The sequence below is a fragment of the Dendrobates tinctorius genome, unplaced genomic scaffold, assembly GCF_039654945.1.
Source record: "Dendrobates tinctorius isolate UK_male_01 unplaced genomic scaffold, ASM3965494v1 ptg000073l, whole genome shotgun sequence".
Classification (NCBI taxonomy): Eukaryota; Metazoa; Chordata; class Amphibia; order Anura; family Dendrobatidae; genus Dendrobates; species Dendrobates tinctorius.
In genome coordinates this window covers 6146883-6218971 of record NW_027361741.1, presented here as the reverse complement: position 1 = coordinate 6218971, position 72089 = coordinate 6146883, and positions in this window count along the sequence as shown.

The following is a 72089-nucleotide window of genomic DNA, read 5'->3' as shown; positions in this document are numbered from 1 at the left end:
GTAGCTGAAGGCCCATTCAAAGCATGTGATCAGTCACATTCTTGAAAGGAATTTCAAAATGTGGTAATGTATACAGGGGTTGCGCTGATGTATATGTGTTTGTGTGTATATATATATATGTGTGAGTGTACATAGAGAAGCTGTATGTGTTGCATATATGAGACTTTTGAGTATGGAGGAAAGCAATGTGCGTGTGTTTAGCAAACAGTGTATGTATTTATTTTACTCATTTATATAGCGCCATTAATCCCACAACGCTTTACAGACATTATTGTCACTGTCCCCGATGGGGCTCACAATCTAAATTGCCTATCAGTATGTCTTTGGAATGTGGACGGAAACCCACGCAAACACGGGGAGAACATACAAACACCTTACTCATTTATATAGCGCCATTAATTCCACTGCGCTTTACAGACATTATTGGCACTGTCCCCGATGGGGCTTACAATTTAAATTTCCTATCATTATGTCTTTGGTATGTGAGAGAAAACTCACTCAAATACGGGGAGAATATACAAACTTCTTGCAGATGTTGCCCTTTGTAGGATTTGAACTAAGGACCCCATCGTTGCACGACTAACCACTGAGCTACCGTGCCGATGTAAGTAGCACATATGTGTGTGTGCATGTTTCAAAGCCGTGTTTGTTTTTGGGTAGCTGTGTTTGTGTAAGTAGAAGAGCTGTATGTGAATGTGGCAAAACTGTATATGTGTACGTGTGAGAGCTGAGTGTTATATAGGAAAGGTGTGTGTGTGAACATAGGAGAGCTGTGTTTATATGTAGCTGAGCTGTGTGTGTGTTGGAGAGGTGTGTGTATGTAAGACAGCTGTGTGTAACTGAAATGTGTGTATGTATGTTGCAGACATGTGTGTATGCATAGCAGAGCTTAGTGTGCATATACTGTGCATGCAGTAGTGATGTTACGTATGTGCTCCAGAGAATGCATATAAACTGCCTGCGGCAAAGGTACACATGTATAATATACATGCTGCAGAGAAATACTAACATTAGATCTCTATCCACTATATTCTTCCCTACAGCAGTAAAGTTAGTGTTATCAAATCCCCTACAAATTTACACCTGTGGGAAATGTTAAATAGTTGCAAAAGTTTTTATTCTATATTTTTACTAAGTAAACCTGGGGGTGCGTTTAAAATTAAGGTGTGTCTAATAGAAAACTTTGAAACTTTACATAAATTAATAGCAAAATGTTTACATTACACCTATCAAAAAACAGCCTCCTCCATTTCCCCTCAAGCTGTCCTATCCATCACCAAGATAGGTGCGCTTTCTGCCATTTAAGTAGAAGTAATCTTCAAACAATTTGCTTCTAATTTAGATAAAGTAGCTGGAAGGTATGTCATGGAAACTCTACATGTGAGGTCAGCCTATTAAACACTAGTTGCAATATGTATTGTTACGGCGGCGGAACACGCTTAAAAAAACATAAATAAACGTGTTCGCCGCCCGGGGTCCACCGTGCGGCAGATGGAAAAACCGCAGCTAGAAGACACAGAGCACTGTGGCGGTAATGTGCACGGGGTTCTATATCACACAGGTGCAATCAAGCAGTCTCTGTTAAGTGCACAGAGCTGCTACAGGAAAAATAGAAAAGGAACGCTGAGCCTGTTAGTAACACAGGGACTCAGCGGCACACATGCGGTAGGCAAAAACCGGAGTAGTTAAAACGTCACTACGTCCGACACCTAACGTGGTAACAAGTGTGCTGGCGTCGCAACCGCAAAAATATGCTGCAACTGCAGCGCGGCGTGAACAGAGCCGCAAGCAAGGCGCTGCAAGGACGCTGGCGCAATGCAGGACGCTTAGATGCTGCACAAGGTATGGCTGGATTGCACTGGCGCTAGCGCTGCTACTGGCGGCTGCCCAATCTCTCACACAATCGTAATATCAGAGGGAAGGGGTTTCATAATAAGTCATCCACCAGTCCAAGCATACATTACCATACACACAGCAGCAGTATGAAAATACTAGCGCATGGCTGAACAGCCATGCACACTTTTTATAGCGTACGGGACCTTCCGGAAGTCTCCATAACCCTGAGCTGGACCAATGGAATCAGGAGCAGGACCTGAGCACCTGACTCCTGAGCTCCAATGGGAGGTTGTCCCAGGAGCATGCTCAGAGTATGGAGTGAAGGACTTAGCCTCCGGAGAGCGTTGCTGAAAAGCAATCTCTTCTGCAATCTCTCCTGCTGTGGACGGATAGCAGGAGACTGCAGGATGTAAGGGTCCAGATCTCTGCATAGCCAGGGCAGAAATCTGACTCCTAACATGTATTTACAAAACTTCCATTTTCTCTATGCCTGACCTAAACTACTTCATTTTTCAGTAGGTATTAGTATATAATGAGGTGGCCTTCACCATCCATCTCCTGAAATGGGCAACATCAATGGCATTTAACGGGTCCCAAGTACTTAATTACATCTCAATATGCCATATTTCCCATTTCAGGAGATGGATGGTGAAGGCCACCTCATTATATACTAATACCTACTGAAAAATAAAGTACTTTAGGTCAGGCATAGAGAAAATGGAAGTTTTGTAAATACATATTACAACTAGCACATATGTGTGTGTGCATGTTTCCAAGCCGTGTTTGTTTTTGGGTAGCTGTTTGTGTAAGTAGAAGAGATGTATGTGAATGTGGCAAAACTGTATATGTGTACGTGTGAGAGCTGAGTGTTATATAGGAAAGGTGTGTGTGTGAACATAGGAGAGCTGTGTGTTTATATGTAGCTGAGCTGTGTGTGTTGGAGAGGTGTGTGTATGTAAGACAGCTGTGTGTAACTGAAATGTGTGTATGTATGTTGCAGACATGTGTGTATGCATAGCAGAGCTTAGTGTGCATATACTGTGCATGCAGTAGTGATGTTACGTATGTGCTCCAGAGAATGCATATAAACTGTCTGCGGCAAAGGTACACATGTATAATATACGTGCTGCAGAGAAATAGTAACATTAGATCTCTATCCACTATATTCTTCCCTACAGCAGTAAAGTTAGTGTTATCAAATCCCCTACAAATTTACACCTGAGGGAAATTTTAATTGGTTGCAAAAGTTTTTATCCTATATTTTTACTAAGTGAACCTGGGGGTGTGTTTAAAATTAAGGTGTGTCTAATAGTTAGAAAACTTTGAAACTTTACATAAATTAATAGCAAAATGTTTACATTACACCTATCAAAAAACAGCCTCCTCCATTTCCCCTCAAGCTGTCCTATCCATCACCAAGATAGGTGCGCTTTCTGCCATTTAAGTAGAAGTAATCTTCAAACAATTTGCTTCTAACTTAGATAAAGTAGCTGGAAGGTATGTCATGGAAACTCTACATGTGAGGTCAGCCTATTAAACACTAGTTGCAATATGTATTGTTACGGCGGCGGAACACGCTTAAAAAAACATAAATAAACGTGTTCGCCGCCCGGGGGCCACCGTGCGGCAGATGGAAAAACCGCAGCTAGAAGACACAGAGCACTGTGGCGGTAATGTGCACGGGGTTCTGTATCACACAGGTGCCAGACCTAAACTACTTCATTTTTCTGTAGGTATTAGTATATAATGAGGTGGCCTTCACCATCCATCTCCTGAAATGGGCACCATCAATGGCATTTAACGGGTCCCAAGTACTTAATTACATCTCAGTATGCCATATAAAGAGGCTATCAGGCATATAAAGCTTACTGGAATAATATTAAAATTATAGGCAAGGATGTGACATCATATCAGTGGTAAAGGCACCACAAAAGAACCCAGGATGTTAAAACTCTAGGTTTTGATTCTTTGTAAATAATTGTACTTTTTAATTGCTGTATCACAACTAGACAATAAGACGCATATTTAGCAAAGAAAAATCTTACTAAAAAGTGTATGTGTGTTACAGTCCAGAGGCAGCTTATTCTGAATCAGCAGAATGCTGACAACATCCTTCCTGATCACTGAGAGAACTGTTTTCTCTGTTCTTTCCCCCCACTGATCTATCTGATCGGTGCTGTACTGGAGAGAATGAAACTGGGACCTGCAGGGACACTGCACGTCCTGTGTAGCTGAAGGCCCTTTCACAGCATGTGATCACATTCTTGAAAGGAATTTCAAATTGTGGTAATGTATACAGTGGTTGTGTTGATATATATATTTGAGTGAGTGTACATAGAGGAGCTGTATGTGTTGCATATGAGTTTTTTGTGTATGGAGGAAAGCTATGTTCGAGTGTTTAGCAAACAGTGTATGTATTTATTTTACTCATTTAAATAGCGCCATTAAATCCACAGCGCTTTATAGACATTATTGTCACTTTCCCCGATTGGGCTCACAATCTAAATCCCCTATCAATATGTCTTTGGAATGTGGGAGGAAACCCTCACAAACACGGGAAGAACATACAAACAGATCTCGGCGGGCGCATTCTGTAATGCTGTAGATAAGCCTCTGATGTAAACTGAAAGATAAGAAAAACGAGTTAGATTATACTCACCGTAGGGGGGGGCGGTCCGATGCGGTCCGGGTCCGATGGGTATCACGGTCCGGCACCTCCTATCTTCTAGCGATGACGTCCTTCTCCTTGCTTCATGCCGCGCTCCTGCGCAGGCGTACTGATCTGCCCTGTTGAGGACAGACCAGAGTACTGCAGTGCGCAGGCGCCGGACTTCTCTGACCCTTCCCGGGGCCTGCGCACTGCAGTTCTCTGCTTTGCCCTCAACAGGGCAGATCAGTACGCCTGTGCAGGAGCGTGGCATGAAGCAAGGAGGAGGACATCATCGCTAGAAGATAGGAGGTGCCGGACCCGGACCCCGACACCCATCGGACCCGGATTGTTCCCCCCCGGTGAGTATAATCTAACTTGTTTTTCTTATCTTTCAGGTTACATCAGGGGCTTATCTACAGCAGTACAGAATGCTCTAGATAAGCCCCTGATAGTGGTGGCCACATCTCATAGGGCAAAAAATAGGTGATAGATTCCCTTTAATCAATGTATGCAGCATGGAGAGAAATCAGATCTCAACATCAGGTAAATGAGCTCATATATGTATGTGTATATATGTAGATAGGATGATAGATGCTGAACAGAATGGTTATCCATGACACATACAGTAATACACTGCACCATAGTCGCATACACTTATTATAAACTGCACACGTTATATACACATATCTATATACTTACACCACGCATACTGTGTCTAAGTAGACAGCACATCTACACTACACATACATCCATCACATGTACACTATGGATCACATCAGTAGTTTTAAGAGAAAACCAGGAGTGAAACCTAAACAGATGAAACCTATTTTGGAGCGATCTGCACCTCTGTGGTGTTTTGCACACACTCCAGGTTTTGGCTTACAAATTCCAAAACCAGGCCATAATCTCTATGTGTGAAAGTGGCCCCAGGATGGCAGCCGTAATGGGATAGTGCTTTTATCATTTCTCCCACAGTCCCTGCAGCTTCAGCCGCACAGTAAACAGATATGATCCCGGGTGAGGGGTAAAACCTGCTGCAATGCTTGTATACTGCAGTACGGCGGCCTATGTACGGGGGTCCAATAAAGTTATACGTCAGGGAAGACAGTGGAGGGAGGAATACGAAAACGGGTCAATGGTACTTATCCGTCACTTAGTAAATCCAAATCTTCCATCTGTGGCCTGGAGAAACCTCTGGTCTTGTTTGGACACAACTGCCGGGGAGACGACTGCTCTGCTCCAGTGATCGGCTGCAACTGGTGCGGCTGGTGGATGGAGCTGTGTCATAAGGCAGAAGGCGATGATGTCATAAAGAGAAGGCGATGATGTCATAAGAGAAGAAAGAATCCCAGGACTAGCACAGCAATTTCTCCTACAGAAATGTATTATGATCACTGCATTGAAAATATTGTAATAATATATTTTATAATTTGGAATATTTATTTAGAGGTGCAATTACTGAACATACATTTCAGTAGGCCAACATTTTGGATTTTAAAATCATTTTTCAAGCTGGTGTTATAAAGTATTCTAATTCACTGAGATGACTTTTGGGTTTTCATTGGCTGTAAGCCAAAATCCTCAACATTAACAGAAATAAACCCATGAAATAGATCACTCGGTGTGTAATGGCTCTATATAATATACGAGTTTCACTTTGTGTATTGAAGAACTGAAATAACTTTTTGATGTTATTCTAATTTTGTGAGAAGCACCTGTACACTTATTATAAACTGCACACGTCATATACACATACCTATACACTAACACTACACTTACACTACACATACTGTGTGTAAAAGGACAGCACATCTACACTACACATGTACGTCCATCACAAGTACACTATGGATCACATCAGTATTTTTAAGAGAAAACCAGGAGTGAAACCTAAACAGATGGAACCTATTTTGGAGCGATCAGCACCTTTGTTGTGTTTTGAACACACTCCTGGTTTTGGCTTACAAATGCCAAAACACAAATCCAGGCCATAATCTGTGTGTGTGAATGTGTCCCCAGGATGGCGGGAAGACAGCGGAGGGAGGAATACAGAAACGGATCACTGATACTTATCCATCACTTAGTAAATCCCAATCTTCCATCTGTGGCCTGGAGAAACCTCTGGTCTTGTTTGGACACAACTGCCGGGGAGACGACTGCTCTGCTCCAGCGATCGGCTGCAACTGGTGCGACTGGCGATGGAACTGTGTCATAAGAGAGAAGGCGATGATGTCATAAAGAGAAGGCGATGATGTCATAAGAGAAGAGAGAATTCCAGGACGAGCACAGCAATTTCTCCTACAGAAGTACATTATGTTCACTGCATTGAAAACATCTTAATTGTTTGTGACCTGTAATAAATATTTATTTAGAGGCTTCTTTCTGATAGAACCACCCCAAACATCACAACACAGGATGAGCCCCAGAAACACTGCAATTGTGCACAGGGTAGACTCTAGAAATATGGACATCCTGGTACTAACGGCGACATGACGGCTACCAGCAGTCACTAGTACTAGTAGAGGGAGCGCAGGGGCGAGCAGCAGAAAGCCGAACATTATATGTCCTGTGTATTAACTTACCGGGCGGTAGAGGGTGCGATTTAAAAAAATAAAAAAGTAAAGGGCTGTCATGTGCCAGCGTCGCCATCAGGATCCTCCATCCGGCACCAGCCAAGAGATGGCCGCAGCGCAGGCGGTCCCTAACACTGCTCCCTGACCCCGGCCATCGATACCTCCCTGCTCTGTCAGCGCCGCCCAGGACAGAAACTAAGGAGCTCCCCTTGTTACCTCAGCAGGACGCAGGCTACTTCTAGCCATTGCAGGCCGGTGTCACTGCATGGCACTGGCCAGCGTCAGCTGTGAGTAGAGACAGACGAGGAGATGGAGGCTGTGGTGGTCCCGGAGCCTGGATTAGGGAAGTTGCAAAAGTTTTTATCCTATATTTTTACTAAGTAAACCTGGGGGGTGTTTAAAATTAACGTGTGTCTAATAGTTAGAAAACTTTGAAATTTTACATAAATTAATAGCAAAATGTTTACATTACACCTATCAAAAAAAAGCCTCCTCCATATCCCCTCAAGCTGTCCTATCCATCACCAAGATAGGTGCGCTTTCTGCCATTTAGGTAGAAGTAATCTTCAAACAATTTGCTTCTAATTTAGATAAAGTAGCTGGAAGGTATGTCATGGAAACTTTACATGTGAGGTCAGCCTATTAAACACTAGTTGTAATATGTATTGTTACGGCGGCGGAACACGCTTAAAAAAATATAAATAAACGTGTTCGCCGCCCGGGGTCCAACGTGCGGCAGATGGAAAAACCGCAGCTACAAGACACAGAGCACTGTGGCGGTAATGTGCACGGGATTCTATATCACCCAGGTGCAATCAAGCAGTCTCTGTTAAGTGCACAGAGCTGCTACAGGAAAAATACAAAAGGAACGCTGAGCCTGTTAGTAAAACGGGGACTCAGAGGCACACATGCGGTAGGCAAAAACCGAAGTAGTTAAAACGTCACTATGTCCGACACCTACCGTGGTAACAAGTGTGCTGGCGTCGCAACCGCGGACACAGAAATAAGCTGCAACTGCAGCGCGGCGTGAACAGAGCCGCAAGCAAGGCGCTGCAAGGACGCTGGCGCAATGCAGGACGCTTAGCTGCTGCACAAGGTATGGCTGGAGCGCGCTGGCGCTAGCGCTGCTACTGGCGGCTGCCCAATCACTCACACAATCGTAATATCAGAGGGAAGGGGTTTCATAATAAGTCAGCCACCAGTCCAAGCATACATTACCATACACACAGCAGCAGTATGAAAATACTAGCGCATGGCTGAACAGCCATGCGCACTTTTTATAGCGTACGGGACCTTCCGGAAGTCTACATAACCCTGAGCTGGACCAATGGAATCAGGAGCAGGACCTGAGCACCTGACTCCTGAGCTCCAATGGGAGGTTGTCCCAGGAGCATGCTCAGAGTATGGAGTGAAGGACTTAGCCTCCGGAGAGAGTTGCTGAAAAGCAATCTCTTCTGCAATCTCTCCTGCCGTGGACGGATAGCAGGAGACTGAAGGATGTAAGGGTCCAGAACTCTGCATAGCCAGGGCAGAAATCTGACTCCTAACATTACCCCCCTCCTAGGGCCCCCCTCCTCTGAACCTTCCGATCCGCCAGCCTGTGCTTGACAGTGGTACAGGCCTCAGACTCGTCAAAAGACGAGTCTGATGTGCCGGTAGGTGAAACCGAAAACCGGGATATACGGATGGAATCAGCGGAGGCCAGGTCGCCAGGACTCAGGAGGGACACCCAGGAGATAATGGGAGCGGGAGTTTTAGGAGGACGCCGCCGTGTATCGACGGCCGTCGCCACACTCCGCTCGGGAAAACTATCCCGGGCACATAAAGTGCATGCCCGAATGAATTTTTTTACGTCCTGAGGCCTGTGCGGCCACCAATACGATCCGGCCAGAGACTTCGTGGTCTGCATATAGCCACGGTGGCCGTCCGCATTGGGCGCGTGTGCCCACGCGAGAATTTTAGACCGCTGGCGAGGGGGAACAAAAGTCTCGCCTACCGACTCACAGTCAGACCATTGCGGGGGGCTGTCTTCCTGGGAAGCAGCATGTAGGTGGTGGCAACCGCATATGGACCCGTGAGCCGGAGGTGTCTCTGAAATGGCGCTTGACACTTCCATGGGCTCGGGAGGTAGAACCTCTGGCTCGGCCAGCTCCAGAGCCTCAAAAAGGTAGGGAGACGGGGTACCTCTCCGCTTGGAGTGAGCTCGCTCCATACCGCGCTCCGAAAAACGGAGATCGATACGGGAGGAGATGGAAATTAGATCGTCCAGAGAGGTAGGGATTTCTCTAGTGGAGAGAGCATCCTTAACATGCCCCTCTAATACTCTCCAAAAAACAGGGATCAGTGCCTTGTCGGACCACTCCAACTCGGACGCCAGTGTCCGAAATCGGACGGCATACTGGCTAACCGAGAGAGACCCCTGAAACAAGGCAAGCAGCTGTAGAGAGGTGTCATGGGTGACCCGGGGACCAATAAAAACTTACCTGATGGCTGTCAGCAAGTGGGCAGAGGTCCGAATCTCGGGATCACCCCGCTCCCATAAAGGCGTAGCCCATTCCAGCGCCTTGCCCGACAGTAGGGATATAATAAAGGCCACCTTGGCCCGTTCTGTAGGGAATTGCGCAGCCAGCAACTCCAGGTGGATGGAGCACTGGCTGATAAACCCCCTGCAGGAGGCGCCATCCCCAGAATATTTATCGGGCAACGGAAGGCGGGTAACTGTCGGTGCAAGGGTGGACATGGACATCTGCCCGACCGCATCTGTAAGTGCCTGTACAGCAGCATCCGTGGCCTGCGAAGCTGCGAGAGCTCTCTCAAGGGTGGTCAAGTGAGTCTCCAGCTGTCGTACACACTGGAGGAGTTGCTGCTGTTCTGTCATCTCTAGCCAGACCCTGGCGCTAGTATTATGATACGGCGGCGGAAAAAGCTTAAAAAATATAAACGTGTTCGCCGCTCTGGGTCCACCGTGCGGCAGATGGAAAAACCGCAGCTAGAAGATACAGAGCACTGTGGCGGTAATGTGCACGGGGTTCTATATCACCCAGGTGCAATCAAGCAGTCTCTGTTAAGTGCACAGAGCTGCTACAAGAAAAATAGAAAAGGAACGCTGAGCCTGTTAGTAACACAGGGACTCAGCGGCACACATGCGGTAGGCAAAAACCGGAGTAGTTAAAACGTCACTACGTCCGACATCTACCGTGGTAACAACTGCAGCGCGGAGTGAACAGAGCCGCAAGCAAGGCGCTGCAAGGACGCTGGCGCAATGCAGGACGCTTAGCTGCTGCACAAGGTATGGCTGGAGCGCGCTGGCGCTAGCGCTGCTACTGGCGGCTGGCCAATCACTCACACAATCGTAATATTAGAGGGAAGGGGTTTCATAATAAGTCATCCACCAGTCCAAGCATACATTACCATACACACAGCAGCAGTATGAAAATACTAGCGCATGGCTGAACAGCCATGCGCACTTTTTATAGCGTACGGGACCTTCAGGAAGTCTCCATAACCCTGAGCTGGACCAATGGAATCAGGAGCAGGACCTGAGCACCTGACTCCTGAGCTCCAATGGGAGGTTGTCCCAGGAGCATGCTCAGAGTATGGAGTGAAGGACTTAACCTCCGGAGAGAGTTGCTGAAAAGCAATCTCTTCTGCAATCTCTCCTGCCGTGGACGGATAGCAGGAGACTGAAGGATGTAAGGGTCCAGATCTCTGCATAGCCAGGGCAGAAATCTGACTCCTAACATGTATTTACAAAACTTCCATTTTCTCTATGCCTGACCTAAACTACTTCATTTTTCAGTAGGTATTAGTATATAATGAGGTGGCCTTCACCATCCATCTCCTGAAATGGGCACCATCAATGGCATTTAACGGGTCCCAAATACTTAATTACATCTTAATATGCCATATAAAGAGGCTATCAGGCATATAAAGCTTACTGGAATAATATTAAAATTATAGGCAAGGATGTGACATCTTATCAGTGGTAAAGGCACCACAAAAGAACCCAGGATGTTAAAAATCTAGGTTTTGACTCTTTGTAAACAATTGTACTTTTTAATTCCTGTATCACAACTAGACAATAAGATGCATATTTAGCCAAGAAAAATCTTACTAAAATGTGTATGTGTGTTACAGTCCAGAGGCAGCTTATTCTGAATGAGCAGAATGCTGACAACATCCTTCCTGATCACTGAGAGAACTGTTTTCTCTGTTCTTGCCCCACACTGATCTATCTGATCGGTGCTGTACTGGAGAGAATGAAACTGGGACCTGCAGGGACACTGCACGTCCTGTGTAGCTGAAGGCCCATTCAAAGCATGTGATCAGTCACATTCTTGAAAGGAATTTCAAAATGTGGTAATGTATACAGGGGTTGCGCTGATGTATATGTGTTTGTGTGTATATATATATGTGTGAGTGTACATAGAGAAGCTGTATGTGTTGCATAAATGAGACTTTTGAGTATGGAGGAAAGCAATGTGCGTGTGTTTAGCAAACAGTGTATGTATTTATTTTACTCATTTATATAGCGCCATTAATCCCACAACGCTTTACAGACATTATTGTCACTGTCCCCGATGGGGCTCACAATCTAAATTGCCTATCAGTATGTCTTTGGAATGTGGACGGAAACCCACGCAAACACGGGGAGAACATACAAACACCTTACTCATTTATATAGCGCCACTAATTCCACTGCGCTTTACAGACATTATTGGCACTGTCCCCGATGGGGCTTACAATTTAAATTTCCTATCATTATGTCTTTGGTATGTGAGAGAAAACTCACTCAAATACGGGGAGAATATACAAACTTCTTGCAGATGTTGCCCTTTGTAGGATTTGAATTAAGGACCCCATCGTTGCACGACTAACCACTGAGCTACCGTGCCGATGTAAGTAGCGCATATGTGTGTGTGCATGTTTCAAAGCCGTGTTTGTTTTTGGGTAGCTGTGTTTGTGTAAGTAGAAGAGCTGTATGTGAATGTGGCAAAACTGTATATGTGTACGTGTGAGAGCTGAGTGTTATATAGGAAAGGTGTGTGTGTGAACATAGGAGAGCTGTGTGTTTATATGTAGCTGAGCTGTGTGTGTGTTGGAGAGGTGTGTGTATGTAAGACAGCTGTGTGTAACTGAAATGTGTGTATGTATGTTGCAGACGTGTGTATGCATAGCAGAGCTTAGTGTGCATATACTGTGCATGCAGTAGTGATGTTACGTATGTGCTCCAGAGAATGCATATAAACTGCCTGCGGCAAAGGTACACATGTATAATATACATGCTGCAGAGAAATACTAACATTAGATCTCTATCCACTATATTCTTCCCTACAGCAGTAAAGTTAGTGTTATCAAATCCCCTACAAATTTACACCTGTGGGAAATGTTAAATAGTTGCAAAAGTTTTTATTCTATATTTTTACTAAGTAAACCTGGGGGTGCGTTTAAAATTAACGTGTGTCTAATAGAAAACTTTGAAACTTTACATAAATTAATAGCAAAATGTTTACATTACACCTATCAAAAAACAGCCTCCTCCATTTCCCCTCAAGCTGTCCTATCCATCACCAAGATAGGTGCGCTTTCTGCCATTTAAGTAGAAGTAATCTTCAAACAATTTGCTTCTAATTTAGATAAAGTAGCTGGAAGGTATGTCATGGAAACTCTACATGTGAGGTCAGCCTATTAAACACTAGTTGCAATATGTATTGTTACGGCGGCGGAACACGCTTAAAAAAACATAAATAAACGTGTTCGCCGCCCGGGGTCCACCGTGCGGCAGATGGAAAAACCGCAGCTAGAAGACACAGAGCACTGTGGCGGTAATGTGCACGGGGTTCTATATCACACAGGTGCAATCAAGCAGTCTCTGTTAAGTGCACAGAGCTGCTACAGGAAAAATAGAAAAGGAACGCTGAGCCTGTTAGTAACACAGGGACTCAGCGGCACACATGCGGTAGGCAAAAACCGGAGTAGTTAAAACGTCACTACGTCCGACACCTAACGTGGTAACAAGTGTGCTGGCGTCGCAACCGCAAAAATATGCTGCAACTGCAGCGCGGCGTGAACAGAGCCGCAAGCAAGGCGCTGCAAGGACGCTGGCGCTATGCAGGACGCTTAGATGCTGCACAAGGTATGGCTGGATTGCACTGGCGCTAGCGCTGCTACTGGCGGCTGCCCAATCTCTCACACAATCGTAATATCAGAGGGAAGGGGTTTCATAATAAGTCATCCACCAGTCCAAGCATACATTACCATACACACAGCAGCAGTATGAAAATACTAGCGCATGGCTGAACAGCCATGCACACTTTTTATAGCGTACGGGACCTTCCGGAAGTCTCCATAACCCTGAGCTGGACCAATGGAATCAGGAGCAGGACCTGAGCACCTGACTCCTGAGCTCCAATGGGAGGTTGTCCCAGGAGCATGCTCAGAGTATGGAGTGAAGGACTTAGCCTCCGGAGAGCGTTGCTGAAAAGCAATCTCTTCTGCAATCTCTCCTGCTGTGGACGGATAGCAGGAGACTGCAGGATGTAAGGGTCCAGATCTCTGCATAGCCAGGGCAGAAATCTGACTCCTAACATGTATTTACAAAACTTCCATTTTCTCTATGCCTGACCTAAACTACTTCATTTTTCAGTAGGTATTAGTATATAATGAGGTGGCCTTCACCATCCATCTCCTGAAATGGGCAACATCAATGGCATTTAACGGGTCCCAAGTACTTAATTACATCTCAATATGCCATATTTCCCATTTCAGGAGATGGATGGTGAAGGCCACCTCATTATATACTAATACCTACTGAAAAATAAAGTACTTTAGGTCAGGCATAGAGAAAATGGAAGTTTTGTAAATACATATTACAACTAGCACATATGTGTGTGTGCATGTTTCAAAGCCGTGTTTGTTTTTGGGTAGCTGTGTTTGTGTAAGTAGAAGAGATGTATGTGAATGTGGCAAAACTGTATATGTGTACGTGTGAGAGCTGAGTGTTATATAGAAAAGGTGTGTGTGTGAACATAGGAGAGCTGTGTGTTTATATGTAGCTGAGCTGTGTGTGTGTTGGAGAGGTGTGTGTATGTAAGACAGCTGCGTGTAACTGAAATGTGTGTATGTATGTTGCAGACATGTGTGTATGCATAGCAGAGCTTAGTGTGCATATACTGTGCATGCAGTAGTGATGTTACGTATGTGCTCCAGAGAATGCATATAAACGGTCTGCGGCAAAGGTACACATGTATAATATACATGCTGCAGAGAAATAGTAACATTAGATCTCCATCCACTATATTCTTCCCTACAGCAGTAAAGTTAGTGTTATCAAATCCCCTACAAATTTACACCTGTGGGAAATTTTAATTGGTTGCAAAAGTTTTTTCCTATATTTTTACTAAGTGAACCTGGGGGTGTGTTTAAAATTAAGGTGTGTCTAATAGTTAGAAAACTTTGAAACTTTACATAAATTAATAGCAAAATGTTTACATTACACCTATCAAAAAACAGCCTCCTCCATATCCCCTCAAGCTGTCCTATCCATCACCAAGATAGGTGCGCTTTCTGCCATTTAGGTAGAAGTAATCTTCAAACAATTTGCTTCTAATTTTGATAAAGTAGCTGGAAGTTATGTCATGGAAACTCTACATGTGAGGTCAGCCTATTAAACACTAGTTGTAATATGTATTGTTACGGTGACGGAACACGCTTAAAAAATATAAATAAACGTGTTCGCTGCCCGGGGTCCACCGTGCGGCAGATGGAAAAACCGCATCTAGAAGACACAGAGCACTGTGGCGGTAATGTGCACGGGGTTCTATATCACCCAGGTGCAATCAAGCAGTCTCTGTTAAGTGCACAGAGCTGCTACAGGAAAAATAGAAAAGGAACGCTGAGACTGTTAGTAACACAAGGACTCAGCGGCACACATGCGGTAGGCAAAAACCGGAGTAGTTAAAACGTCACTACGTCCGACATCTACCGTGGTAACAACTGCAGCGCGGAGTGAACAGAGCCACAAGGAAGGCGCTGCAAGGACGCTGGTGCAATGTAGGACGCTTAGCTGCTGCACAAGGTATGGCTGGAGCGCGCTGGCGCTAGCGCTGCTACTGGCGGCTGCCCAATCACTCACACAATCGTAATATCAGAGGGAAGGGGTTTCATAATAAGTCATCCACCAGTCCAAGCATACATTACCATACACACAGCAGCAGTATGAAAATACTAGCGCATGGCTGAACGGCCATGCGCACTTTTTATAGCGTACGGGACCTTCCGGAAGTCTCCATAACCCTGAGCTGGACCAATGGAATCAGGAGTAGGACCTGAGCACCTGACTCCTGAGCTCCAATGGGAGGTTGTCCCAGGAGCATGCTCAGAGTATGGAGTGAAGGACTTAGCCTCCGGAGAGAGTTGCTGAAAAGCAATCTCTTCTGCAATCTCTCCTGCCGTGGACGGATAGCAGGAGACTGAAGGATGTAAGGGTCCAGATCTCTGCATAGCCAGGGCAGAAATCTGACTCCTAACATGTATTTACAAAACTTCCATTTTCTCTATGCCTGACCTAAACTACTTCATTTTTCAGTAGGTATTAGTATATAATGAGGTGGCCTTCACCATCCATCTCCTGAAATGGGCACCATCAATGGCATTTAACGGGTCCCAAATACTTAATTACATCTCAATATGCCATATAAAGAGGCTATCAGGCATATAAAGCTTACTGGAATAATATTAAAATTATAGGCAAGGATGTGACATCTTATCAGTGGTAAAGGCACCACAAAAGAACCCAGGATGTTAAAACTCTAGGTTTTGACTCTTTGTAAACAATTGTACTTTTTAATTCCTGTATCACAACTAGAAAATAAGATGCATATTTAGCCAAGAAAAATCTTACTAAAATGTGTATGTGTGTTACAGTCCAGAGGCAGCTTATTCTGAATGAGCAGAATGCTGACAACATCCTTCCTGATCACTGAGAGAACTGTTTTCTCTGTTCTTGCCCCACACTGATCTATCTGATCGGTGCTGTACTGGAGAGAATGAAACTGGGACCTGCAGGGACACTGCACGTCCTGTGTAGCTGAAGGCCCATTCAAAGCATGTGATCAGTCACATTCTTGAAAGGAATTTCAAAATGTGGTAATGTATACAGGGGTTGCGCTGATGTATATGTGTTTGTGTGTATATATATATATGTGTGAGTGTACATAGAGAAGCTGTATGTGTTGCATATATGAGACTTTTGAGTATGGAGGAAAGCAATGTGCGTGTGTTTAGCAAACAGTGTATGTATTTATTTTACTCATTTATATAGCGCCATTAATCCCACAACGCTTTACAGACATTATTGTCACTGTCCCCGATGGGGCTCACAATCTAAATTGCCTATCAGTATGTCTTTGGAATGTGGACGGAAACCTACGCAAACACGGGGAGAACATACAAACACCTTACTCATTTATATAGCGCCACTAATTCCACTGCGCTTTACAGACATTTTTGGCACTGTCCCCGATGGGGCTTACAATTTAAATTTCCTATCATTATGTCTTTGGTATGTGAGAGAAAACTCACTCAAATACGGGGAGAATATACAAACTTCTTGCAGATGTTGCCCTTTGTAGGATTTGAACTAAGGACCCCATCGTTGCACGACTAACCACTGAGCTACCGTGCCGATGTAAGTAGCGCATATGTGTGTGTGCATGTTTCAAAGCCGTGTTTGTTTTTGGGTAGCTGTGTTTGTGTAAGTAGAAGAGCTGTATGTGAATGTGGCAAAACTGTATATGTGTACGTGTGAGAGCTGAGTGTTATATAGGAAAGGTGTGTGTGTGAACATAGGAGAGCTGTGTGTTTATATGTAGCTGAGCTGTGTGTGTGTTGGAGAGGTGTGTGTATGTAAGACAGCTGTGTGTAACTGAAATGTGTGTATGTATGTTGCAGACGTGTGTATGCATAGCAGAGCTTAGTGTGCATATACTGTGCATGCAGTAGTGATGTTACGTATGTGCTCCAGAGAATGCATATAAACTGCCTGCGGCAAAGGTACACATGTATAATATACATGCTGCAGAGAAATACTAACATTAGATCTCTATCCACTATATTCTTCCCTACAGCAGTAAAGTTAGTGTTATCAAATCCCCTACAAATTTACACCTGTGGGAAATGTTAAATAGTTGCAAAAGTTTTTATTCTATATTTTTACTAAGTAAACCTGGGGGTGCATTTAAAATTAAGGTGTGTCTAATAGAAAACTTTGAAACTTTACATAAATTAATAGCAAAATGTTTACATTACACCTATCAAAAAACAGCCTCCTCCATTTCCCCTCAAGCTGTCCTATCCATCACCAAGATAGGTGCGCTTTCTGCCATTTAAGTAGAAGTAATCTTCAAACAATTTGCTTCTAATTTAGATAAAGTAGCTGGAAGGTATGTCATGGAAACTCTACATGTGAGGTCAGCCTATTAAACACTAGTTGCAATATGTATTGTTACGGCGGCGGAACACGCTTAAAAAAACATAAATAAACGTGTTCGCCGCCCGGGGTCCACCGTGCGGCAGATGGAAAAACCGCAGCTAGAAGACACAGAGCACTGTGGCGGTAATGTGCACGGGGTTCTATATCACACAGGTGCAATCAAGCAGTCTCTGTTAAGTGCACAGAGCTGCTACAGGAAAAATAGAAAAGGAACGCTGAGCCTGTTAGTAACACAGGGACTCAGCGGCACACATGCGGTAGGCAAAAACCGGAGTAGTTAAAACGTCACTACGTCCGACACCTAACGTGGTAACAAGTGTGCTGGCGTCGCAACCGCAAAAATATGCTGCAACTGCAGCGCGGCGTGAACAGAGCCGCAAGCAAGGCGCTGCAAGGACGCTGGCGCAATGCAGGACGCTTAGATGCTGCACAAGGTATGGCTGGATTGCACTGGCGCTAGCGCTGCTACTGGCGGCTGCCCAATCTCTCACACAATCGTAATATCAGAGGGAAGGGGTTTCATAATAAGTCATCCACCAGTCCAAGCATACATTACCATACACACAGCAGCAGTATGAAAATACTAGCGCATGGCTGAACAGCCATGCACACTTTTTATAGCGTATGGGACCTTCCGGAAGTCTCCATAACCCTGAGCTGGACCAATGGAATCAGGAGCAGGACCTGAGCACCTGACTCCTGAGCTCCAATGGGAGGTTGTCCCAGGAGCATGCTCAGAGTATGGAGTGAAGGACTTAGCCTCCGGAGAGCGTTGCTGAAAAGCAATCTCTTCTGCAATCTCTCCTGCTGTGGACGGATAGCAGGAGACTGCAGGATGTAAGGGTCCAGATCTCTGCATAGCCAGGGCAGAAATCTGACTCCTAACATGTATTTACAAAACTTCCATTTTCTCTAAGCCTGACCTAAACTACTTCATTTTTCAGTAGGTATTAGTATATAATGAGGTGGCCTTCACCATCCATCTCCTGAAATGGGCAACATCAATGGCATTTAACGGGTCCCAAGTACTTAATTACATCTCAATATGCCATATTTCCCATTTCAGGAGATGGATGGTGAAGGCCACCTCATTATATACTAATACCTACTGAAAAATAAAGTACTTTAGGTCAGGCATAGAGAAAATGGAAGTTTTGTAAATACATATTACAACTAGCACATATGTGTGTGTGCATGTTTCCAAGCCGTGTTTGTTTTTGGGTAGCTGTGTTTGTGTAAGTAGAAGAGATGTATGTGAATGTGGCAAAACTGTATATGTGTACGTGTGAGAGCCGAGTGTTATATAGGAAAGGTGTGTGTGTGAACGTAGGAGAGCTGTGTGTTTATATGTAGCTGAGCTGTGTGTGTGTTGGAGAGGTGTGTGTATGTAAGACAGCTGTGTGTAACTGAAATGTGTGTATGTATGTTGCAGACATGTGTGTATGCATAGCAGAGCTTAGTGTGCATATACTGTGCATGCAGTAGTGATGTTACGTATGTGCTCCAGAGAATGCATATAAACTGTCTGCGGCAAAGGTACACATGTATAATATACATGCTGCAGAGAAATAGTAACATTAGATCTCTATCCACTATATTCTTCCCTACAGCAGTAAAGTTAGTGTTATCAAATCCCCTACAAATTTACACCTGAGGGAAATTTTAATTGGTTGCAAAAGTTTTTATCCTATATTTTTACTAAGTGAACCTGGGGGTGTGTTTCAAATTAAGGTGTGTCTAATAGTTAGAAAACTTTGAAACTTTACATAAATTAATAGCAAAATGTTTACATTACACCTATCAAAAAACAGCCTCCTCCATATCCCCTCAAGCTGTCCTATCCATCACCAAGATAGGTGCGCTTTCTGCCATTTAGGTAGAAGTAATCTTCAAACAATTTGCTTCTAATTTAGATAAAGTAGCTGGAAGTTATGTCATGGAAACTCTACATGTGAGGTCAGCCTATTAAACACTAGTTGTAATATGTATTGTTACGGCGACGGAACACGCTTAAAAAATATAAATAAACGTGTTCGCCGCCCGGGGTCCACCGGGCGGCAGATGGAAAAACCGCAGCTAGAAGATACAGAGCACTGTGGCGGTAATGTGCACGGGGTTCTATATCACCCAGTTGCAATCAAGCAGTCTCTGTTAAGTGCACAGAGCTGCTACAGGAAAAATAGAAAAGGAACGCTGAGACTGTTAGTAACACAATGACTCAGCGGCACACATGCGGTAGGCAAAAACCGGAGTAGTTAAAACGTCACTACGTCCGACATCTACCGTGGTAACAACTGCAGCGCGGAGTGAACAGAGCCGCAAGCAAGGCGCTGCAAGGACGCTGGCGCAATGCAGGACGCTTAGCTGCTGCACAAGGTATGGCTGGAGCGCGCTGGCGCTAGCGCTGCTACTGGCGGCTGCCCAATCACTCACACAATCGTAATATCAGAGGGAAGGGGTTTCATAATAAGTCATCCACCAGTCCAAGCATACATTACCATACACACAGCAGCAGTATGAAAATACTAGCGCATGGCTGAACAGCCATGCACACTTTTTATAGCGTACGGGACCTTCCGGAAGTCTCCATAACCCTGAGCTGGACCAATGGAATCAGGAGCAGGACCTGAGCACCTGACTCCCGAGCTCCAATGGGAGGTTGTCCCAGGAGCATGCTCAGAGTATGGAGTGAAGGACTTAGCCTCCGGAGAGCATTGCTGAAAAGCAATCTCTTCTATCTCTTCTGCAATCTCTCCTGCTGTGGACGGATAGCAGGAGACTGTAGGATGTAAGGGTCCAGATCTCTGCATAGCCAGGGCAGAAATCTGACTCCTAACATGTATTTACAAAACTTCCATTTTCTCTATGCCTGACCTAAACTACTTCATTTTTCAGTAGGTATTATTATATAATGAGGTGGCCTTCACCATCCATCTCCTGAAATGGGCAACATCAATGGCATTTAACGGGTCCCAAGTACTTAATTACATCTCAATATGCCATATTTCCCATTTCAGGAGATGGATGGTGAAGGCCACCTCATTATATACTAATACCTACTGAAAAATAAAGTACTTTAGGTCAGGCATAGAGAAAATGGAAGTTTTGTAAATACATATTACAACTAGCACATATGTGTGTGTGCATGCTTCCAAGCCGTGTTTGTTTTTGGGTAGCTGTGTTTGTGTAAGTAGAAGAGATGTATGTGAATGTGGCAAAACTGTATATGTGTACGTGTGAGAGCTGAGTGTTATATAGGAAAGGTGTGTGTGTGAACATAGGAGAGCTGTGTGTTTATATGTAGCTGAGCTGTGTGTGTGTTGGAGAGGTGTGTGTATGTAAGACAGCTGTGTGTAACTGAAATGTGTGTATGTATGTTGCAGACATGTGTGTATGCATAGCAGAGCTTAGTGTGCATATACTGTGCATGCAGTAGTGATGTTACGTATGTGCTCCAGAGAATGCATATAAACTGTCTGCGGCAAAGGTACACATGTATAATATACATGATGCAGAGAAATAGTAACATTAGATCTCTATCCACTATATTCTTCCCTACAGGAGTAAAGTTAGTGTTATCAAATCCCCTACAAATTTACACCTGAGGGAAATTTTAATTGGTTGCAAAAGTTTTTATCCTATATTTTTACTAAGTGAACCTGGGGGTGTGTTTCAAATTAAGGTGTGTCTAATAGTTAGAAAACTTTGAAACTTTACATAAATTAATAGCAAAATGTTTACATTACACCTATCAAAAAACAGCCTCCTCCATATCCCCTCAAGCTGTCCTATCCATCACCAAGATAGGTGCGCTTTCTGCCATTTAGGTAGAAGTAATCTTCAAACAATTTGCTTCTAATTTAGATAAAGTAGCTGGAAGTTATGTCATGGAAACTCTACATGTGAGGTCAGCCTATTAAACACTAGTTGTAATATGTATTGTTACGGCGACGGAACACGCTTAAAAAATATAAATAAACGTGTTCGCCGCCCGGGGTCCACCGTGCGGCAGATGGAAAAACCGCAGCTAGAAGATACAGAGCACTATGGCGGTAATGTGCACGGGGTTCTATATCACCCAGTTGCAATCAAGCAGTCTCTGTTAAGTGCACAGAGCTGCTACAGGAAAAATAGAAAAGGAACGCTGAGACTGTTAGTAACACAAGGACTCAGCGGCACACATGCGGTAGGCAAAAACCGGAGTAGTTAAAACGTCACTACGTCCGACATCTACCGTGGTAACAACTGCAGCGCGGAGTGAACAGAGCCGCAAGCAAGGCGCTGCAAGGACGCTGGCGCAATGCAGGACGCTTAGCTGCTGCACAAGATATGGCTGGAGCGCGCTGGCGCTAGCGCTGCTACTGGCGGCTGCCCAATCACTCACACAATCGTAATATCAGAGGGAAGGGGTTTCATAATAAGTCATCCACCAGTCCAAGCATACATTACCATACACACAGCAGCAGTATGAAAATACTAGCGCATGGCTGAACAGCCATGCACACTTTTTATAGCGTACGGGACCTTCCGGAAGTCTCCATAACCCTGAGCTGGACCAATGGAATCAGGAGCAGGACCTGAGCACCTGACTCCTGAGCTCCAATGGGAGGTTGTCCCAGGAGCATGCTCAGAGTATGGAGTGAAGGACTTAGCCTCCGGAGAGCATTGCTGAAAAGCAATCTCTTCTATCTCTTCTGCAATCTCTCCTGCTGTGGACGGATAGCAGGAGACTGCAGGATGTAAGGGTCCAGATCTCTGCATAGCCAGGGCAGAAATCTGACTCCTAACATGTATTTACAAAACTTCCATTTTCTCTATGCCTGACCTAAACTACTTCATTTTTCAGTAGGTATTAGTATATAATGAGGTGGCCTTCACCATCCATCTCCTGAAATGGGCAACATCAATGGCATTTAACGGGTCCCAAGTACTTAATTACATCTCAATATGCCATATTTCACATTTCAGGAGATGGATGGTGAAGGCCACCTCATTATATACTAATACCTACTGAAAAATAAAGTACTTTAGGTCAGGCATAGAGAAAATGGAAGTTTTGTAAATACATATTACAACTAGCACATATGTGTGTGTGCATGCTTCCAAGCCGTGTTTGTTTTTGGGTAGCTGTGTTTGTGTAAGTAGAAGAGATGTATGTGAATGTGGCAAAACTGTATATGTGTACGTGTGAGAGCTGAGTGTTATATAGGAAAGGTGTGTGTGTGAACATAGGAGAGCTGTGTGTTTATATGTAGCTGAGCTGTGTGTGTGTTGGAGAGGTGTGTGTATGTAAGACAGCTGTGTGTAACTGAAATGTGTGTATGTATGTTGCAGACATGTGTGTATGCATAGCAGAGCTTAGTGTGCATATACTGTGCATGCAGTAGTGATGTTACGTATGTGCTCCAGAGAATGCATATAAACTGTCTGCGGCAAAGGTACACATGTATAATATACATGATGCAGAGAAATAGTAACATTAGATCTCTATCCACTATATTCTTCCCTACAGGAGTAAAGTTAGTGTTATCAAATCCCCTACAAATTTACACCTGAGGGAAATTTTAATTGGTTGCAAAAGTTTTTATCCTATATTTTTACTAAGTGAACCTGGGGGTGTGTTTCAAATTAAGGTGTGTCTAATAGTTAGAAAACTTTGAAACTTTACATAAATTAATAGCAAAATGTTTACATTACACCTATCAAAAAACAGCCTCCTCCATATCCCCTCAAGCTGTCCTATCCATCACCAAGATAGGTGCGCTTTCTGCCATTTAGGTAGAAGTAATCTTCAAACAATTTGCTTCTAATTTAGATAAAGTAGCTGGAAGTTATGTCATGGAAACTCTACATGTGAGGTCAGCCTATTAAACACTAGTTGTAATATGTATTGTTACGGCGACGGAACACGCTTAAAAAATATAAATAAACGTGTTCGCCGCCCGGGGTCCACCGTGCGGCAGATGGAAAAACCGCAGCTAGAAGATACAGAGCACTGTGGCGGTAATGTGCACGGGGTTCTATATCACCCAGTTGCAATCAAGCAGTCTCTGTTAAGTGCACAGAGCTGCTACAGGAAAAATAGAAAAGGAACGCTGAGACTGTTAGTAACACAAGGACTCAGCGGCACACATGCGGTAGGCAAAAACCGGAGTAGTTAAAACGTCACTACGTCCGACATCTACCGTGGTAACAACTGCAGCGCGGAGTGAACAGAGCCGCAAGCAAGGCGCTGCAAGGACGCTGGCGCAATGCAGGACGCTTAGCTGCTGCACAAGATATGGCTGGAGCGCGCTGGCGCTAGCGCTGCTACTGGCGGCTGCCCAATCACTCACACAATCGTAATATCAGAGGGAAGGGGTTTCATAATAAGTCATCCACCAGTCCAAGCATACATTACCATACACACAGCAGCAGTATGAAAATACTAGCGCATGGCTGAACAGCCATGCACACTTTTTATAGCGTACGGGACCTTCCGGAAGTCTCCATAACCCTGAGCTGGACCAATGGAATCAGGAGCAGGACCTGAGCACCTGACTCCTGAGCTCCAATGGGAGGTTGTCCCAGGAGCATGCTCAGAGTATGGAGTGAAGGACTTAGCCTCCGGAGAGCATTGCTGAAAAGCAATCTCTTCTATCTCTTCTGCAATCTCTCCTGCTGTGGACGGATAGCAGGAGACTGCAGGATGTAAGGGTCCAGATCTCTGCATAGCCAGGGCAGAAATCTGACTCCTAACATGTATTTACAAAACTTCCATTTTCTCTATGCCTGACCTAAACTACTTCATTTTTCAGTAGGTATTAGTATATAATGAGGTGGCCTTCACCATCCATCTCCTGAAATGGGCAACATCAATGGCATTTAACGGGTCCCAAGTACTTAATTACATCTCAATATGCCATATTTCACATTTCAGGAGATGGATGGTGAAGGCCACCTCATTATATACTAATACCTACTGAAAAATAAAGTACTTTAGGTCAGGCATAGAGAAAATGGAAGTTTTGTAAATACATATTACAACTAGCACATATGTGTGTGTGCATGCTTCCAAGCCGTGTTTGTTTTTGGGTAGCTGTGTTTGTGTAAGTAGAAGAGATGTATGTGAATGTGGCAAAACTGTATATGTGTACGTGTGAGAGCTGAGTGTTATATAGGAAAGGTGTGTGTGTGAACATAGGAGAGCTGTGTGTTTATATGTAGCTGAGCTGTGTGTGTGTTGGAGAGGTGTGTGTATGTAAGACAGCTGTGTGTAACTGAAATGTGTGTATGTATGTTGCAGACATGTGTGTATGCATAGCAGAGCTTAGTGTGCATATACTGTGCATGCAGTAGTGATGTTACGTATGTGCTCCAGAGAATGCATATAAACTGTCTGCGGCAAAGGTACACATGTATAATATACATGATGCAGAGAAATAGTAACATTAGATCTCTATCCACTATATTCTTCCCTACAGGAGTAAAGTTAGTGTTATCAAATCCCCTACAAATTTACACCTGAGGGAAATTTTAATTGGTTGCAAAATTTTTATCCTATATTTTTACTAAGTGAACCTGGGGGTGTGTTTCAAATTAAGGTGTGTCTAATAGTTAGAAAACTTTGAAACTTTACATAAATTAATAGCAAAATGTTTACATTACACCTATCAAAAAACAGCCTCCTCCATATCCCCTCAAGCTGTCCTATCCATCACCAAGATAGGTGCGCTTTCTGCCATTTAGGTAGAAGTAATCTTCAAACAATTTGCTTCTAATTTAGATAAAGTAGCTGGAAGTTATGTCATGGAAACTCTACATGTGAGGTCAGCCTATTAAACACTAGTTGTAATATGTATTGTTACGGCGACGGAACACGCTTAAAAAATATAAATAAACGTGTTCGCCGCCCGGGGTCCACCGTGCGGCAGATGGAAAAACCGCAGCTAGAAGATACAGAGCACTGTGGCGGTAATGTGCACGGGGTTCTATATCACCCAGTTGCAATCAAGCAGTCTCTGTTAAGTGCACAGAGCTGCTACAGGAAAAATAGAAAAGGAACGCTGAGACTGTTAGTAACACAAGGACTCAGCGGCACACATGCGGTAGGCAAAAACCGGAGTAGTTAAAACGTCACTACGTCCGACATCTACCGTGGTAACAACTGCAGCGCGGAGTGAACAGAGCCGCAAGCAAGGCGCTGCAAGGACGCTGGCGCAATGCAGGACGCTTAGCTGCTGCACAAGATATGGCTGGAGCGCGCTGGCGCTAGCGCTGCTACTGGCGGCTGCCCAATCACTCACACAATCGTAATATCAGAGGGAAGGGGTTTCATAATAAGTCATCCACCAGTCCAAGCATACATTACCATACACACAGCAGCAGTATGAAAATACTAGCGCATGGCTGAACAGCCATGCACACTTTTTATAGCGTACGGGACCTTCCGGAAGTCTCCATAACCCTGAGCTGGACCAATGGAATCAGGAGCAGGACCTGAGCACCTGACTCCTGAGCTCCAATGGGAGGTTGTCCCAGGAGCATGCTCAGAGTATGGAGTGAAGGACTTAGCCTCCGGAGAGCGTTGCTGAAAAGCAATCTCTTCTGCAATCTCTCCTGCTGTGGACGGATAGCAGGAGACTGCAGGATGTAAGGGTCCAGATCTCTGCATAGCCAGGGCAGAAATCTGACTCCTAACATGTATTTACAAAACTTCCATTTTCTCTATGCCTGACCTAAACTACTTCATTTTTCAGTAGGTATTAGTATATAAAGAGGTGGCCTTCACCATCCATCTCCTGAAATGGGCAACATCAATGGCATTTAACGGGTCCCAAGTACTTAATTACATCTCAATATGCCATATTTCCCATTTCAGGAGATGGATGGTGAAGGCCACCTCATTATATACTAATACCTACTGAAAAATAAAGTACTTTAGGTCAGGCATAGAGAAAATGGAAGTTTTGTAAATACATATTACAACTAGCACATATGTGTGTGTGCATGTTTCAAAGCCGTGTTTGTTTTTGGGTAGCTGTGTTTGTGTAAGTAGAAGAGATGTATGTGAATGTGGCAAAACTGTATATGTGTACGTGTGAGAGCTGAGTGTTATATAGGAAAGGTGTGTGTGTGAACATAGGAGAGCTGTGTGTTTATATGTAGCTGAGCTGTGTGTGTGTTGGAGAGGTGTGTGTATGTAAGACAGCTGTGTGTAACTGAAATGTGTGTATGTATGTTGCAGACATGTGTATGCATAGCAGAGCTTAGTGTGCATATACTGTGCATGCAGTAGTGATGTTACGTATGTGCTCCAGAGAATGCATATAAACTGTCTGCGGCAAAGGTACACATGTATAATATACATGCTGCAGAGAAATAGTAACATTAGATCTCTATCCACTATATTCTTCCCTACAGCAGTAAAGTTAGTGTTATCAAATCCCCTACAAATTTACACCTGTGGGAAATTTTAATTGGTTGCAAAAGTTTTTATCCTATATTTTTACTAAGTGAACCTGGGGGTGTGTTTAAAATTAAGGTGTGTCTAATAGTTAGAAAACTTTGAAACTTTACATAAATTAATAGCAAAATGTTTACATTACACCTATCAAAAAACAGCCTCCTCCATATCCCCTCAAGCTGTCCTATCCATCACCAAGATAGGTGCGCTTTCTGCCATTTAGGTAGAAGTAATCTTCAAACAATTTGCTTCTAATTTTGATAAAGTAGCTGGAAGTTATGTCATGGAAACTTTACATGTGAGGTCAGCCTATTAAACACTAGTTGTAATATGTATTGTTACGGCGACGGAACACGCTTAAAAAATATAAATAAACGTGTTCGCTGCCCGGGGTCCACCGTGCGGCAGATGGAAAAACCGCAGCTAGAAGACACAGAGCACTGTGGCGGTAATGTGCACGGGGTTCTATATCACCCAGGTGCAATCAAGCAGTCTCTCAGGAAAAATAGAAAAGGAACGCTGAGACTGTTAGTAACACAGGGACTCAGCGGCACACATGCGGTAGGCAAAAACCGGAGTAGTTAAAACGTCACTACGTCCGACACCTAACGTGGTAACAAGTGTGCTGGCGTCGCAACCGCAAAAATATGCTGCAACTGCAGCGCGGCGTGAACAGAGCCGCAAGCAAGGCGCTGCAAGGACGCTGGCGCAATGCAGGACGCTTAGATGCTGCACAAGGTATGGCTGGATTGCACTGGCGCTAGCGCTGCTACTGGCGGCTGCCCAATCTCTCACACAATCGTAATATCAGAGGGAAGGGGTTTCATAATAAGTCATCCACCAGTCCAAGCATACATTACCATACACACAGCAGCAGTATGAAAATACTAGCGCATGGCTGAACAGCCATGCACACTTTTTATAGCGTACGGGACCTTCCGGAAGTCTCCATAACCCTGAGCTGGACCAATGGAATCAGGAGTAGGACCTGAGCACCTGACTCCTGAGCTCCAATGGGAGGTTGTCCCAGGAGCATGCTCAGAGTATGGAGTGAAGGACTTAGCCTCCGGAGAGCGTTGCTGAAAAGCAATCTCTTCTGCAATCTCTCCTGCTGTGGATGGATAGCAGGAGACTGCAGGATGTAAGGGTCCAGATCTCTGCATAGCCAGGGCAGAAATCTGACTCCTAACATGTATTTACAAAACTTCCATTTTCTCTATGCCTGACCTAAACTACTTCATTTTTCAGTAGGTATTAGTATATAATGAGGTGGCCTTCACCATCCATCTCCTGAAATGGGCAACATCAATGGCATTTAACGGGTCCCAAGTACTTAATTACATCTCAATATGCCATATTTCCCATTTCAGGAGATGGATGGTGAAGGCCACCTCATTATATACTAATACCTACTGAAAAATAAAGTACTTTAGGTCAGGCATAGAGAAAATGGAAGTTTTGTAAATACATATTACAACTAGCACATATGTGTGTGTGCATGTTTCAAAGCCGTGTTTGTTTTTGGGTAGCTGTGTTTGTGTAAGTAGAAGAGATGTATGTGAATGTGGCAAAACTGTATATGTGTACGTGTGAGAGCTGAGTGTTATATAGGAAAGGTGTGTGTGTGAACATAGGAGAGCTGTGTGTTTATATGTAGCTGAGCTGTGTGTGTGTTGGAGAGGTGTGTGTATGTAAGACAGCTGTGTGTAACTGAAATGTGTGTATGTATGTTGCAGACATGTGTATGCATAGCAGAGCTTAGTGTGCATATACTGTGCATGCAGTAGTGATGTTACGTATGTGCTCCAGAGAATGCATATAAACTGTCTGCGGCAAAGGTACACATGTATAATATACATGCTGCAGAGAAATAGTAACATTAGATCTCTATCCACTATATTCTTCCCTACAGCAGTAAAGTTAGTGTTATCAAATCCCCTACAAATTTACACCTGTGGGAAATTTTAATTGGTTGCAAAAGTTTTTATCCTATATTTTTACTAAGTGAACCTGGGGGTGTGTTTAAAATTAAGGTGTGTCTAATAGTTAGAAAACTTTGAAACTTTACATAAATTAATAGCAAAATGTTTACATTACACCTATCAAAAAACAGCCTCCTCCATATCCCCTCAAGCTGTCCTATCCATCACCAAGATAGGTGCGCTTTCTGCCATTTAGGTAGAAGTAATCTTCAAACAATTTGCTTCTAATTTTGATAAAGTAGCTGGAAGTTATGTCATGGAAACTTTACATGTGAGGTCAGCCTATTAAACACTAGTTGTAATATGTATTGTTACGGCGACGGAACACGCTTAAAAAATATAAATAAACGTGTTCGCTGCCCGGGGTCCACCGTGCGGCAGATGGAAAAACCGCAGCTAGAAGACACAGAGCACTGTGGCGGTAATGTGCACGGGGTTCTATATCACCCAGGTGCAATCAAGCAGTCTCTCAGGAAAAATAGAAAAGGAACGCTGAGACTGTTAGTAACACAGGGACTCAGCGGCACACATGCGGTAGGCAAAAACCGGAGTAGTTAAAACGTCACTACGTCCGACACCTAACGTGGTAACAAGTGTGCTGGCGTCGCAACCGCAAAAATATGCTGCAACTGCAGCGCGGCGTGAACAGAGCCGCAAGCAAGGCGCTGCAAGGACGCTGGCGCAATGCAGGACGCTTAGATGCTGCACAAGGTATGGCTGGATTGCACTGGCGCTAGCGCTGCTACTGGCGGCTGCCCAATCTCTCACACAATCGTAATATCAGAGGGAAGGGGTTTCATAATAAGTCATCCACCAGTCCAAGCATACATTACCATACACACAGCAGCAGTATGAAAATACTAGCGCATGGCTGAACAGCCATGCACACTTTTTATAGCGTACGGGACCTTCCGGAAGTCTCCATAACCCTGAGCTGGACCAATGGAATCAGGAGTAGGACCTGAGCACCTGACTCCTGAGCTCCAATGGGAGGTTGTCCCAGGAGCATGCTCAGAGTATGGAGTGAAGGACTTAGCCTCCGGAGAGCGTTGCTGAAAAGCAATCTCTTCTGCAATCTCTCCTGCTGTGGATGGATAGCAGGAGACTGCAGGATGTAAGGGTCCAGATCTCTGCATAGCCAGGGCAGAAATCTGACTCCTAACATGTATTTACAAAACTTCCATTTTCTCTATGCCTGACCTAAACTACTTCATTTTTCAGTAGGTATTAGTATATAATGAGGTGGCCTTCACCATCCATCTCCTGAAATGGGCAACATCAATGGCATTTAACGGGTCCCAAGTACTTAATTACGTCTCAATATGCCATATTTCCCATTTCAGGAGATGGATGGTGAAGGCCACCTGATTATATACTAATACCTACTGAAAAATAAAGTACTTTAGGTCAGGCATAGAGAAAATGGAAGTTTTGTAAATACATATTACAACTAGCACATATGTGTGTGTGCATGTTTCAAAGCCGTGTTTGTTTTTGGGTAGCTGTGTTTGTGTAAGTAGAAGAGATGTATGTGAATGTGGCAAAACTGTATATGTGTACGTGTGAGAGCTGAGTGTTATATAGGAAAGGTGTGTGTGTGAACATAGGAGAGCTGTGTGTTTATATGTAGCTGAGCTGTGTGTGTGTTGGAGAGGTGTGTGTATGTAAGACAGCTGTGTGTAACTGAAATGTGTGTATGTATGTTGCAGACATGTGTATGCATAGCAGAGCTTAGTGTGCATATACTGTGCATGCAGTAGTGATGTTACGTATGTGCTCCAGAGAATGCATATAAACTGTCTGCGGCAAAGGTACACATGTATAATATACATGCTGCAGAGAAATAGTAACATTAGATCTCTATCCACTATATTCTTCCCTACAGCAGTAAAGTTAGTGTTATCAAATCCCCTACAAATTTACACCTGTGGGAAATTTTAATTGGTTGCAAAAGTTTTTATCCTATATTTTTACTAAGTGAACCTGGGGGTGTGTTTAAAATTAAGGTGTGTCTAATAGTTAGAAAACTTTGAAACTTTACATAAATTAATAGCAAAATGTTTACATTACACCTATCAAAAAACAGCCTCCTCCATATCCCCTCAAGCTGTCCTATCCATCACCAAGATAGGTGCGCTTTCTGCCATTTAGGTAGAAGTAATCTTCAAACAATTTGCTTCTAATTTTGATAAAGTAGCTGGAAGTTATGTCATGGAAACTCTACATGTGAGGTCAGCCTATTAAACACTAGTTGTAATATGTATTGTTACGGCGACGGAACACGCTTAAAAAATATAAATAAACGTGTTCGCTGCCCGGGGTCCACCGTGCGGCAGATGGAAAAACCGCAGCTAGAAGACACAGAGCACTGTGGCGGTAATGTGCACGGGGTTCTATATCACCCAGGTGCAATCAAGCAGTCTCTGTTAAGTGCACAGAGCTGCTACAGGAAAAATAGAAAAGGAACGCTGAGACTGTTAGTAACACAGGGACTCAGCGGCACACATGCGGTAGGCAAAAACCGGAATAGTTAAAACGTCACTACGTCCGACACCTAACGTGGTAACAAGTGTGCTGGCGTCGCAACCGCAAAAATATGCTGCAACTGCAGCGCGGCGTGAACAGAGCCGCAAGCAAGGCGCTGCAAGGACGCTGGCGCAATGCAGGACGCTTAGATGCTGCACAAGTTATGGCTGGATTGCACTGGCGCTAGCGCTGCTACTGGCGGCTGCCCAATCTCTCACACAATCGTAATATCAGAGGGAAGGGGTTTCATAATAAGTCATCCACCAGTCCAAGCATACATTACCATACACACAGCAGCAGTATGAAAATACTAGCGCATGGCTGAACAGCCATGCACACTTTTTATAGCGTACGGGACCTTCCGGAAGTCTCCATAACCCTGAGCTGGACCAATGGAATCAGGAGTAGGACCTGAGCACCTGACTCCTGAGCTCCAATGGGAGGTTGTCCCAGGAGCATGCTCAGAGTATGGAGTGAAGGACTTAGCCTCCGGAGAGAGTTGCTGAAAAGCAATCTCTTCTGCAATCTCTCCTGCTGTGGACGGATAGCAGGAGACTGCAGGATGTAAGGGTCCAGATCTCTGCATAGCCAGGGCAGAAATCTGACTCCTAACATGTATTTACAAAACTTCCATTTTCTCTATGCCTGACCTAAACTACTTCATTTTTCAGTAGGTATTAGTATATAATGAGGTGGCCTTCACATCCATCTCCTGAAATGGGCACCATCAATGGCATTTAACGGGTCCCAAATACTTAATTACATCTCAATATGCCATATAAAGAGGCTATCAGGCATATAAAGCTTACTGGAATAATATTAAAATTATAGGCAAGGATGTGACATCTTATCAGTGGTAAAGGCACCACAAAAGAACCCAGGATGTTAAAACTCTAGGTTTTGACTCTTTGTAAACAATTGTACTTTTTAATTCCTGTATCACAACTAGACAATAAGATGCATATTTAGCCAAGAAAAATCTTACTAAAATGTGTATGTGTGTTACAGTCCAGAGGCAGCTTATTCTGAATGAGCAGAATGCTGACAACATCCTTCCTGATCACTGAGAGAACTGTTTTCTCTGTTCTTGCCCCACACTGATCTATCTGATCGGTGCTGTACTGGAGAGAATGAAACTGGGACCTGCAGGGACACTGCACGTCCTGTGTAGCAGAAGGCCCATTCAAAGCATGTGATCAGTCACATTCTTGAAAGGAATTTCAAAATGTGGTAATGTATACAGGGGTTGCGCTGATGTATATGTGTTTGTGTGTATATATATATATATGTGTGAGTGTACATATAGAAGCTGTATGTGTTGCATATATGAGACTTTTGAGTATGGAGGAAAGCAATGTGCGTGTGTTTAGCAAACAGTGTATGTATTTATTTTACTCATTTATATAGCGCCATTAATCCCACAACGCTTTACAGACATTATTGTCACTGTCCCCGATGGGGCTCACAATCTAAATTGCCTATCAGTATGTCTTTGGAATGTGGACGGAAACCCACGCAAACACGGGGAGAACATACAAACACCTTACTCATTTATATAGCGCCATTAATTCCACTGCGCTTTACAGACATTATTGGCACTGTCCCCGATGGGGCTTACAATTTAAATTTCCTATCATTATGTCTTTGGTATGTGAGAGAAAACTCACTCAAATACGGGGAGAATATACAAACTTCTTGCAGATGTTGCCCTTTGTAGGATTTGAACTAAGGACCCCATCGTTGCACGACTAACCACTGAGCTACCGTGCCGATGTAAGTAGCACATATGTGTGTGTGCATGTTTCAAAGCCGTGTTTGTTTTTGGGTAGCTGTGTTTGTGTAAGTAGAAGAGCTGTATGTGAATGTGGCAAAACTGTATATGTGTACGTGTGAGAGCTGAGTGTTATATAGGAAAGGTGTGTGTGTGAACATAGGAGAGCTGTGTGTTTATATGTAGCTGAGCTGTGTGTGTGTTGGAGAGGTGTGTGTATGTAAGACAGCTGTGTGTAACTGAAATGTGTGTATGTTTATGCAGACATGTGTGTATGCATAGCAGAGCTTAGTGTGCATATACTGTGCATGCAGTAGTGATGTTACGTATGTGCTCCAGAGAATGCATATAAACAGCCTGCGGCAAAGGTACACATGTATAATATACATGCTGCAGAGAAATACTAACATTAGATCTCTATCCACTATATTCTTCCCTACAGCAGTAAAGTTAGTGTTATCAAATCCCCTACAAATTTACACCTGTGGGAAATGTTAAATAGTTGCAAAAGTTTTTATTCTATATTTTTACTAAGTAAACCTGGGGGTGCGTTTAAAATTAAGGTGTGTCTAATAGAAAACTTTGAAACTTTACATAAATTAATAGCAAAATGTTTACATTACACCTATCAAAAAACAGCCTCCTCCATTTCCCCTCAAGCTGTCCTATCCATCACCAAGATAGGTGCGCTTTCTGCCATTTAAGTAGAAGTAATCTTCAAACAATTTGCTTCTAATTTAGATAAAGTAGCTGGAAGGTATGTCATGGAAACTCTACATGTGAGGTCAGCCTATTAAACACTAGTTGCAATATGTATTGTTACGGCGGCGGAACACGCTTAAAAAAACATAAATAAACGTGTTCGCCGCCCGGGGTCCACCGTGCGGCAGATGGAAAAACCGCAGCTAGAAGACACAGAGCACTGTGGCGGTAATGTGCACGGGGTTCTATATCACACAGGTGCAATCAAGCAGTCTCTGTTAAGTGCACAGAGCTGCTACAGGAAAAATAGAAAATGAACGCTGAGCCTGTTAGTAACACAGGGACTCAGCGGCACACATGCGGTAGGCAAAAACCGGAGTAGTTAAAACGTCACTACGTCCGACACCTAACGTGGTAACAAGTGTGCTGGCGTCGCAACCGCAAAAATATGCTGCAACTGCAGCGCGGCGTGAACAGAGCCGCAAGCAAGGCGCTGCAAGGACGCTGGCGCAATGCAGGACGCTTAGATGCTGCACAAGGTATGGCTGGATTGCACTGGCGCTAGCGCTGCTACTGGCGGCTGCCCAATCTCTCACACAATCGTAATATCATAGGGAAGGGGTTTCATAATAAATCATCCACCAGTCCAAGCATACATTACCATACACACAGCAGCAGTATGAAAATACTAGCGCATGGCTGAACAGCCATGCACACTTTTTATAGCGTACGGGACCTTCCGGAAGTCTCCATAACCCTGAGCTGGACCAATGGAATCAGGAGCAGGAACTGAGCACCTGACTCCTGAGCTCCAATGGGAGGTTGTCCCAGGAGCATGCTCAGAGTATGGAGTGAAGGACTTAGCCTCCGGAGAGCGTTGATGAAAAGCAATCTCTTCTGCAATCTCTCCTGCTGTGGACGGATAGCAGGAGACTGCAGGATGTAAGGGTCCAGATCTCTGCATAGCCAGGGCAGAAATCTGACTCCTAACATGTATTTACAAAACTTCCATTTTCTCTATGCCTGACCTAAACTACTTCATTTTTCAGTAGGTATTAGTATATAATGAGGTGGCCTTCACCATCCATCTCCTGAAATGGGCAACATCAATGGCATTTAACGGGTCCCAAGTACTTAATTACATCTCAATATGCCATATTTCCCATTTCAGGAGATGGATGGTGAAGGCCACCTCATTATATACTAATACCTACTGAAAAATAAAGTACTTTAGGTCAGGCATAGAGAAAATGGAAGTTTTGTAAATACATATTACAACTAGCACATATGTGTGTGTGCATGTTTCAAAGCCGTGTTTGTTTTTGGGTAGCTGTGTTTGTGTAAGTAGAAGAGATGTATGTGAATGTGGCAAAACTGTATATGTGTACGTGTGAGAGCTGAGTGTTATATAGGAAAGGTGTGTGTGTGAACATAGGAGAGCTGTGTGTTTATATGTAGCTGAGCTGTATGTGTGTTGGAGAGGTGTGTGTATGTAAGACAGCTGTGTGTAACTGAAATGTGTGTATGTATGTTGCAGACATGTGTGTATGCATAGCAGAGCTTAGTGTGCATATACTGTGCATGCAGTAGTGATGTTACGTGTGTGCTCCAGAGAATGCATATAAACGGTCTGCGGCAAAGGTACACATGTATAATATACATGCTGCAGAGAAATAGTAACATTAGATCTCTATCCACTATATTCTTCCCTGCAGTAAAGTTAGTGTTATCAAATCCCCTACAAATTTACACCTGAGGGAAATTTTAATTGGTTGCAAAAGTTTTTATCCTATATTTTTACTAAGTGAACCTGGGGGTGTGTTTAAAATTAAGGTGTGTCTAATAGTTAGAAAACTTTGAAACTTTACATAAATTAATAGCAAAATGTTTACATTACACCTATCAAAAAACAGCCTCCTCCATATCCCCTCAAGCTGTCCAATCCATCACCAAGATAGGTGCGCTTTCTGCCATTTAGGTAGAAGTAATCTTCAAACAATTTGCTTCTAATTTAGATAAAGTAGCTGGAAGTTATGTCATGGAAACTCTACATGTGAGGTCAGCCTATTAAACACTAGTTGTAATATGTATTGTTACGGCGACGGAACACGCTTAAAAAATATAAATAAACGTGTTCGCCGCCCGGGGTCCACCGTGCGGCAGATGGAAAAACCGCAGCTAGAAGATACAGAGCACTGTGGAGGTAATGGGCACGGGGTTCTATATCACCCAGTTGCAATCAAGCAGTCTCTGTTAAGTGCACAGAGCTGCTACAGGAAAAATAGAAAAGGAACGCTGAGACTGTTAGTAACACAAGGACTCAGCGGCACACATGCGGTAGGCAAAAACCGGAGTAGTTAAAACGTCACTACGTCCAACATCTACCGTGGTAACAACTGCAGCGCGGAGTGAACAGAGCCGCAAGCAAGGCGCTGCAAGGACGCTGGCGCAATGCAGGACGCTTAGCTGCTGCACAAGGTATGGCTGGAGTGCGCTGGCGCTAGCGCTGCTACTGGCGGCTGCCCAATCACTCACACAATCGTAATATCAGAGGGAAGGGGTTTCATAATAAGTCATCCACCAGTCCAAGCATACATTACCATACACACAGCAGCAGTATGAAAATACTAGCGCATGGCTGAACAGCCATGCACACTTTTTATAGCGTACGGGACCTTCCGGAAGTCTCCATAACCCTGAGCTGGACCAATGGAATCAGGAGCAGGACCTGAGCACCTGACTCCTGAGCTCCAATGGGAGGTTGTCCCAGGAGCATGCTCAGAGTATGGAGTGAAGGACTTAGCCTCCGGAGAGCGTTGCTGAAAAGCAATCTCTTCTGCAATCTCTCCTGCTGTGGACGGATAGCAGGAGACTGCAGGATGTAAGGGTCCAGATCTCTGCATAGCCAGGGCAGAATTGACTCCTAACATGTATTTACAAAACTTCCATTTTCTCTATGCCTGACCTAAACTACTTCATTTTTCAGTAGGTATTAGTATATAATGAGGTGGCCTTCACCATCCATCTCCTGAAATGGGCAACATCAATGGCATTTAACGGGTCCCAAGTACTTAATTACATCTCAATATGCCATATTTCCCATTTCAGGAGATGGATGGTGAAGGCCACCTCATTATATACTAATACCTACTGAAAAATAAAGTACTTTAGGTCAGGCATAGAGAAAATGGAAGTTTTGTAAATACATATTACAACTAGCACATATGTGTGTGTGCATGTTTCAAAGCCGTGTTTGTTTTTGGGTAGCTGTGTTTGTGTAAGTAGAAGAGATGTATGTGAATGTGGCAAAACTGTATATGTGTACGTGTGAGAGCTGAGTGTTATATAGGAAAGGTGTGTGTGTGAACATAGGAGAGCTGTGTGTTTATATGTAGCTGAGCTGTGTGTGTGTTGGAGAGGTGTGTGTATGTAAGACAGCTGTGTGTAACTGAAATGTGTGTATGTATGTTGCAGACATGTGTGTATGCATAGCAGAGCTTAGTGTGCATATACTGTGCATGCAGTAGTGATGTTACGTATGTGCTCCAGAGAATGCATATAAACGGTCTGCGGCAAAGGTACACATGTATAATATACATGCTGCAGAGAAATAGTAACATTAGATCTCTATCCACTATATTCTTCCCTACAGCAGTAAAGTTAGTGTTATCAAATCCCCTACAAATTTACACCTGTGGGAAATTTTAATTGGTTGCAAAAGTTTTTATCCTATATTTTTACTAAGTGAACCTGGGGGTGTGTTTAAAATTAAGGTGTGTCTAATAGTTAGAAAACTTTGAAACTTTACATAAATTAATAGCAAAATGTTTACATTACACCTATCAAAAAACAGCCTCCTCCATATCCCCTCAAGCTGTCCTATCCATCACCAAGATAGGTGCGCTTTCTGCCATTTAGGTAGAAGTAATCTTCAAACAATTTGCTTCTAATTTAGATAAAGTAGCTGGAAGTTATGTCATGGAAACTCTACATGTGAGGTCAGCCCATTAAACACTAGTTTTAATATGTATTGTTACGGCGACGGAACACGCTTATAAAATATAAATAAAAGTGTTCGCTGCCCGGGGTCCACCGTGCGGCAGATGGAAAAAACGCAGCTAGAAGACACAGAGCACTGTGGCGGTAATGTGCACGGGGTTCTATATCACCCAGGTGCAATCAAGCAGTCTCTGTTAAGTGCACAGAGCTGCTACAGGAAAAATAGAAAAGGAACGCTGAGACTGTTAGTAACACAAGGACTCAGCGGCACACATGCGGTAGGCAAAAACCGGAGTAGTTAAAACGTCACTACGTCCGACATCTACCGTGGTAACAACTGCAGCGCGGAGTGAACAGAGCCGCAAGCAAGGCGCTGCAAGGACGCTGGCGCAATGCAGGACGCTTAGCTGCTGCACAAGGTATGGCTGGAGCGCGCTGGCGCTAGCGCTGCTACTGGCGGCTGCCCAATCACTCACACAATCGTAATATCAGAGGGAAGGGGTTTCATAATAAGTCATCCACCAGTCCAAGCATACATTACCATACACACAGCAGCAGTATGAAAATACTAGCGCATGGCTGAACGGCCATGCGCACTTTTTATAGCGTACGGGACCTTCCGGAAGTCTCCATAACCCTGAGCTGGACCAATGGAATCAGGAGTAGGACCTGAGCACCTGACTCCTGAGCTCCAATGGGAGGTTGTCCCAGGAGCATGCTCAGAGTATGGAGTGAAGGACTTAGCCTCCGGAGAAAGTTGCTAAAAAGCAATCTCTTCTGCAATCTCTCCTGCCGTGGACGGATAGCAGGAGACTGAAGGATGTAAGGGTCCAGATCTCTGCATAGCCAGGGCAGAAATCTGACTCCTAACATGTATTTACAAAACTTCCATTTTCTCTATGCCTGACCTAAACTACTTCATTTTTCAGTAGGTATTAGTATATAATGAGGTGGCCTTCACCATCCATCTCCTGAAATGGGCACCATCAATGGCATTTAACGGGTCCCAAATACTTAATTACATCTCAATATGCCATATAAAGAGGCTATCAGGCATATAAAGCTTACTGGAATAATATTAAAATTATAGGCAAGGATGTGACATCTTATCAGTGGTAAAGGCACCACAAAAGAACCCAGGATGTTAAAACTCTAGGTTTTGACTCTTTGTAAACAATTGTACTTTTTAATTCCTGTATCACAACTAGACAATAAGATGCATATTTAGCCAAGAAAAATCTTACTAAAATGTGTATGTGTGTTACAGTCCAGAGGCAGCTTATTCTGAATGAGCAGAATGCTGACAACATCCTTCCTGATCACTGAGAGAACTGTTTTCTCTGTTCTTGCCCCACACTGATCTATCTGATTGGTGCTGTACTGGAGAGAATGAAACTGGGACCTGCAGGGACACTGCACGTCCTGTGTAGCTGAAGGCCCATTCAAAGCATGTGATCAGTCACATTCTTGAAAGGAATTTCAAAATGTGGTAATGTATACAGGGGTTGCGCTGATGTATATGTGTTTGTGTGTATATATATATATGTGTGAGTGTACATAGAGAAGCTGTATGTGTTGCATATATGAGACTTTTGAGTATGGAGGAAAGCAATGTGCGTGTGTTTAGCAAACAGTGTATGTATTTATTTTACTCATTTATATAGCGCCATTAATCCCACAACGCTTTACAGACATTATTGTCACTGTCCCCGATGGGGCTCACAATCTAAATTGCCTATCAGTATGTCTTTGGAATGTGGACGGAAACCCACGCAAACACGGGGAGAACATACAAACACCTTACTCATTTATATAGCGCCATTAATTCCACTGCGCTTTACAGACATTATTGGCACTGTCCCCGATGGGGCTTACAATTTAAATTTCCTATCATTATGTCTTTGGTATGTGAGAGAAAACTCACTCAAATACGGGGAGAATATACAAACTTCTTGCAGATGTTGCCCTTTGTAGGATTTGAACTAAGGACCCCATCGTTGCACGACTAACCACTGAGCTACCGTGCCGATGTAAGTAGCACATATGTGTGTGTGCATGTTTCAAAGCCGTGTTTGTTTTTGGGTAGCTGTGTTTGTGTAAGTAGAAGAGCTGTATGTGAATGTGGCAAAACTGTATATGTGTACGTGTGAGAGCTGAGTGTTACATAGGAAAGGTGTGTGTGTGAACATAGGAGAGCTGTGTTTATATGTAGCTGAGCTGTGTGTGTGTTGGAGAGGTGTGTGTATGTAAGACAGCTGTGTGTAACTGAAATGTGTGTATGTATGTTGCAGACATGTGTGTATGCATAGCAGAGCTTAGTGTGCATATACTGTGCATGCAGTAGTGATGTTACGTATGTGCTCCAGAGAATGCATATAAACTGCCTGCGGCAAAGGTACACATGTATAATATACATGCTGCAGAGAAATACTAACATTAGATCTCTATCCACTATATTCTTCCCTACAGCAGTAAAGTTAGTGTTATCAAATCCCCTACAAATTTACACCTGTGGGAAATGTTAAATAGTTGCAAAAGTTTTTATTCTATATTTTTACTAAGTAAACCTGGGGGTGCGTTTAAAATTAAGGTGTGTCTAATAGAAAACTTTGAAACTTTACATAAATTAATAGCAAAATGTTTACATTACACCTATCAAAAAACAGCCTCCTCCATTTCCCCTCAAGCTGTCCTATCCATCACCAAGATAGGTGCGCTTTCTGCCATTTAAGTAGAAGTAATCTTCAAACAATTTGCTTCTAATTTAGATAAAGTAGCTGGAAGGTATGTCATGGAAACTCTACATGTGAGGTCAGCCTATTAAACACTAGTTGCAATATGTATTGTTACGGCGGCGGAACACGCTTAAAAAAACATAAATAAACGTGTTCGCCGCCCGGGGTCCACCGTGCGGCAGATGGAAAAACCGCAGCTAGAAGACACAGAGCACTGTGGCGGTAATGTGCACGGGGTTCTATATCACACAGGTGCAATCAAGCAGTCTCTGTTAAGTGCACAGAGCTGCTACAGGAAAAATAGAAAAGGAACGCTGAGCCTGTTAGTAACACAGGGACTCAGCGGCACACATGCGGTAGGCAAAAACCGGAGTAGTTAAAACGTCACTACGTCCGACACCTAACGTGGTAACAAGTGTGCTGGCGTCGCAACCGCAAAAATATGCTGCAACTGCAGCGCGGCGTGAACAGAGCCGCAAGCAAGGCGCTGCAAGGACGCTGGCGCAATGCAGGACGCTTAGATGCTGCACAAGGTATGGCTGGATTGCACTGGCGCTAGCGCTGCTACTGGCGGCTGCCCAATCTCTCACACAATCGTAATATCAGAGGGAAGGGGTTTCATAATAAGTCATCCACCAGTCCAAGCATACATTACCATACACACAGCAGCAGTATGAAAATACTAGCGCATGGCTGAACAGCCATGCACACTTTTTATAGCGTACGGGACCTTCCGGAAGTCTCCATAACCCTGAGCTGGACCAATGGAATCAGGAGCAGGACCTGAGCACCTGACTCCTGAGCTCCAATGGGAGGTTGTCCCAGGAGCATGCTCAGAGTATGGAGTGAAGGACTTAGCCTCCGGAGAGCGTTGCTGAAAAGCAATCTCTTCTGCAATCTCTCCTGCTGTGGACGGATAGCAGGAGACTGCAGGATGTAAGGGTCCAGATCTCTGCATAGCCAGGGCAGAAATCTGACTCCTAACATGTATTTACAAAACTTCCATTTTCTCTATGCCTGACCTAAACTACTTCATTTTTCAGTAGGTATTAGTATATAATGAGGTGGCCTTCACCATCCATCTCCTGAAATGGGCAACATCAATGGCATTTAACGGGTCCCAAGTACTTAATTACATCTCAATATGCCATATTTCCCATTTCAGGAGATGGATGGTGAAGGCCACCTCATTATATACTAATACCTACTGAAAAATAAAGTACTTTAGGTCAGGCATAGAGAAAATGGAAGTTTTGTAAATACATATTACAACTAGCACATATGTGTGTGTGCATGTTTCCAAGCCGTGTTTGTTTTTGGGTAGCTGTTTGTGTAAGTAGAAGAGATGTATGTGAATGTGGCAAAACTGTATATGTGTACGTGTGAGAGCTGAGTGTTATATAGGAAAGGTGTGTGTGTGAACATAGGAGAGCTGTGTGTTTATATGTAGCTGAGCTGTGTGTGTTGGAGAGGTGTGTGTATGTAAGACAGCTGTGTGTAACTGAAATGTGTGTATGTATGTTGCAGACATGTGTGTATGCATAGCAGAGCTTAGTGTGCATATACTGTGCATGCAGTAGTGATGTTACGTATGTGCTCCAGAGAATGCATATAAACTGTCTGCGGCAAAGGTACACATGTATAATATACGTGCTGCAGAGAAATAGTAACATTAGATCTCTATCCACTATATTCTTCCCTACAGCAGTAAAGTTAGTGTTATCAAATCCCCTACAAATTTACACCTGAGGGAAATTTTAATTGGTTGCAAAAGTTTTTATCCTATATTTTTACTAAGTGAACCTGGGGGTGTGTTTAAAATTAAGGTGTGTCTAATAGTTAGAAAACTTTGAAACTTTACATAAATTAATAGCAAAATGTTTACATTACACCTATCAAAAAACAGCCTCCTCCATTTCCCCTCAAGCTGTCCTATCCATCACCAAGATAGGTGCGCTTTCTGCCATTTAAGTAGAAGTAATCTTCAAACAATTTGCTTCTAACTTAGATAAAGTAGCTGGAAGGTATGTCATGGAAACTCTACATGTGAGGTCAGCCTATTAAACACTAGTTGCAATATGTATTGTTACGGCGGCGGAACACGCTTAAAAAAACATAAATAAACGTGTTCGCCGCCCGGGGGCCACCGTGCGGCAGATGGAAAAACCGCAGCTAGAAGACACAGAGCACTGTGGCGGTAATGTGCACGGGGTTCTATATCACACAGGTGCCAGACCTAAACTACTTCATTTTTCTGTAGGTATTAGTATATAATGAGGTGGCCTTCACCATCCATCTCCTGAAATGGGCACCATCAATGGCATTTAACGGGTCCCAAGTACTTAATTACATCTCAGTATGCCATATAAAGAGGCTATCAGGCATATAAAGCTTACTGGAATAATATTAAAATTATAGGCAAGGATGTGACATCATATCAGTGGTAAAGGCACCACAAAAGAACCCAGGATGTTAAAACTCTAGGTTTTGATTCTTTGTAAATAATTGTACTTTTTAATTGCTGTATCACAACTAGACAATAAGACGCATATTTAGCAAAGAAAAATCTTACTAAAAAGTGTATGTGTGTTACAGTCCAGAGGCAGCTTATTCTGAATCAGCAGAATGCTGACAACATCCTTCCTGATCACTGAGAGAACTGTTTTCTCTGTTCTTTCCCCCCACTGATCTATCTGATCGGTGCTGTACTGGAGAGAATGAAACTGGGACCTGCAGGGACACTGCACGTCCTGTGTAGCTGAAGGCCCTTTCACAGCATGTGATCACATTCTTGAAAGGAATTTCAAATTGTGGTAATGTATACAGTGGTTGTGTTGATATATATATTTGAGTGAGTGTACATAGAGGAGCTGTATGTGTTGCATATGAGTTTTTTGTGTATGGAGGAAAGCTATGTTCGAGTGTTTAGCAAACAGTGTATGTATTTATTTTACTCATTTAAATAGCGCCATTAAATCCACAGCGCTTTATAGACATTATTGTCACTTTCCCCGATTGGGCTCACAATCTAAATCCCCTATCAATATGTCTTTGGAATGTGGGAGGAAACCCTCACAAACACGGGAAGAACATACAAACAGATCTCGGCGGGCGCATTCTGTAATGCTGTAGATAAGCCTCTGATGTAAACTGAAAGATAAGAAAAACGAGTTAGATTATACTCACCGTAGGGGGGGGCGGTCCGATGCGGTCCGGGTCCGATGGGTATCACGGTCCGGCACCTCCTATCTTCTAGCGATGATGTCCTTCTCCTTGCTTCATGCCGCGCTCCTGCGCAGGCGTACTGATCTGCCCTGTTGAGGACAGACCAGAGTACTGCAGTGCGCAGGCGCCGGACTTCTCTGACCCTTCCCGGGGCCTGCGCACTGCAGTTCTCTGCTTTGCCCTCAACAGGGCAGATCAGTACGCCTGTGCAGGAGCGTGGCATGAAGCAAGGAGGAGGACATCATCGCTAGAAGATAGGAGGTGCCGGACCCGGACCCCGACACCCATCGGACCCGGATTGTTCCCCCCCGGTGAGTATAATCTAACTCGTTTTTCTTATCTTTCAGGTTACATCAGGGGCTTATCTACAGCAGTACAGAATGCTCTAGATAAGCCCCTGATAGTGGTGGCCACATCTCATAGGGCAAAAAATAGGTGATAGATTCCCTTTAATCAATGTATGCAGCATGGAGAGAAATCAGATCTCAACATCAGGTAAATGAGCTCATATATGTATGTGTATATATGTAGATAGGATGATAGATGCTGAACAGAATGGTTATCCATGACACATACAGTAATACACTGCACCATAGTCGCATACACTTATTATAAACTGCACACGTTATATACACATATCTATATACTTACACCACGCATACTGTGTCTAAGTAGACAGCACATCTACACTACACATACATCCATCACATGTACACTATGGATCACATCAGTAGTTTTAAGAGAAAACCAGGAGTGAAACCTAAACAGATGAAACCTATTTTGGAGCGATCTGCACCTCTGTGGTGTTTTGCACACACTCCAGGTTTTGGCTTACAAATTCCAAAACCAGGCCATAATCTCTATGTGTGAAAGTGGCCCCAGGATGGCAGCCGTAATGGGATAGTGCTTTTATCATTTCTCCCACAGTCCCTGCAGCTTCAGCCGCACAGTAAACAGATATGATCCCGGGTGAGGGGTAAAACCTGCTGCAATGCTTGTATACTGCAGTACGGCGGCCTATGTACGGGGGTCCAATAAAGTTATACGTCAGGGAAGACAGTGGAGGGAGGAATACGAAAACGGGTCAATGGTACTTATCCGTCACTTAGTAAATCCAAATCTTCCATCTGTGGCCTGGAGAAACCTCTGGTCTTGTTTGGACACAACTGCCGGGGAGACGACTGCTCTGCTCCAGTGATCGGCTGCAACTGGTGCGGCTGGTGGATGGAGCTGTGTCATAAGGCAGAAGGCGATGATGTCATAAAGAGAAGGCGATGATGTCATAAGAGAAGAAAGAATCCCAGGACTAGCACAGCAATTTCTCCTACAGAAATGTATTATGATCACTGCATTGAAAATATTGTAATAATATATTTTATAATTTGGAATATTTATTTAGAGGTGCAATTACTGAACATACATTTCAGTAGGCCAACATTTTGGATTTTAAAATCATTTTTCAAGCTGGTGTTATAAAGTATTCTAATTCACTGAGATGACTTTTGGGTTTTCATTGGCTGTAAGCCAAAATCCTCAACATTAACAGAAATAAACCCATGAAATAGATCACTCGGTGTGTAATGGCTCTATATAATATACGAGTTTCACTTTGTGTATTGAAGAACTGAAATAACTTTTTGATGTTATTCTAATTTTGTGAGAAGCACCTGTACACTTATTATAAACTGCACACGTCATATACACATACCTATACACTAACACTACACTTACACTACACATACTGTGTGTAAAAGGACAGCACATCTACACTACACATGTACGTCCATCACAAGTACACTATGGATCACATCAGTATTTTTAAGAGAAAACCAGGAGTGAAACCTAAACAGATGGAACCTATTTTGGAGCGATCAGCACCTTTGTTGTGTTTTGAACACACTCCTGGTTTTGGCTTACAAATGCCAAAACACAAATCCAGGCCATAATCTGTGTGTGTGAATGTGTCCCCAGGATGGCGGGAAGACAGCGGAGGGAGGAATACAGAAACGGATCACTGATACTTATCCATCACTTAGTAAATCCCAATCTTCCATCTGTGGCCTGGAGAAACCTCTGGTCTTGTTTGGACACAACTGCCGGGGAGACGACTGCTCTGCTCCAGCGATCGGCTGCAACTGGTGCGACTGGCGATGGAACTGTGTCATAAGAGAGAAGGCGATGATGTCATAAAGAGAAGGCGATGATGTCATAAGAGAAGAGAGAATTCCAGGACGAGCACAGCAATTTCTCCTACAGAAGTACATTATGTTCACTGCATTGAAAACATCTTAATTGTTTGTGACCTGTAATAAATATTTATTTAGAGGCTTCTTTCTGATAGAACCACCCCAAACATCACAACACAGGATGAGCCCCAGAAACACTGCAATTGTGCACAGGGTAGACTCTAGAAATATGGACATCCTGGTACTAACGGCGACATGACGGCTACCAGCAGTCACTAGTACTAGTAGAGGGAGCGCAGGGGCGAGCAGCAGAAAGCCGAACATTATATGTCCTGTGTATTAACTTACCGGGCGGTAGAGGGCGCGATTTAAAAAAATAAAAAAGTAAAGGGCTGTCATGTGCCAGCGTCGCCATCAGGATCCTCCATCCGGCACCAGCCAAGAGATGGCCGCAGCGCAGGCGGTCCCTAACACTGCTCCCTGACCCCGGCCATCGATACCTCCCTGCTCTGTCAGCGCCGCCCAGGACAGAAACTAAGGAGCTCCCCTTGTTACCTCAGCAGGACGCAGGCTACTTCTAGCCATTGCAGGCCGGTGTCACTGCATGGCACTGGCCAGCGTCAGCTGTGAGTAGAGACAGACGAGGAGATGGAGGCTGTGGTGGTCCCGGAGCCTGGATTAGGGAAGTTGCAAAAGTTTTTATCCTATATTTTTACTAAGTAAACCTGGGGGGTGTTTAAAATTAACGTGTGTCTAATAGTTAGAAAACTTTGAAATTTTACATAAATTAATAGCAAAATGTTTACATTACACCTATCAAAAAAAAGCCTCCTCCATATCCCCTCAAGCTGTCCTATCCATCACCAAGATAGGTGCGCTTTCTGCCATTTAGGTAGAAGTAATCTTCAAACAATTTGCTTCTAATTTAGATAAAGTAGCTGGAAGGTATGTCATGGAAACTTTACATGTGAGGTCAGCCTATTAAACACTAGTTGTAATATGTATTGTTACGGCGGCGGAACACGCTTAAAAAAATATAAATAAACGTGTTCGCCGCCCGGGGTCCAACGTGCGGCAGATGGAAAAACCGCAGCTACAAGACACAGAGCACTGTGGCGGTAATGTGCACGGGATTCTATATCACCCAGGTGCAATCAAGCAGTCTCTGTTAAGTGCACAGAGCTGCTACAGGAAAAATACAAAAGGAACGCTGAGCCTGTTAGTAAAACGGGGACTCAGAGGCACACATGCGGTAGGCAAAAACCGAAGTAGTTAAAACGTCACTATGTCCGACACCTACCGTGGTAACAAGTGTGCTGGCGTCGCAACCGCGGACACAGAAATAAGCTGCAACTGCAGCGCGGCGTGAACAGAGCCGCAAGCAAGGCGCTGCAAGGACGCTGGCGCAATGCAGGACGCTTAGCTGCTGCACAAGGTATGGCTGGAGCGCGCTGGCGCTAGCGCTGCTACTGGCGGCTGCCCAATCACTCACACAATCGTAATATCAGAGGGAAGGGGTTTCATAATAAGTCAGCCACCAGTCCAAGCATACATTACCATACACACAGCAGCAGTATGAAAATACTAGCGCATGGCTGAACAGCCATGCGCACTTTTTATAGCGTACGGGACCTTCCGGAAGTCTACATAACCCTGAGCTGGACCAATGGAATCAGGAGCAGGACCTGAGCACCTGACTCCTGAGCTCCAATGGGAGGTTGTCCCAGGAGCATGCTCAGAGTATGGAGTGAAGGACTTAGCCTCCGGAGAGAGTTGCTGAAAAGCAATCTCTTCTGCAATCTCTCCTGCCGTGGACGGATAGCAGGAGACTGAAGGATGTAAGGGTCCAGAACTCTGCATAGCCAGGGCAGAAATCTGACTCCTAACATTACCCCCCTCCTAGGGCCCCCCTCCTCTGAACCTTCCGATCCGCCAGCCTGTGCTTGACAGTGGTACAGGCCTCAGACTCGTCAAAAGACGAGTCTGATGTGCCGGTAGGTGAAACCGAAAACCGGGATATACGGATGGAATCAGCGGAGGCCAGGTCGCCAGGACTCAGGAGGGACACCCAGGAGATAATGGGAGCGGGAGTTTTAGGAGGACGCCGCCGTGTATCGACGGCCGTCGCCACACTCCGCTCGGGAAAACTATCCCGGGCACATAAAGTGCATGCCCGAATGAATTTTTTTACGTCCTGAGGCCTGTGCGGCCACCAATACGATCCGGCCAGAGACTTCGTGGTCTGCATATAGCCACGGTGGCAGTCCGCATTGGGCGCGTGTGCCCACGCGAGAATTTTAGACCGCTGGCGAGGGGGAACAAAAGTCTCGCCTACCGACTCACAGTCAGACCATTGCGGGGGCTGTCTTCCTGGGAAGCAGCATGTAGGTGGTGGCAACCGCATATGGACCCGTGAGCCGGAGGTGTCTCTGAAATGGCGCTTGACACTTCCATGGGCTCGGGAGGTAGAACCTCTGGCTCGGCCAGCTCCAGAGCCTCAAAAAGGTAGGGAGACGGGGTACCTCTCCGCTTGGAGTGAGCTCGCTCCATACCGCGCTCCGAAAAACGGAGATCGATACGGGAGGAGATGGAAATTAGATCGTCCAGAGAGGTAGGGATTTCTCTAGTGGAGAGAGCATCCTTAACATGCCCCTCTAATACTCTCCAAAAAACAGGGATCAGTGCCTTGTCGGACCACTCCAACTCGGACGCCAGTGTCCGAAATCGGACGGCATACTGGCTAACCGAGAGAGACCCCTGAAACAAGGCAAGCAGCTGTAGAGAGGTGTCATGGGTGACCCGGGGACCAATAAAAACTTACCTGATGGCTGTCAGCAAGTGGGCAGAGGTCCGAATCTCGGGATCACCCCGCTCCCATAAAGGCGTAGCCCATTCCAGCGCCTTGCCCGACAGTAGGGATATAATAAAGGCCACCTTGGCCCGTTCTGTAGGGAATTGCGCAGCCAGCAACTCCAGGTGGATGGAGCACTGGCTGATAAACCCCCTGCAGGAGGCGCCATCCCCAGAATATTTATCGGGCAACGGAAGGCGGGTAACTGTCGGTGCAAGGGTGGACATGGACATCTGCCCGACCGCATCTGTAAGTGCCTGTACAGCAGCATCCGTGGCCTGCGAAGCTGCGAGAGCTCTCTCAAGGGAGGTCAAGTGAGTCTCCAGCTGTCGTACACACTGGAGGAGTTGCTGCTGTTCTGTCATCTCTAGCCAGACCCTGGCGCTAGTATTATGTTACGGCGGCGGAAAAAGCTTAAAAAATATAAACGTGTTCGCCGCTCGGGGTCCACCGTGCGGCAGATGGAAAAACCGCAGCTAGAAGATACAGAGCACTGTGGCGGTAATGTGCACGGGGTTCTATATCACCCAGGTGCAATCAAGCAGTCTCTGTTAAGTGCACAGAGCTGCTACAGGAAAAATAGAAAAGGAACGCTGAGACTGTTAGTAACACAAGGACTCAGCGGCACACATGCGGTAGGCAAAAACCGGAGTAGTTAAAACGTCACTACGTCCGACATCTACCGTGGTAACAACTGCAGCGCGGAGTGAACAGAGCCGCAAGCAAGGCGCTGCAAGGACGCTGGCGCAATGCAGGACGCTTAGCTGCTGCACAAGGTATGGCTGGAGTGCGCTAGCGCTAGCGCTGCTACTGGCGGCTGCCCAATCACTCACACAATCGTAATATCAGAGGGAAGGGGTTTCATAATAAGTCAGCCACCAGTCCAAGCATACATTACCATACACACAGCAGCAGTATGAAAATACTAGCGCATGGCTGAACAGCCATGCACACTTTTTATAGCGTACGGGACCTTCCGGAAGTCTCCAAAACCCTGAGCTGGACCAATGGAATCAGGAGCAGGACCTGAGCACCTGACTCCTGAGCTCCAATGGGAGGTTGTCCCAGGAGCATGCTCAGAGTATGGAGTGAAGGACTTAGCCTCCGGAGAGCGTTGCTGAAAAGCAATCTCTTCTGCAATCTCTCCTGCTGTGGACGGATAGCAGGAGACTGCAGGATGTAAGGGTCCAGATCTCTGCATAGCCAGGGCAGAATTCTGACTCCTAACATGTATTTACAAAACTTCCATTTTCTCTATGCCTGACCTAAACTACTTCATTTTTCAGTAGGTATTAGTATATAATGAGGTGGCCTTCACCATCCATCTCCTGAAATGGGCAACATCAATGGCATTTAACGGGTCCCAAGTACTTAATTACATCTCAATATGCCATATTTCCCATTTCAGGAGATGGATGGTGAAGGCCACCTCATTATATACTAATACCTACTGAAAAATAAAGTACTTTAGGTCAGGCATAGAGAAAATGGAAGTTTTGTAAATACATATTACAACTAGCACATATGTGTGTGTGCATGTTTCCAAGCCGTGTTTGTTTTTGGGTAGCTGTGTTTGTGTAAGTAGAAGGGATGTATGTGAATGTGGCAAAACTGTATATGTGTACGTGTGAGAGCTGAGTGTTATATAGGAAAGGTGTGTGTGTGAACATAGGAGAGCTGTGTGTTTATATGTAGCTGAGCTGTGTGTGTGTTGGAGAGGTGTGTGTATGTAAGACAGCTGTGTGTAACTGAAATGTGTGTATGTATGTTGCAGACATGTGTGTATGCATAGCAGAGCTTAGTGTGCATATACTGTGCATGCAGTAGTGATGTTACGTATGTGCTCCAGAGAATGCATATAAACGGTCTGCGGCAAAGGTACACATGTATAATATACATGCTGCAGAGAAATAGTAACATTAGATCTCTATCCACTATATTCTTCCCTACAGCAGTAAAGTTAGTGTTATCAAATCCCCTACAAATTTACACCTGTGGGAAATTTTAATTGGTTGCAAAAGTTTTTATCCTATATTTTTACTAAGTGAACCTGGGGGTGTGTTTAAAATTAAGGTGTGTCTAATAGTTAGAAAACTTTGAAACTTTACATAAATTAATAGCAAAATGTTTACATTACACCTATCAAAAAACAGCCTCCTCCATATCCCCTCAAGCTGTCCTATCCATCACCAAGATAGGTGCGCTTTCTGCCATTTAGGTAGAAGTAATCTTCAAACAATTTGCTTCTAATTTTGATAAAGTAGCTGGAAGTTATGTCATGGAAACTCTACATGTGAGGTCAGCCTATTAAACACTAGTTGTAATATGTATTGTTACGGCGACGGAACACGCTTAAAAAATATAAATAAACGTGTTCGCTGCCTGGGGTCCACCGTGCGGCAGATGGAAAAACCGCAGCTAGAAGACACAGAGCACTGTGGCGGTAATGTGCACGGGGTTCTATATCACCCAGGTGCAATCAAGCAGTCTCTGTTAAGTGCACAGAGCTGCTACAGGAAAAATAGAAAAGGAACGCTGAGACTGTTAGTAACACAAGGACTCAGCGGCACACATGCGGTAGGCAAAAACCGGAGTAGTTAAAACGTCACTACGTCCGACATCTACCGTGGTAACAACTGCAGCGCGGAGTGAACAGAGCCGCAAGCAAGGCGCTGCAAGGACGCTGGCGCAATGCAGGACGCTTAGCTGCTGCACAAGGTATGGCTGGAGCGCGCTGGCGCTAGCGCTGCTACTGGCGGCTGCCCAATCACTCACACAATCGTAATATCAGAGGGAAGGGGTTTCATAATAAGTCATCCACCAGTCCAAGCATACATTACCATACACACAGCAGCAGTATGAAAATACTAGCGCATGGCTGAACGGCCATGCGCACTTTTTATAGCGTACGGGACCTTCCGGAAGTCTCCATAACCCTGAGCTGGACCAATGGAATCAGGAGTAGGACCTGAGCACCTGACTCCTGAGCTCCAATGGGAGGTTGTCCCAGGAGCATGCTCAGAGTATGGAGTGAAGGACTTAGCCTCCGGAGAGAGTTGCTAAAAAGCAATCTCTTCTGCAATCTCTCCTGCCGTGGACGGATAGCAGGAGACTGAAGGATGTAAGGGTCCAGATCTCTGCATAGCCAGGGCAGAAATCTGACTCCTAACATGTATTTACAAAACTTCCATTTTCTCTATGCCTGACCTAAACTACTTCATTTTTCAGTAGGTATTAGTATATAATGAGGTGGCCTTCACCATCCATCTCCTGAAATGGGCACCATCAATGGCATTTAACGGGTCCCAAATACTTAATTACATCTCAATATGCCATATAAAGAGGCTATCAGGCATATAAAGCTTACTGGAATAATATTAAAATTATAGGCAAGGATGTGACATCTTATCAGTGGTAAAGGCACCACAAAAGAACCCAGGATGTTAAAACTCTAGGTTTTGACTCTTTGTAAACAATTGTACTTTTTAATTCCTGTATCACAACTAGACAATAAGATGCATATTTAGCCAAGAAAAATCTTACTAAAATGTGTATGTGTGTTACAGTCCAGAGGCAGCTTATTCTGAATGAGCAGAATGCTGACAACATCCTTCCTGATCACTGAGAGAACTGTTTTCTCTGTTCTTGCCCCACACTGATCTATCTGATTGGTGCTGTACTGGAGAGAATGAAACTGGGACCTGCAGGGACACTGCACGTCCTGTGTAGCTGAAGGCCCATTCAAAGCATGTGATCAGTCACATTCTTGAAAGGAATTTCAAAATGTGGTAATGTATACAGGGGTTGCGCTGATGTATATGTGTTTGTGTGTATATATATATATGTGTGAGTGTACATAGAGAAGCTGTATGTGTTGCATATATGAGACTTTTGAGTATGGAGGAAAGCAATGTGCGTGTGTTTAGCAAACAGTGTATGTATTTATTTTACTCATTTATATAGCGCCATTAATCCCACAACGCTTTACAGACATTATTGTCACTGTCCCCGATGGGGCTCACAATCTAAATTGCCTATCAGTATGTCTTTGGAATGTGGACGGAAACCCACGCAAACACGGGGAGAACATACAAACACCTTACTCATTTATATAGCGCCATTAATTCCACTGCGCTTTACAGACATTATTGGCACTGTCCCCGATGGGGCTTACAATTTAAATTTCCTATCATTATGTCTTTGGTATGTGAGAGAAAACTCACTCAAATACGGGGAGAATATACAAACTTCTTGCAGATGTTGCCCTTTGTAGGATTTGAACTAAGGACCCCATCGTTGCACGACTAACCACTGAGCTACCGTGCCGATGTAAGTAGCACATATGTGTGTGTGCATGTTTCAAAGCCGTGTTTGTTTTTGGGTAGCTGTGTTTGTGTAAGTAGAAGAGCTGTATGTGAATGTGGCAAAACTGTATATGTGTACGTGTGAGAGCTGAGTGTTATATAGGAAAGGTGTGTGTGTGAACATTGGAGAGCTGTGTTTATATGTAGCTGAGCTGTGTGTGTGTTGGAGAGGTGTGTGTATGTAAGACAGCTGTGTGTAACTGAAATGTGTGTATGTATGTTGCAGACATGTGTGTATGCATAGCAGAGCTTAGTGTGCATATACTGTGCATGCAGTAGTGATGTTACGTATGTGCTCCAGAGAATGCATATAAACTGCCTGCGGCAAAGGTACACATGTATAATATACATGCTGCAGAGAAATACTAACATTAGATCTCTATCCACTATATTCTTCCCTACAGCAGTAAAGTTAGTGTTATCAAATCCCCTACAAATTTACACCTGTGGGAAATGTTAAATAGTTGCAAAAGTTTTTATTCTATATTTTTACTAAGTAAACCTGGGGGTGCGTTTAAAATTAAGGTGTGTCTAATAGAAAACTTTGAAACTTTACATAAATTAATAGCAAAATGTTTACATTACACCTATCAAAAAACAGCCTCCTCCATTTCCCCTCAAGCTGTCCTATCCATCACCAAGATAGGTGCGCTTTCTGCCATTTAAGTAGAAGTAATCTTCAAACAATTTGCTTCTAATTTAGATAAAGTAGCTGGAAGGTATGTCATGGAAACTCTACATGTGAGGTCAGCCTATTAAACACTAGTTGCAATATGTATTGTTACGGCGGCGGAACACGCTTAAAAAAACATAAATAAACGTGTTCGCCGCCCGGGGTCCACCGTGCGGCAGATGGAAAAACCGCAGCTAGAAGACACAGAGCACTGTGGCGGTAATGTGCACGGGGTTCTATATCACACAGGTGCAATCAAGCAGTCTCTGTTAAGTGCACAGAGCTGCTACAGGAAAAATAGAAAAGGAACGCTGAGCCTGTTAGTAACACAGGGACTCAGCGGCACACATGCGGTAGGCAAAAACCGGAGTAGTTAAAACGTCACTACGTCCGACACCTAACGTGGTAACAAGTGTGCTGGCGTCGCAACCGCAAAAATATGCTGCAACTGCAGCGCGGCGTGAACAGAGCCGCAAGCAAGGCGCTGCAAGGACGCTGGCGCAATGCAGGACGCTTAGATGCTGCACAAGGTATGGCTGGATTGCACTGGCGCTAGCGCTGCTACTGGCGGCTGCCCAATCTCTCACACAATCGTAATATCAGAGGGAAGGGGTTTCATAATAAGTCATCCACCAGTCCAAGCATACATTACCATACACACAGCAGCAGTATGAAAATACTAGCGCATGGCTGAACAGCCATGCACACTTTTTATAGCGTACGGGACCTTCCGGAAGTCTCCATAACCCTGAGCTGGACCAATGGAATCAGGAGCAGGACCTGAGCACCTGACTCCTGAGCTCCAATGGGAGGTTGTCCCAGGAGCATGCTCAGAGTATGGAGTGAAGGACTTAGCCTCCGGAGAGCGTTGCTGAAAAGCAATCTCTTCTGCAATCTCTCCTGCTGTGGACGGATAGCAGGAGACTGCAGGATGTAAGGGTCCAGATCTCTGCATAGCCAGGGCAGAAATCTGACTCCTAACATGTATTTACAAAACTTCCATTTTCTCTATGCCTGACCTAAACTACTTCATTTTTCAGTAGGTATTAGTATATAATGAGGTGGCCTTCACCATCCATCTCCTGAAATGGGCAACATCAATGGCATTTAACGGGTCCCAAGTACTTAATTACATCTCAATATGCCATATTTCCCATTTCAGGAGATGGATGGTGAAGGCCACCTCATTATATACTAATACCTACTGAAAAATAAAGTACTTTAGGTCAGGCATAGAGAAAATGGAAGTTTTGTAAATACATATTACAACTAGCACATATGTGTGTGTGCATGTTTCCAAGCCGTGTTTGTTTTTGGGTAGCTGTTTGTGTAAGTAGAAGAGATGTATGTGAATGTGGCAAAACTGTATATGTGTACGTGTGAGAGCTGAGTGTTATATAGGAAAGGTGTGTGTGTGAACATAGGAGAGCTGTGTGTTTATATGTAGCTGAGCTGTGTGTGTTGGAGAGGTGTGTGTATGTAAGACAGCTGTGTGTAACTGAAATGTGTGTATGTATGTTGCAGACATGTGTGTATGCATAGCAGAGCTTAGTGTGCATATACTGTGCATGCAGTAGTGATGTTACGTATGTGCTCCAGAGAATGCATATAAACTGTCTGCGGCAAAGGTACACATGTATAATATACGTGCTGCAGAGAAATAGTAACATTAGATCTCTATCCACTATATTCTTCCCTACAGCAGTAAAGTTAGTGTTATCAAATCCCCTACAAATTTACACCTGAGGGAAATTTTAATTGGTTGCAAAAGTTTTTATCCTATATTTTTACTAAGTGAACCTGGGGGTGTGTTTAAAATTAAGGTGTGTCTAATAGTTAGAAAACTTTGAAACTTTACATAAATTAATAGCAAAATGTTTACATTACACCTATCAAAAAACAGCCTCCTCCATTTCCCCTCAAGCTGTTCTATCCATCACCAAGATAGGTGCGCTTTCTGCCATTTAAGTAGAAGTAATCTTCAAACAATTTGCTTCTAACTTAGATAAAGTAGCTGGAAGGTATGTCATGGAAACTCTACATGTGAGGTCAGCCTATTAAACACTAGTTGCAATATGTATTGTTACGGCGGCGGAACACGCTTAAAAAAACATAAATAAACGTGTTCGCCGCCCGGGGGCCACCGTGCGGCAGATGGAAAAACCGCAGCTAGAAGACACAGAGCACTGTGGCGGTAATGTGCACGGGGTTCTATATCACACAGGTGCCAGACCTAAACTACTTCATTTTTCTGTAGGTATTAGTATATAATGAGGTGGCCTTCACCATCCATCTCCTGAAATGGGCACCATCAATGGCATTTAACGGGTCCCAAGTACTTAATTACATCTCAGTATGCCATATAAAGAGGCTATCAGGCATATAAAGCTTACTGGAATAATATTAAAATTATAGGCAAGGATGTGACATCATATCAGTGGTAAAGGCACCACAAAAGAACCCAGGATGTTAAAACTCTAGGTTTTGATTCTTTGTAAATAATTGTACTTTTTAATTGCTGTATCACAACTAGACAATAAGACGCATATTTAGCAAAGAAAAATCTTACTAAAAAGTGTATGTGTGTTACAGTCCAGAGGCAGCTTATTCTGAATCAGCAGAATGCTGACAACATCCTTCCTGATCACTGAGAGAACTGTTTTCTCTGTTCTTTCCCCCCACTGATCTATCTGATCGGTGCTGTACTGGAGAGAATGAAACTGGGACCTGCAGGGACACTGCACGTCCTGTGTAGCTGAAGGCCCTTTCACAGCATGTGATCACATTCTTGAAAGGAATTTCAAATTGTGGTAATGTATACAGTGGTTGTGTTGATATATATATTTGAGTGAGTGTACATAGAGGAGCTGTATGTGTTGCATATGAGTTTTTTGTGTATGGAGGAAAGCTATGTTCGAGTGTTTAGCAAACAGTGTATGTATTTATTTTACTCATTTAAATAGCGCCATTAAATCCACAGCGCTTTATAGACATTATTGTCACTTTCCCCGATTGGGCTCACAATCTAAATCCCCTATCAATATGTCTTTGGAATGTGGGAGGAAACCCTCACAAACACGGGAAGAACATACAAACAGATCTCGGCGGGCGCATTCTGTAATGCTGTAGATAAGCCTCTGATGTAAACTGAAAGATAAGAAAAACGAGTTAGATTATACTCACCGTAGGGGGGGCGGTCCGATGCGGTCCGGGTCCGATGGGTATCACGGTCCGGCACCTCCTATCTTCTAGCGATGACGTCCTTCTCCTTGCTTCATGCCGCGCTCCTGCGCAGGCGTACTGATCTGCCCTGTTGAGGACAGACCAGAGTACTGCAGTGCGCAGGCGCCGGACTTCTCTGACCCTTCCCGGGGCCTGCGCACTGCAGTTCTCTGCTTTGCCCTCAACAGGGCAGATCAGTACGCCTGTGCAGGAGCGTGGCATGAAGCAAGGAGGAGGACATCATCGCTAGAAGATAGGAGGTGCCGGACCCGGACCCCGACACCCATCGGACCCGGATTGTTCCCCCCCGGTGAGTATAATCTAACTCGTTTTTCTTATCTTTCAGGTTACATCAGGGGCTTATCTACAGCAGTACAGAATGCTCTAGATAAGCCCCTGATAGTGGTGGCCACATCTCATAGGGCAAAAAATAGGTGATAGATTCCCTTTAATCAATGTATGCAGCATGGAGAGAAATCAGATCTCAACATCAGGTAAATGAGCTCATATATGTATGTGTATATATGTAGATAGGATGATAGATGCTGAACAGAATGGTTATCCATGACACATACAGTAATACACTGCACCATAGTCGCATACACTTATTATAAACTGCACACGTTATATACACATATCTATATACTTACACCACGCATACTGTGTCTAAGTAGACAGCACATCTACACTACACATACATCCATCACATGTACACTATGGATCACATCAGTAGTTTTAAGAGAAAACCAGGAGTGAAACCTAAACAGATGAAACCTATTTTGGAGCGATCTGCACCTCTGTGGTGTTTTGCACACACTCCAGGTTTTGGCTTACAAATTCCAAAACCAGGCCATAATCTCTATGTGTGAAAGTGGCCCCAGGATGGCAGCCGTAATGGGATAGTGCTTTTATCATTTCTCCCACAGTCCCTGCAGCTTCAGCCGCACAGTAAACAGATATGATCCCGGGTGAGGGGTAAAACCTGCTGCAATGCTTGTATACTGCAGTACGGCGGCCTATGTACGGGGGTCCAATAAAGTTATACGTCAGGGAAGACAGTGGAGGGAGGAATACGAAAACGGGTCAATGGTACTTATCCGTCACTTAGTAAATCCAAATCTTCCATCTGTGGCCTGGAGAAACCTCTGGTCTTGTTTGGACACAACTGCCGGGGAGACGACTGCTCTGCTCCAGTGATCGGCTGCAACTGGTGCGGCTGGTGGATGGAGCTGTGTCATAAGGCAGAAGGCGATGATGTCATAAAGAGAAGGCGATGATGTCATAAGAGAAGAAAGAATCCCAGGACTAGCACAGCAATTTCTCCTACAGAAATGTATTATGATCACTGCATTGAAAATATTGTAATAATATATTTTATAATTTGGAATATTTATTTAGAGGTGCAATTACTGAACATACATTTCAGTAGGCCAACATTTTGGATTTTAAAATCATTTTTCAAGCTGGTGTTATAAAGTATTCTAATTCACTGAGATGACTTTTGGGTTTTCATTGGCTGTAAGCCAAAATCCTCAACATTAACAGAAATAAACCCATGAAATAGATCACTCGGTGTGTAATGGCTCTATATAATATACGAGTTTCACTTTGTGTATTGAAGAACTGAAATAACTTTTTGATGTTATTCTAATTTTGTGAGAAGCACCTGTACACTTATTATAAACTGCACACGTCATATACACATACCTATACACTAACACTACACTTACACTACACATACTGTGTGTAAAAGGACAGCACATCTACACTACACATGTACGTCCATCACAAGTACACTATGGATCACATCAGTATTTTTAAGAGAAAACCAGGAGTGAAACCTAAACAGATGGAACCTATTTTGGAGCGATCAGCACCTTTGTTGTGTTTTGAACACACTCCTGGTTTTGGCTTACAAATGCCAAAACACAAATCCAGGCCATAATCTGTGTGTGTGAATGTGTCCCCAGGATGGCGGGAAGACAGCGGAGGGAGGAATACAGAAACGGATCACTGATACTTATCCATCACTTAGTAAATCCCAATCTTCCATCTGTGGCCTGGAGAAACCTCTGGTCTTGTTTGGACACAACTGCCGGGGAGACGACTGCTCTGCTCCAGCGATCGGCTGCAACTGGTGCGACTGGCGATGGAACTGTGTCATAAGAGAGAAGGCGATGATGTCATAAAGAGAAGGCGATGATGTCATAAGAGAAGAGAGAATTCCAGGACGAGCACAGCAATTTCTCCTACAGAAGTACATTATGTTCACTGCATTGAAAACATCTTAATTGTTTGTGACCTGTAATAAATATTTATTTAGAGGCTTCTTTCTGATAGAACCACCCCAAACATCACAACACAGGATGAGCCCCAGAAACACTGCAATTGTGCACAGGGTAGACTCTAGAAATATGGACATCCTGGTACTAACGGCGACATGACGGCTACCAGCAGTCACTAGTACTAGTAGAGGGAGCGCAGGGGCGAGCAGCAGAAAGCCGAACATTATATGTCCTGTGTATTAACTTACCGGGCGGTAGAGGGTGCGATTTAAAAAAATAAAAAAGTAAAGGGCTGTCATGTGCCAGCGTCGCCATCAGGATCCTCCATCCGGCACCAGCCAAGAGATGGCCGCAGCGCAGGCGGTCCCTAACACTGCTCCCTGACCCCGGCCATCGATACCTCCCTGCTCTGTCAGCGCCGCCCAGGACAGAAACTAAGGAGCTCCCCTTGTTACCTCAGCAGGACGCAGGCTACTTCTAGCCATTGCAGGCCGGTGTCACTGCATGGCACTGGCCAGCGTCAGCTGTGAGTAGAGACAGACGAGGAGATGGAGGCTGTGGTGGTCCCGGAGCCTGGATTAGGGAAGTTGCAAAAGTTTTTATCCTATATTTTTACTAAGTAAACCTGGGGGGTGTTTAAAATTAACGTGTGTCTAATAGTTAGAAAACTTTGAAATTTTACATAAATTAATAGCAAAATGTTTACATTACACCTATCAAAAAAAAGCCTCCTCCATATCCCCTCAAGCTGTCCTATCCATCACCAAGATAGGTGCGCTTTCTGCCATTTAGGTAGAAGTAATCTTCAAACAATTTGCTTCTAATTTAGATAAAGTAGCTGGAAGGTATGTCATGGAAACTTTACATGTGAGGTCAGCCTATTAAACACTAGTTGTAATATGTATTGTTACGGCGGCGGAACACGCTTAAAAAAATATAAATAAACGTGTTCGCCGCCCGGGGTCCAACGTGCGGCAGATGGAAAAACCGCAGCTACAAGACACAGAGCACTGTGGCGGTAATGTGCACGGGATTCTATATCACCCAGGTGCAATCAAGCAGTCTCTGTTAAGTGCACAGAGCTGCTACAGGAAAAATACAAAAGGAACGCTGAGCCTGTTAGTAAAACGGGGACTCAGAGGCACACATGCGGTAGGCAAAAACCGAAGTAGTTAAAACGTCACTATGTCCGACACCTACCGTGGTAACAAGTGTGCTGGCGTCGCAACCGCGGACACAGAAATAAGCTGCAACTGCAGCGCGGCGTGAACAGAGCCGCAAGCAAGGCGCTGCAAGGACGCTGGCGCAATGCAGGACGCTTAGCTGCTGCACAAGGTATGGCTGGAGCGCGCTGGCGCTAGCGCTGCTACTGGCGGCTGCCCAATCACTCACACAATCGTAATATCAGAGGGAAGGGGTTTCATAATAAGTCAGCCACCAGTCCAAGCATACATTACCATACACACAGCAGCAGTATGAAAATACTAGCGCATGGCTGAACAGCCATGCGCACTTTTTATAGCGTACGGGACCTTCCGGAAGTCTACATAACCCTGAGCTGGACCAATGGAATCAGGAGCAGGACCTGAGCACCTGACTCCTGAGCTCCAATGGGAGGTTGTCCCAGGAGCATGCTCAGAGTATGGAGTGAAGGACTTAGCCTCCGGAGAGAGTTGCTGAAAAGCAATCTCTTCTGCAATCTCTCCTGCCGTGGACGGATAGCAGGAGACTGAAGGATGTAAGGGTCCAGAACTCTGCATAGCCAGGGCAGAAATCTGACTCCTAACATTACCCCCCTCCTAGGGCCCCCCTCCTCTGAACCTTCCGATCCGCCAGCCTGTGCTTGACAGTGGTACAGGCCTCAGACTCGTCAAAAGACGAGTCTGATGTGCCGGTAGGTGAAACCGAAAACCGGGATATACGGATGGAATCAGCGGAGGCCAGGTCGCCAGGACTCAGGAGGGACACCCAGGAGATAATGGGAGCGGGAGTTTTAGGAGGACGCCGCCGTGTATCGACGGCCGTCGCCACACTCCGCTCGGGAAAACTATCCCGGGCACATAAAGTGCATGCCCGAATGAATTTTTTTACGTCCTGAGGCCTGTGCGGCCACCAATACGATCCGGCCAGAGACTTCGTGGTCTGCATATAGCCACGGTGGCCGTCCGCATTGGGCGCGTGTGCCCACGCGAGAATTTTAGACCGCTGGCGAGGGGGAACAAAAGTCTCGCCTACCGACTCACAGTCAGACCATTGCGGGGGGCTGTCTTCCTGGGAAGCAGCATGTAGGTGGTGGCAACCGCATATGGACCCGTGAGCCGGAGGTGTCTCTGAAATGGCGCTTGACACTTCCATGGGCTCGGGAGGTAGAACCTCTGGCTCGGCCAGCTCCAGAGCCTCAAAAAGGTAGGGAGACGGGGTACCTCTCCGCTTGGAGTGAGCTCGCTCCATACCGCGCTCCGAAAAACGGAGATCGATACGGGAGGAGATGGAAATTAGATCGTCCAGAGAGGTAGGGATTTCTCTAGTGGAGAGAGCATCCTTAACATGCCCCTCTAATACTCTCCAAAAAACAGGGATCAGTGCCTTGTCGGACCACTCCAACTCGGACGCCAGTGTCCGAAATCGGACGGCATACTGGCTAACCGAGAGAGACCCCTGAAACAAGGCAAGCAGCTGTAGAGAGGTGTCATGGGTGACCCGGGGACCAATAAAAACTTACCTGATGGCTGTCAGCAAGTGGGCAGAGGTCCGAATCTCGGGATCACCCCGCTCCCATAAAGGCGTAGCCCATTCCAGCGCCTTGCCCGACAGTAGGGATATAATAAAGGCCACCTTGGCCCGTTCTGTAGGGAATTGCGCAGCCAGCAACTCCAGGTGGATGGAGCACTGGCTGATAAACCCCCTGCAGGAGGCGCCATCCCCAGAATATTTATCGGGCAACGGAAGGCGGGTAACTGTCGGTGCAAGGGTGGACATGGACATCTGCCCGACCGCATCTGTAAGTGCCTGTACAGCAGCATCCGTGGCCTGCGAAGCTGCGAGAGCTCTCTCAAGGGTGGTCAAGTGAGTCTCCAGCTGTCGTACACACTGGAGGAGTTGCTGCTGTTCTGTCATCTCTAGCCAGACCCTGGCGCTAGTATTATGTTACGGCGGCGGAAAAAGCTTAAAAAATATAAACGTGTTCGCCGCTCTGGGTCCACCGTGCGGCAGATGGAAAAACCGCAGCTAGAAGATACAGAGCACTGTGGCGGTAATGTGCACGGGGTTCTATATCACCCAGGTGCAATCAAGCAGTCTCTGTTAAGTGCACAGAGCTGCTACAAGAAAAATAGAAAAGGAACGCTGAGCCTGTTAGTAACACAGGGACTCAGCGGCACACATGCGGTAGGCAAAAACCGGAGTAGTTAAAACGTCACTACGTCCGACATCTACCGTGGTAACAACTGCAGCGCGGAGTGAACAGAGCCGCAAGCAAGGCGCTGCAAGGACGCTGGCGCAATGCAGGACGCTTAGCTGCTGCACAAGGTATGGCTGGAGCGCGCTGGCGCTAGCGCTGCTACTGGCGGCTGGCCAATCACTCACACAATCGTAATATTAGAGGGAAGGGGTTTCATAATAAGTCATCCACCAGTCCAAGCATACATTACCATACACACAGCAGCAGTATGAAAATACTAGCGCATGGCTGAACAGCCATGCGCACTTTTTATAGCGTACGGGACCTTCAGGAAGTCTCCATAACCCTGAGCTGGACCAATGGAATCAGGAGCAGGACCTGAGCACCTGACTCCTGAGCTCCAATGGGAGGTTGTCCCAGGAGCATGCTCAGAGTATGGAGTGAAGGACTTAACCTCCGGAGAGAGTTGCTGAAAAGCAATCTCTTCTGCAATCTCTCCTGCCGTGGATGGATAGCAGGAGACTGCATGATGTAAGGGTCCAGATCTCTGCATAGCCAGGGCAGAAATCTGACTCCTAACATGTATTTACAAAACTTCCATTTTCTCTATGCCTGACCTAAACTACTTCATTTTTCAGTACGTATTAGTATATAATGAGGTGGCCTTCACCATCCATTTCCTGAAATGGGCAACATCAATGGCATTTAACGGGTCCCAAGTACTTAATTACATCTCAATATGCCATATTTCCCATTTCAGGAGATGGATGGTGAAGGCCACCTCATTATATACTAATACCTACAGAAAAATATAGTTTAGGTCAGGCATAGAGAAAATGGAAGTTTTGTAAATACATATTACAACTAGCACATATGTGTGTGTGCATGTTTCAAAGCCGTGTTTGTTTTTGGGTAGCTGTGTTTGTGTAAGTAGAAGAGATGTATGTGAATGTGGCAAAACTGTATATGTGTACGTGTGAGAGCTGAGTGTTATATAGGAAAGGTGTGTATGTGAACATAGGAGAGCTGTGTGTTTATATGTAGCTGAGCTGTGTGTGTGTTGGAGAGGTGTGTGTATGTAAGACAGCTGTGTGTAACTGAAATGTGTGTATGTATGTTGCAGACATGTGTGTATGCATAGCAGAGCTTAGTGTGCATATACTGTGCATGCAGTAGTGATGTTACGTATGTGCTCCAGAGAATGCATATAAACCGTCTGCGGCAAAGGTACACATGTATAATATACATGCTGCAGAGAAATAGTAACATTAGATCTCTATCCACTATATTCTTCCCTACAGCAGTAAAGTTAGTGTTATCAAATCCCCTACAAATTTACACCTGTGGGAAATTTTAATTGGTTGCAAAAGTTTTTATCCTATATTTTTACTAAGTGAACCTGGGGGTGTGTTTAAAATTAAGGTGTGTCTAATAGTTAGAAAACTTTGAAACTTTACATAAATTAATAGCAAAATGTTTACATTACACCTATCAAAAGACAGCCTCCTCCATATCCCCTCAAGCTGTCCTATCCATCACCAAGATAGGTGCGCTTTCTGCCATTTAGGTAGAAGTAATCTTCAAACAATTTGCTTCTAATTTAGATAAAGTAGCTGGAAGTTATGTCATGGAAACTCTACATGGGAAGTCAGCCTATTAAACACTAGTTGTAATATGGATTCACAAAACTTCCATTTTCTCTATGCCTGACCTATACTACTTCATTTTTCAGTAGGTATTAGTATATAATGAGGTGGCCTTCACCATCCATCTCCTGAAATGGGCACCATCAATGGCATTTAACGGGTCCCAAGTACTTAATTACAGTTGTGGCCAAAAGTATTGACACCCCTGCAATTCTGTCAGATAATACTCAGTTTCTTCCTGAAAATGATTGCAAACACAAATTCTTTGTTATTATCATCTTCATTTAATTTGTCTTAAATGGAAAAACACAAAAAGAACTGTCCTAAAGCCAAATTGGATATAATTCCACACAAAACATAAAAAAAGAGGGTGGACAAAAGTATTGGCACTGTTCGAAAAATCATGTGATGCTTCTCTAATTTGTGTAATTAACAGCACCTGTAACTTACCTGTGGCACCTAACAGGTGTTGGCAATAACTAAATCACACTTGCAGCCAGTTGACATGGATTAAAGTTGACTCAACCTCTGTCCTGTGTCCTTGTGTGTACCACATTGAGCATGGAGAAAAGAAAGAAGACCAAAAAACTGTCTGAGGACTTGAGAAACCAAATTGTGAGGAAGCATGAGCAATCTCAAGGCTACAAGTCCATCTCCAAAGACCTGAATGTTCCTGTGTCTACCGTGCGCAGTGTCGTCAAGAAGTTTAAAGCCCATGGCACTGTGGCTAACCTCCATAGATGTGGACGGAAAAGAAAAATTGACAAGAGATTTCAACGCAAGATTGTGCGGATGTTGGATAAAGAACCTCGACTAACATCCAAACAAGTTCAAGCTGCCCTGCAGTCCGAGGGTACAACAGTGTCAACCCGTGCTATCCATCGGCGTCTGAATGAAAAGGGACTGTATGGTAGGACACCCAGGAAGACCCCACTTCTTACCCCAAGACATAAAAAAGCCAGGCTGGAGTTTGCCAAAACTTACCTGAAAAAGCCTAAAACGTTTTGGAAGAATGTTCTCTGGTCAGATGAGACAAAAGTAGTGCTTTTTGGGCAAAGGCATCAACATAGAGTTTACAGGAGAAAAAAAGAGGCATTCAAAGAAAAGAACATGGTCCCTACAGTCAAACATGGCGGCGTGTTATGAATGAGTCACCGTAGGAGGCAGACACAAAAATAGCAGCTAAGTCCAGAAAACCGGAGAAGTTGGCAACTATCAGATTGCAAACCCCTGAACCTAACAACACAACTAGCAGTAGCCGTGGGGGGGTTCCTACGGTGCCCTAGACCCCACGATCACAGCCGGAGAAACTAAATAGCCTAAAGACAGAAAAGGAAAACTAAACTGCCCCAGAGCAGACCCCAAAGTAAAAGGCAGCCCCCAACATATAATGACGGTGAAGCAAGATGAAAAAACACACACACAGATAGAAAGATAGGCTGAGCAAACAATGGGGCCCAAACTCACTAAAATAGGACAGGATAGGATAGGAGCTGTCTGCAATCTGCAAAAACCCTGAAAAGACAAAGCCAACAGGCTGATATGGAAAAAGGCCCTGAAGCAGCTAGGCTTCAAAAACTATATCAGCACTCAGGTATTTTCTGAAGACAGAGCTAAAGGAATTCAGATCACCCCAGCAGGGAATGACAGAAATCCAGCAAAAACAAAAACAACGTACAAATGCAAACGGAAGAGCAGAAAACTTAGCTTTTGGAGAGCAGGAATTCAGACTGGTATCCAAGGATCCACAGAGAAATCACCCGCAGAGCAGACGGGCGTGGACAGCCTTATATCCAGTCAGAAACTCCACTCAGCCAATCATCATCAATAGACCCAGATGCCTGATAATCAGGCTTACTATCTTTCTTTACTAGAAGAGGGAGTTCATCGGGCCTCAGTGGTAAAGGGGAAAATGAACTCACAACAGTACCTCCCCCTTGAGGAGGGGTCACCGAACCCTCAACCACGCCACCAGGGCGATCAGGGTGAGCCCGATGAAAGGCACGCACCAATCTTTTGGCATGAATATCAGAGGCAGAGACCCAGGAATTATCCTCCTGACCATAACCCTTCCATTTAACCAAATACTGGAGTCTCCGTCTAGCCAGACGGGAATCCAGTACCTTCTCTACCTCATATTCCATGTTACCTTCAACCAATACAGGGTCTGGAGGTGCCACCCCAGGAACAACAGGTTCAACAAACCTCTTCAACAAAGACTTATGGAACACATTATGGATTTTAAATGTGACAGGAAGAGCCAAACGAAAAGAGACTGGATTAATAATCTCCAAATTCTTGTAAGGTCCAATAAATCTAGGCTTAAACTTAGGAGAAGCCACCTTCATAGCAATATTTTTTGATGATAACCACACCATATCACCAACCTTAAACTGGGGACCAATGGTCCTATGTCGGTTGGAAAACCGCTGGGCCTTTTCCTGGGAGAGAGATAACTTATCCACCACTTGGTCCCAGATCTGGTGCATTCTCTCCACCACAGTGTCAACACCTGGGCAGGCAGAGGGCTCCACCTGCCCAGAAGAAAATCGAGGATGAAACCCAAAGTTACAAAAAAAAGGTGACATCAAAGTGGCAGAACTAGCTCTATTATTTAAAGCAAATTCGGCCAAGGGCAAAAATGAAACCCAATCATCCTGATCAGCGGAAATAAAACATCTCAAATATGACTCCAAGGTCTGGTTTGTTCTCTCTGTCTGCCCATTGGTTTGAGGGTGAAAAGCAGAGGAGAAGGACAACTGAATTCCCAGCTTGGAACAGAAAGTTCTCCAAAATCTAGACACAAACTGAACCCCTCTGTCAGATACAATGTTCTCAGGAATCCCGTGCAAGCGAACCACCTGTTGCAAAAACAGGGGTACCAACTCAGAGGAAGATGGCAACTTAGGGAGTGGTACAAGATGGACCATCTTAGAGAATCTATCACAAATCAGCCAAATAACAGTCATTCTCTGAGAGACAGGCATATCAGAGATAAAATCCATTGAAATATGGGTCCATGGCCTCTTGGGGACAGGCAAAGGCATCAACAACCCACTAGAGCGAGAACACGATTTAGACCGGGAGCAAGTCCCACAGGACTGCACAAAATTCCTGACTTCACGAGACAAGGAGTGCCACCAAAAAGACCGACTCACCAAATCTCTAGTACCAAAAATACCTGGATGACCAGCCAAAGCAGAGCAATGAACTTCAGACATCACTCTCCTCTTCCACTGGTCAGGAACATACAACTTTCCACTGGGACGACGCTCAGGTTTGTCCTCCTGGAACTCTTCCAGAGCACGTCTCAAATCGGGTGAGATGGCAGAAAGAACTAATCCCTTCGCCTAAGATGGTAGCAGGTTTGGTCACCACAGGAGAATCAGCAAAGAAGCTCCTAGAGAGGGCGTCTGCCTTGACATTCTTAGTTCCAGGAAGAAAAGAAACCACAAAATCAAAACGTGTAAAAAACAAGGCCCACCTAGCCTGTCTAGGGTTCAAGCGCTTAGCCGACTCTAGGTAAATCAAATTCTTGTGGTCAGTGAGGACCACGATTTGATGCTTAGCTCCCTCCAACCAATGTCTCCACTCCTCAAATGCCCATTTCATGGCCAACAGTTCCCGATTCCCCACATCATAGTTACGTTCAGATGGAGAGAACTTTCGGGAAAAGAAAGCACAGGGATTCATTTTAGATGTTACAGGATCCTTTTGGGACAAAACAGCTCCTGCACCAATCTCAGAAGCATCCACCTCTACCTGGAACGGAAGTGAGACATCAGGTTGCCGCAAAACCGGGGCGGAGGTGAATCTTCGCTTCAGCTCCTGAAAGGAAGAAACAGCTTCTGGAGACCAACTCAACACATCAGCACCCTTCTTAGTCAAATCAGTCAATGGCTTGGCAATACTAGAAAATTTTGCTATAAATTTCCGATAAAAATTAGCAAAACCCAAAAACTTCTGAAGGGCCTTCAAAGAAGTGGGCTGAACCCAATCGTGAATGGCCTGTACCTTGGCCGGGTCCATTTCAATAGTTGACGGAGACAAAATAAATCCCAAAAAAGAAATCCTCTGTACTCCAAAAAGGCATTTAGATCCTTTGACATACAGGGAATTCTCCCTCAAGATCCGGAACACAGTCCGAATATGTTCCACATGAGAATCCCAATCCTTGGAGAAGATCAAAATATCATCCAGATAGATAATCAAAAATTTATCGACAAAATCTCGGAAAATATCGTTCATGAAGCACTGGAAAACAGAAGGGGCATTAGTGAGCCCAAAAGGCATCACCAGGTACTCAAAATGTCCCTCCGGAGTATTAAACTCCGTCTTCCATTCATCCCCATGCTTAATGCGAATAAGATTATACGCCCCCCTGAGGTCAAGCTTGGTAAACCAACAAGCACCTTTAACTCTAGAGAATAGATCCGAAATCAGGGGTAACGGATACTGATATTTAACAGTAATTTTGTTGAGGGCACGATAATCAATACAAGGTCTTAATGATCCATCTTTTTTGGCTACAAAAAAAAAACCGGCACCTAAGGGTGACGAGGATGGTCTAATATGACCCTTCTCCAACGCCTCCTTAATATAGGATCGCATAGCCCCGTGCTCGGGTACAGATAAATTGAAGAGCCGACCCTTGGGGAATTTACACCCCGGGCTCAGTTCAATAGCACAGTCATAACTTCTATGAGGAGGCAGAGACGCAGACTCATTCTCACTAAATACATCATAAAAGTCCGCCAAATAATCAGGAACATCATGCGACTGAGGAGAGGTGGAAAACACCGGAGCCTCACTAAAGGCACACCGACAACCCCAACTCACCACAGACACAGATTTCCAATCCAAAACTGGATTATGAATTTGCAACCAGGGAAACCCCAGAACAATGGTATCATGCAGATTATGCAACACCAAAAATCTGCAATTTTCTTGATGGTCTGGGGCGACCCGCATTACCACCTGGGTCCAAAACTGAGGTTTATTTTTTGCCAAAGGAGTAGCATCAATCCCCCTCAAAGGAATAGGCGTCTGCAGAGGTGTCATCGGAAATCCACAACGTTTAGCAAAATCCAAGTCCATTAGGTTTAGAGCTGCTCCCGAATCCACAAAAGCCTTGGCGGAAAATGTGGACAGGGAGCAGATCAGAGTAATAGCCAGAAGAAACTTAGGTTGAACACCACCAACAGAAAACGTGTGTGCAAAGCGTTTCTCTCGTTTAGGACAGACAGAAATAATATGCGAGGCATCTCCACAGAAAAAACACAACTTATTACGCCTTCTGAACTCCTGACGCTGCTCTCTGGACAAAACACTATCACATTGCATAGGCTCAGACACTCGTTCAACAAGTGGCAACACCACTCGTGCAGTTTTGCGTTCGCGCAAACGCCGATCAATCTGAATGGCTAATGACATAGAATCGTCAAGACCAGAGGGAACAGGAAATCCCACCATAGTATCTTTTACGGCTTCTGACAAACCCTTCCGAAAGACAGCCAAGGCATTATCATTCCAGGTAGTAAGTACAGCCCACTTTTGGAATTTTTGACAGTACGACTCTGCAGAATCTTGACCCTGGTTCAATGCCAGCAGGGTCTTTTCAGCCTGATCAATGGCATTAGGTTCGTCATACAACAACCCCAAGGCTTGAAAAAATGCGTTCACACTAGTCAGAATAGGATCATCAGGTTTCAAAGAAAACGCCCAATCCTGGGGATCGCCACGCAGCAAAGAGATGACAATTTTAACCTGCTGCGCGGAGCTCCCCGACGAGTTAGGCTTCAAGGCAAAAAATAATTTACAATTATTTTTGAAATTCAAAAATTTAGACCGATCCCCAAAAAATACATCAGGTGTGGGAATCTTTGGTTCAGCAGTATGAGAATGAGCAAGGTAGGCGGAAATTCCCCGCACTTCCGCAGCGAGCTGCTCCACACGATCAGACAATTGCTTTATCTCCATTGAGAGAAAAAAAAATCCCCCTACGGCCTCAGAGATATAGAGGAAAAAATATACACACTTTTTTTTTTTTTTTTTTACAATTCTTTCCTGCTATTGAGTACCCTAGGATCTGCGGTTCGGCGGGTGATTCTGTTATGAATGAGTCACCGTAGGAGGCAGACACAAAAATAGCAGCTAAGTCCAGAAAACCAGAGAAGTTGGCAACTATCAGATTGCAGACCCCTGAACCTAACAACACAACTAGCAGTAGCCGTGGGGGGTTCCTACGGTGCCCTAGACCCCTCGATCACAGCCGGAGAAACTAAATAGCCTAAAGACAGAAAAGGAAAACTAAACTGCCCCAGAGCAGACCCCAAAGTAAAAGGCAGCCCCCAACATATAATGACGGTGAAGCAAGATAAAAAAACACACACACAGATAGAAAGATAGGCTGAGCAAACAATGGGGCCCAAACTCACTAAAATAGGACAGGATAGGATAGGAGCTGTCTGCAATCTGCAAAAACCCTGAAAAGACAAAGCCAACAGGCTGATATGGAAAAAGGCCCTGAAGCAGCTAGGCTTCAAAAACTATATCAGCACTCAGGTATTTTCTGAAGACAGAGCTAAAGGAATTCAGATCACCCCAGCAGGGAATGACAGAAATCCAGCAAAAACAAAAACAACGTACAAATGCAAACGGAAGAGCAGAAAACTTAGCTTTTGGAGAGCAGGAATTCAGACTGGTATCCAAGGATCCACAGAGAAATCACCCGCAGAGCAGACGGGCGTGGACAGCCTTATATCCAGTCAGAAACTCCACTCAGCCAATCATCATCATTAGACCCAGATGCCTGATAATCAGGCTCACTATCTTTCTTTACTAGAAGAGGGAGTTCATCGGGCCTCAGTGGTAAAGGGGAAAATGAACTCACAACAGCGGCGGTTCCCTGATGTTTTGGGGTTGCTTTGCTGCCTCTGGCACTGGACTGCTTGACCGTGTGCATGGCATTATGAAGTCAGAAGACTACCAACAAATTTTGCAGCATAATGTAGGGTCCAGTGTGAGAAAGCTGGGTCTCCCTCAGAGGTCATGGGTCTTCCAGCAGGACAATGACCCAAAGCACACTTCAAAAAGCACTAGAAAATGGTTTGAGAGAAAGCACTGGAGACTTCTAAGGTGGCCAGCAATGAGTCCAGACCTGAATCCCATAGAACAACTGTGGAGAGATCTAAAAATGGCAGTTTGGAGAAGGCACCCGTCAAATATCAGGGACCTGGAGCAGTTTGCCAAAGAAGAATGGTCTAAAATTCCAGCAGAGCATTGTAAGAAACTCATTGATGGTTACCGGAAACGGTTGGTCGCAGTTATTTTGGCTAAAGGTTGTGCAACCAAGTATTAGGCTGAGGGTGCCAATACTTTTGTCTGGCCCATTTTTGGAGTTTTGTGTGAAATGATCAATATTTTGCTTCATTCTCTTCTGTGTTTTTTTCATTTAAGACAAATTAAATGAAGATAATAATACCAAAGAATTTGTGTTTGCAATCATTTTCAGGAAGAAACTGAGT